The sequence below is a fragment of the Malus domestica genome, chromosome 05, assembly GCF_042453785.1.
Source record: "Malus domestica chromosome 05, GDT2T_hap1".
Lineage (NCBI taxonomy): Eukaryota > Viridiplantae > Streptophyta > Magnoliopsida > Rosales > Rosaceae > Malus > Malus domestica.
This window is the reverse complement of record NC_091665.1, coordinates 15,059,673-15,131,500: the sequence shown is the minus strand read 5'-3', so window position 1 is coordinate 15,131,500 and position 71,828 is coordinate 15,059,673. Positions and strand designations below refer to the sequence as shown.

Genomic DNA, 71,828 nt, shown 5'->3' with positions numbered 1-71,828 from the left:
TCTCACGAAAACACCAACATAACATATCAGAACCAATTTAAATTTTCCCCAAAAATATTAAACGGACTAAAAGTAAAATTGCCAACCTTGGAAACCCAGGGGCAAGTAGTGTCAACAATTTGAACATCTCTGTTACTCAAGTCCAGCATCTCATCCACTCCGGCTCCGAAAGCAGGCAAAATGACCACATCGCCCTTGTTCACCACCTCAAACTGCTTCTGACCTTCCTCTATCGGAATGTTCTCCACCTTCATCTCCTCCAACCTCTGCTCATTTCATCTCAACACAATCAATTAAATAATTAACTAATATTTTTTTTTTATCACAGACGATATTAATACTCAAAGCTACACTAATGGAGCGTTTTAACCTCGGACAATCCACTACTAGCCACAATCCACCATTAGATGATTAATTAACTATTTTTTCTATAAAAAAAATGGGCAACCAGTGGCAAGCGTCGATTATCTACCCCTTCCTGGCCTGGAGAGGCTATGGAGAATTTCACCTGCCCGTGGCCATAGTTAAGCAGACTCAGCAGCTCGGAGCATGAGGACATCCTACATTTTTTCGTTAATAAAGACAAACCAAATACAACTGCAAAAATAAATTAAGCACCTTATTGACCGTTGGATTGTGGATGATTTCGTTGGTGATCCAAATCTTATCATCGGGAAACTGCTTTCTGGCCTCGTAAGCAATCTGCACGGCTCTCTCAACGCCCCAACAGAATCCGTACGCCTCCGCGAGCTTCACCTTCACGTTTCCCCAGGTGTACTCGAACCCGTTCTCCTTCAACGTCTTGATAATATCGCCTTAAAACATCAAAACTCAACAATTAAACTTAATTAATCGACTAATTAACTGCTTAATTACTGATTCTGAGGTGTAGCTGCACCGATTACAGCTTACTCACTTGTGTACTCGCGGTTCATGAGCTCCAGTGTCACCTCTTTGTGGCCGAAGCCTCTGCGGTTGTAGTTCTTGCTTCGAGTAAGGTTCTTGCGGAAGACCTTGGCGTCGAAGTCGGACTCGACGGCGGAGTAAGAGGAGTCGCCGGAGCATCGGACGGTGAAGGGTTTCCGGCAATTGAGAGATACTCTCCCGGCGAGGCTCTCTGAGAGGAAGAGATCGTTACACGGTGGAATTCGGCCGAAGTGGAGAGTGATCGCCATGGCTGAGAGAAAGGGAGAGAGAGCGAGAGGGAGAGGCGCGTGGAGAGAGACTGGAGGTAGTTGGCACTTGGCAGTGGCCTTGTTCCTTTTATCTTGGGGGCAACATTGTGCCCGTGCCCCATGAATATTACGTGTTTTTTTATATTTATTTGTCGTTCTACGAAAAGGATCGGGATTTGGGGATCGTCGTTTTGATACCTGGATGGCGGGGACGGATATGTGAAATTACCGAAAAGGTTACCGTAAATGGCAGGTTGCATGAATCATAATTGGGTGATGAACACGTGGCTTTTGGAATGTACCAAAAAATTTGAAAACACAATTAATGGCTCTTACCATTTAAACAAATTTGGACAACAAAATAATTTTGTGGATTAAGAAATTTTGTCTAAAATTTGGTGGCTCGAAAACAAAAATGGAAAAATGTAGAAGTACGTAATTATTTGGAGATTCGTGTCATTTAGAGATATGTAGTATTAAGAAATTTCTCAAGTTTTGAACCAATTGATTTCATTTGATAAAGTGAAAGCTACAAATTATAATTTATCCAAAAATAAATAAAAGCTAATTTATCCGATAGTTATAATTCATGATTTCATTTGATTTCGGTGTGGTATTTCATGATGAATCCGATAGTTATATTGGACATTTAGTTCACAATATACTGCATGTGAAAGTTAGGGTGATTGATATTACAATGATAGTATCAATGAGCTTTGAGTGGTTCAAGTTATTGGAAGTCTGCTTGATGGATCCTCCTCAACGAAATGGTGGTTGATGATATCAAGACAAGTCCATGATGTTTTTGTGTATAGAGACTCATATTTGTAAACCTCTTGATGTGGTTGTGCACAGATTGGAAAAGTCAACCTTTACTTTTTAATTTTGATTCTTGACGATTTGAGGAGCCGTCTAATTTGATGGGAGACGCACTCCTTAAGGGATGTATGTTTTCTTAACATTTTGAATAAAACTACTACCATTTCGCTTTAAAAAAACATTCAAAAAAAATTAAAGCATACTCATTAATTAGTTCAAAACAAAATAATACATCTGAAAATTACCAACAAACCTTTAAAATTCCATTCCACTTAAACTAATTTCTCTAAAACTGTAGACCCTTACCACACTTATTGCAAAAGCCAATTCCAGCCCACACAAAAAAGTGGTTGGAAGTACGACCCTGACCCTGCCATCAAGTGATCTACCGCCAACCATGTTAAATAGCAGCCAAGCCACTTAGGGGGCGTTTGTTACGCCGAACTATTTCGGACTGGATTAGCTTCAAGGACTAAGCTGGACTGGCTTAGACTAGACTAAGCTAGACTAACTTAGTGAAGCGTTTGGTGCAATGTTGGACTAAGAAGCTGGATAATAACAAATTCTAATATTATATTATTTAATATATAAATTATTAATATTTTATTATGATCTAGGTGATCGGAGATGACGAGGAGTCTATCGGGAGTGGTTGTTGAGCATGACGAGGACGAGAGAAGATAGTCTTAGCTAGTCCTATGGTTATTTGGGGGTCTCGCTAAGACCTCTTAGTGAAGGGTTTTGTCTATGCTAGTCCCCTTTAGTCTCATTAATGTCCCATTATGGAACAAACACAGTATTGGACTAACAAGTAGTCCAGTCCAGTCCAGTCCCACTTAGTGAGGGCAAACAAACGCCCCTAAGGGATCTGGTCTTCCGCAGCTGACAGATCTATAACTCGACTCTTCTTTATGCAACTTGGCTTTGGGCACACTTCCGGCGTTTTGAACAGACCCTTGAAGTAATGCACATTATTAGTGACGGCTATAAGCCTGGTCTCACAATATTTCCTTTATCCTTACCCTTCACTTAACCTATGGTATTACTACTCTCGATTTCAAATGTGTATTCCGTCGTTTATCTAACTCATCTAACTAATGGTAATGCTTGACTCCTACTCTCAAATTTGGCCATATCATTTTCTTTTCCTTTCTTTCTATTTTTTTCTTTGTGATTTTACCCATTTTATTTGCTTCACCGTAGTCATGGGCAGGATGAAGTTTCTCATAGCCTCTCCTATGGCCTTTTTTTGAAAAATAAAAAATAGTTTTGTCAAAATTTTAAGTTTATTTTCTTTCATCTAAATATAAGATTGGCGAGACAAAATTGATGACATAGAGTGTGCCATTCAACTTTCTCCGTTAGATTTACAAGAAAAGGGCCAAAACGTTGAAATCGGTAAGGTTGATTAAACCTAATGATCAAATAAAAGCATGTGAACAAGGATTCTAATTAGTTAATCTCTATTTTAATTACTTTATGAAATTAACTATTATGAACTTGTTACGTTCAAACTAGAGAATCAATATGAACGCAACGGAGACGATGAACAATATCGTAAGCAACTTGTTAAGGCCATTGAAGAAAGCCTCGAGTATTCACACAGCAGGTTCCCCTCAGCTTTTTTTGGGTGATATATCTGTAACAAGTGAAGGGATAAACATGAAGTTTTTTAATTCTCGTCATACAGGTCTTATTCATAAGACTGATCATCATTTTCTTCTTGCTTGAGGAGTCCTGCTCAACAAAATCAAATAGATTGTGATAAAACTGTAAGTGCAATTACCCCTTACCACCTAACCCTCTAAACCAATTAATTCATTCAGTTAAACCAAGCAAACCACACAAATTAATCAATTAAATCAAACAAATAAAGGAAATTAATTTAGGATTAGCAGGTGACTTGCCTGGTGGAGGATAATGCTGTCAACATGGATTAATTTTTGGACTCGTTTGGAAGTGCTTTTAAAATGACCGAAACGCTTATAAGAAAATTTTTTTGAGTTTCAAAAGCACTTAAAATGTTTCTGGTAAGAATGACCAGTTATGTGCTTCTTCCAAGAAGCACTTTAAGGGGTTCTATAGGATTTACTTGCATTTTTACTAAATATTAGTTCCACAAACGTTTTCACTAAAAAAAACACTTTTAATCAATTGAAAACTACTTCAAAACGAGCTCTTTATATAAGCATCAAATCCAAAAGCCTAGTAGGATTGCAAATAGGTAGCCGTTGATAAAATTCTATTTGGAATGGGGAACTATTTTTACTAAATAGGTATCCGTTAATTAATGTCGATTGGTTTCCAGGATGTGAACCTGATGGTGTGGTTCCTCCTGTTGTGGCTGAGGTGCAGAGTTCTTCTGCCCAATCACTTGGAAAAAATATTGGGACAACGACTGAAGGTTCGATTGGGGATGATTCAGTTGACTAACCTGTGGAAGTTCAGAAACCCTAAAAAGAAATGTTGGCATAATGTCATAATCGAAACTATTGGAGATGTATGCAAACATATAGGCATGAAATTATTGATGTATAAAACCCAATTATATAAATTCATGATTTTGCCACATCTCTCCATTCTTTCTTTCACATGTATTTTTCCAATATTCTTTTAACTAAACAGAAATGAAAATAAAAGTTGGGACTCCGGCCCTATGGCCAAAAGGAAACAGTTTTCTAATTGAATTCGGTTTCCAAAATATTTGTGTGTGCTGTTGCATCTATTAGTAAATATTTGTCGGGTGACTCGCGATATGGAAGTCGTCTATCACGAGATGAGCCAGAACATTTACTATCACGTTGATCCCCTTGACACACAAGTACTAGACCCCCTCGGCCATCATGAGAAATATTCTCCTTGCGTTCCACTGGAAATGTGCTTCGAAGTCTCCAGAACTACAGCTTCTTCAACCGCGCGATCTCTCGGAAGACGGACCCTGGTGCACCAATCAGAAGTTCAAGGGAGAAGTTACAAAGGCAAGATAATTGATGCGTGCTGGTTAGAAACCCGAAACGAATATGTCACACCTCATCTTTCTCAGGTGTTGTACTTTCTTAAAATCCACGAGGACAAGCACAGTGCTATGGTGGAGACGATTATAGACAGGGGTATCCTAATTAGAAACTTGGATTCCAAGAAAGGTCCTAAAGTCCTGAGCATGACGGTTGATATGAAAAGATACCATAACTGGATTCGCTGTGAAGATTGTTCGAAAGAAAAACAACTCAAGAGGGATGCGTTGATCAAGAAGACGCTGAAGAGGGTTAGAGTGGTGGCTTATGCCGATGATGTTAATGAGGAAGAGAGAGGTCGAGGGAGAAAAAGACGATGCATAGTGCGTGAAAGTGAGGTTTGCCCTATTTGTCTCGAAGAGTTCGTTGTTGGATTAGAGGATGTGAGGTCCATGCCTTGCACGCATGTGTTTCATGAAAACTGCATATGGAGATGGTTCGAACGGAGTCACCTTGATTGCCCTATTTGCCCCTTCGATATTTTTATTGAACCTGGATCACATGGCGAAGGCGACATCAGGGTTTAAGCTATTCTAGTTCACTGTTTTAATTGATACTTCGTTTTGTTGTATTTTTGTACAAAATATATCACTGGTTGCTTTCTTTTAATACACAAGGATGAATTTTCTGGACATGGGTAGTTATGCAAAGTATTCATTAAGGGACAAACACTTTGACAAAAACTTTGACACTCATATTACATAACATCCTAAGGTCCTCCTTAAGAGTGATGTAGGGGCGTGTTTGATTGGCTTTTCTAAGTTTCATTGGACTGGCTACGATACTTAGACTGTGTTTGGTGCAAGCAGGGATTGTGTTTAATGAGACTAAGCCGGACTCACTGGGATTAAACGCTTTGCTAAGGGGCCTTAGCGAGACCCCCCGAAAATGAGAGGATTGCTAATCCCGTCTCCTACACTTGCTTTGCTTCATCTTGGGCTCATCCAGGACTCCAGTATGCTTCGCATCATTCTCGTAGTAGTCCAACGATTGATGAGAGACCTGCATCGTCGTCGAAACCCAAATCCCCAAAAGACGAGATATTTGAAAGAATGCTATCAGATGAGCGCTGCTGCAAGCGCAACGACGGCCAAAAGTGTCCCCAATCCCCGCTTCAACAACAACGCTGCAAGTACAAAACACCACTTCAACGTGGTCAAACCCAAATCGAAGGGATCTAGGCCAACCAAGCTTGCCCATTCGGGATTCCACGCCCACCGAACAAAAACTTGAAAAACCAAGCTCAATTCTTCGTTTTGCAGAAAAAAAATTTGGCAATTAATCAGAAAAAAAAAGGGAAGGGAAGGAGAGTGTGGGACGGAGAGAACGAGGGAGATAAAAGGGAGAAAAGGATGGACTGATGAAGGCTTCCAGAGAGAGAGAGAGTTTTTTTTAGAATAAAAAATGGTAGAATGAATTAATATAATATTATTAGATATGAATTAAAAAAATATAATATTGTTATTTGGTATTATCCTTCTTTTTAGTCCGACATTGCACCAAACGCTTCACTAAGTCAGTTTAGCTTAGTGTATTCTAAACCAGTTTAGCTTAGTCCCTAAAGCTAGTCCAGTTCGAGATAGTCCGATGCAACAAACACACCCGAGAAGTTTATTAATTATCAAATGACATTGTTAAATTAAATTGAACTTAAGAATTAGCAAAAATAAAAGAAGAAAAGTGTTATCGGGCTGTTGGAAGCAGGATGAGAGACTTCCATAGAATAATTAGTGGACATTCAACCTTGAGAGTCTCCATAATTCTCATCAGTGGTTAAAAAAAAAGGTAATGCTAAGGAGACTAAATTTTTTAAACCAAATTTGTTTGACTGTAAGAATTAATGATTCAAGAGACTAATACTGGTTTAGGGTTTAGTTTGAGAGAGGCGGAGAGGTTGAGGGATGCCGAGGGAGTAGATCATGAACAATCCTAATGTTCATGGCTTGTTTCAATATGCTTTGACGACCATGCCCACTCCTCAGGGTATGAAAAGTATGACAATGGTGATGAATGGTCTAGCTATGGCAATGGACAAATATTACATAAAGCCAACATATGAGATGCCAACTTATGGCTATCCAAGGGGAGGGCACTCAAGTCACACGAAATATGACAGTTGCCCTACTCATGGCTACAGTCAAAGTTATTAACTAGATAATAATAATCTTAGAGATTGGCCTACTTATGACTATGATGAAAGTTATTGTTCTTTTGATAACAACCTCATTCATGAAAACTATGATAAGCCAACAGATGGTTTTGAGTACCAAAATACTTTCAAAGAGTACATAGAGCCAACCTATAAGATGCCAAATTATGGTCATCCAAATGGAGTGCTAAACAATGAGACTAGGGCTAAACTAGAGGAGTTCTCTAAACTTCATGTCAAACGCATGAACATTGGTGAAAAAGATGGCCAAGATTTGGGAAAAGGTGAATGTAAACTACAAAGCTTTTGATGAAACTATGAAAATGTGTAAAGATCAAATGCATCAAATTCCTCTTTTCAAAACAAACTCATCCTACCACAACCAATGAGGAACAAATGCTACATATTGATGAAGGTCTAAATGTGGCTCCAATCAATGAAAATTGCGTGATAGTGGATACGTTTGTAGGAGACCAAGCTGATTTGTCTAAATTGATAACGACAAAGATGGAGCTTATGGGCATCATAGGGCAACAACCACACTCACCTAGCAGTCACGCGGGGGGGGGGGGTGCCTTGAACTTGCACGTTGAAAGAAAAAGAAGAAGGCTTGGGGTAAAACATGAATGACCTTTTTCAGGGTACCAAACTACATTAAATGACCACTTTAGTTTTTGAATTTGATTGTTCTAAACTCCATTTAAAGTGAGAAAAATTTGAGTGTTAAGCTTTACTCATTTTTGTAGAAAATGTAAGAAAGAAAAAAATTCTGGGTTTTCTTAGTCTTACCGGATGCTTCAGCATTTACTTACATTCATCTTTATAGAAAAGAGAAAAGACCTTTGCTTTTGGAATGCCCAGACTAATTAGAATTCTTATTTGCTTTCTTTTCTTTCCCTTTGCAAAAGGAGAGATGTAAAAAAAGTTGCATAAGTCGAGTGCATACACCTGCCCCAATCACAGAATTCATACTATCTGAGACATACGAAAGTTGTTGAACTATAAGCTATGTTGCTGCAAGATCAAAGAAGAATTGGAGTGTTCGAGAATTAGCTTTTGGGTCTAATTTTGAAATGTTCTTAAGTTTTTATGTGTGTTCTTATTTGTAATGGATGACCATGACTATAACTTCTAGAGTGTATATCGTGCCACCTGTCAAATGTGTTTGATGTCTAGTACATGATCACAAGATCACGTTGAAAGTGTGAAGGATTGTAACAACTATATCTTTCTCATGCATGCAGTGTGAGGTGTAACCAAATCGAACTGAACCTAAGAGTGCAACGTACTCCACATTTCTTCCTTCATTGTTCTCTGCAAATCCATCTATTTGAGCTTATCAAATCTCACCAAGATTTAAATACAACACATCTAAACACTAACTTGGACTTAGAGCTTGATTCGAATTGAATCAAGGGGCGTGAATCTGTGGTTTATTCTCTGAATTTCTTCAACAAAGAACTCAGATGAATCAAAGATCAAGATGGCTGGATTTGGATATGAGCTTCGAGCTCCAGTCTGGGCATCAACTATGAATTCTGGTGCATTAGAATGAAAACTATTTTCAGATCCCACAAGTTGTGGAAGTTTGTGGAGGAAGTCTATGAACTTCTTTCAGATGAAAAACAACAAGTTATTGCTCAAAATTTCATTGTTTGAAATGCTAGAGCTCCGAGTTTGATTCAATGATCTGTAAGTGAAAAGATTTTTCCAAAAAATTGCAAACCAACTGATAACTAAGGTTGTTTGGGATGTATTGAAGCATAAGTACAGGAGCAATTCTCAAGTTATGTCTATGAAACTTTAAGTTATTCGTCGTGAATTTGAATATGCTAGAATGAGAAATGCTAAAGCATTGTTTGATTATTTGACTAGGTTGTTTGGATTGATTAACCGAATGAAAAAGTATGGTGAAGAACTTCCAAATAAGAGGGAGAAACTGTTGGTTAGCCTTACTTTAACTTATGATAATATAATATATGTTATTGAGGGTACAATGAAAATCAATGAGATTGATCCAATTGAGGTTGTAGAAACTCTCGCAAAGCCTGTTAAGACATACTGAAGATGGAGATGTAAATGAGAAGGCATTTAGTAGCCTTAGTATTTAATCAAAGGGTAGCTCGCAGGTTAGTGGTTACAAATGCAAGAAGCCTTGGAAGAATAAAGAGAAGAAGTCATTTGTGAGATCAAATAAGAAGCCAAATGTAGCTATAAAAAACACTGGCAATAAAGAAGGTTGCAAAACTTGTGGAAATCTTCAATTTGGTAATACTGGTTCAAGCCAAAATGCCACAAGTGTGACAAATTTGGTTAAATTGCCAAAGATTGCAAGAGTAAAATGGTGGTTCAAGACCATTATGCCAAGGAAGTTGGGGAAGATGTTGCAATGTTCTTTGTTTGCAATTCTACAACAGTTGTAAAAGTGAACATGTTTGGTACGTACATTGATAGTAGGTGTAATCACATGACTTCACATGAGCCAATATTGATCAACGTAGATAGAAATGTATATCCAATGATCAAAATGGGAAATGGACATATAATACAAGCTAACTTTGGTGATTGAAACCAAAATTGGCACTGGACATATCAAGGAAGTCATGCTAGTTTCAAGCTTGGATGAGAACCTGTTGAGTGTTGGTCAAATGCTGCAACGTGGGTATTTTTTCCATTTGAAGATGATAAGGTTGGGGTATTTGAAGAAAGAAAACTTGAAAGTCATTTTGTTATAGTTCAAATGATAGGAAACATATGCTTGTTTCTTATCCAGGAAGATATGTATCCATCAACATTAAAGGCAACAATTGAAGAAGATGCTTGGGAATGACATAAAAGATTTTGTCATTTGAATTTTGAAAGTTCGCAATTGTTGGCTGATTAGGAAATGGTGCATGGTCTGCCTAAACTTAAGAAATCAAATGTAGCCCATGAAGGATGCGTACCAAGAAACAACATAGAGAAGCATTTAGTAGACAAGTGACTTGGAGAGCAAGTGAAACACTAGAGTTAATACACTTAGATATGTGTGGCCTTATGCAGGTCACTACATTTGGTGGAAACATATATTTCTTGATAGTCCTTGCTGACTGCACAAGAATATGTTGGTTATATTTCTTGAAGCACAAGTTAAAAGTGTTTTGCGTGTTCAAGAGATCCAAAGCTATGGTTGAGCTATAAAGTAGTTATCAAATCAAGAAACTGAGAAGTGACATAGGTGGAAAATATACTTATCTAGAGTTTCAAAGCTTCTGTGAAGATTTGGGCCTTGAAAGACACTCACAGTGGCCTATTCTTCTCAAGAAAATAGTGTTGCAGAGAGGAAGAATATGACCATTGTTGAAATGGCCAAAAGCTTATTACATGACAAGAAGCTGCCTTATATGTTTTTTAGAGAAGTAGTTAAAATTGCAATATATCTTCTCAACAAATGTCCAACAAAAGCACTACAAGACAAGACACCATTTAAAGCATTCAGTGGGAGGAAGCCAGGAATAAAACATCTTAGTGTGTTTGATTATGTTTGTTACAATCGTATTCCTGGATACTTGAGACAGAAATTGGAAGAAGTTTCTGTGAAATGAATCTTTGTAGGATATAGAAAGGCTAAGAAAGTGTATATGATTTATAATTTGGCTACCAAGAAGATCTTCCTCTTTAGGAGTGTCATATTTGATGAAGATGGCATTTGGAGCCGGAAAATTGAGAATGATGCCTCACAGTCATTTCCATGAACTTGAAATTGAATGAGAAGAATGAAGTAACTGAAATGATCCAAGAGACTGAGAATGGGGAATTTTAGCTACAAGGGAATAATGTTTAGCCATAAGTGTATGTTCTTAGACTGAATTTGGAGAAACAAGCAATCTAAGTAGCACTCTTGTGAAAGTGATATCACTCACCGATGTCTATGCTAGATGTAATGTTAGTATTATTGAACCTGAGGAGTATGAGGAGGTAGAAATTGATAATGCTTGGAGAAGCAAAAAGCTTTACAAAGATTAGGGTTGTCCCATGCTTAATCGCCACTTTGGTGTTCTCCAAGGTTCCTGATGTTATGTTTGTAAAAGCCAAGGAAACTAGAACTGAAGTTGTGAAAAATCCTCTATCATGAAGAGTGAACAAAACAAGGAACCATTCCAGATTGGCTAACTTTCTCAATCAGATGACTTCGTTCAACCAAAATCAATTTTCGGAATTGCATAGTGGACTCCAGCAACAAATTGTTTGTTAGTGATTAAGCATTTTTACAGATCACCAGCAATCTGTAATTCCTTTGTTGTTCTTCATTTTCAGTTTCAGTCTTAGAGGTTTAGTTCTAGTACATGTAAGACGAGGATTATAACATCTTAAGGGTGTGTACTGAGCTAGCTATGCATAGTTAAATGAGTGTGTGTTGTGCATGTAAGCTAGCTTAGAATGCTTGACTCCTGTGGAGCATATGTAGCTCCAATGTTCACTTTGATTTCTTTGTTCTCGAATCTTCATTCACACTATGTACGATTGAAAGAAATAATGGATTCAAGTCTTATTCTTCCTCTAATTCTTGGAGTTTTTTATTCTTGCTAAAATAATTAATCAAAATCACCAATCAGACAACAATATTTTTACATCGGACCAAACTCCAGAAAACATGGTAGGTAGGCTCTTAAGCTTCTTTTCGAGATCTGAGGGTTGGAGAGATAGCCTGCTATTGCTAGGCTTGAAGACCTTCACAATGCTTCTTTAGCAAGCTCTCTTGGCACTTGCTCATCCAAATTACAGCCATGTTGTCCTCAATGTTGAAGATCAACACTAGCCCAAAGAATAAAAGCCCTGCCCACGAAAATTAATTAACACTTGAGCGAGGAAAAGTCTAGAAGAATGATGAGGTTTCCACCAACATGCAAGATTAGTGCGGTTAGTTCTAGCAAAGGAAGTTTGCGGAATTAGCTAGATATTTCTAGTATGGTGTCTCCATGCTTCTCCAAGGTACCATCCATGCCTATAAAAGGAGAAGGCATCCACCCCATTTGAAAAACCAAGAATTGAGAAGCAAGAACTGTTTGTACCATACTTGACCAATCCCAAAACTACTGAACACCGGTCAACGTTATACCGTCAAGGACCCAGAAGAGTTTCCCTCCAACCAGGAGGCCAATCACAGCGCGACACGTGTCGACATCAGAAGCCAATCATAGCGCGACAAGTGTCAACATCAGAAGCCAATCACAACACGACACGTGTCAATGTCAGAATGAAACTAGAAACTCTCTTCTATAAATAGAGATCATTCTTTCACAATATTTCCGAATGTCATTTGTACTAAATCATTCACTAGTACTCACTAAAAGAGAGCTTGAACTTATGTACTTGTGTAAACCCTTCACAATTAATGAGAACTCATCTACTCCATGCACGTAACCAATCTGGGTGAACCACGTACATCTTGTGTTTGCTTCCCTGTCTCTATCCATTTGCATACTTATCCACACTAATGACTGGAGCAATCTAGCAAAGGTCATAAACTTAACACTTTCTGTTGTACCAAAGTCCTCACTGATTTTGTGCATCAACATTTGGAAGTGAGGTCCAATCTAAGTGTGAGAGTGAGATATAAGGTCTTTGTGAGGAGTATGAGTGTTCTAGAGTTTATCTCTGGAAAGTAAGAGGGTGTCATAGCTTCTAAAATTGTGTCTTTGAGAATTTGTGTGTTGTAATATTTATGTGTAATACAAGTAATTTGTTTACTTGTTTGTCTCTCCAACACTTATATTAGAGTTGCGTACTCTAATTTTCTTGATAATTAGTACCATAGCGGTATGATCAGGGACCAGCTCTAGTGAAGCTTTCGGGAATCGTTTAGAGTTCAGTACTTCACAAGATTGTTGGCTGATCTTGCTCTATGTATCAAAATTCTTCTAGCACAATGGGTGATTTTTAAGTAGTTAAAGGAATTAAGAAGATCAACAACAAAAATTACAACATATTAACAACATGCACGGAGTCTTACCAGCAAGGTCAAGATCTTCAGGAGGTCATTGGCGGTAATGAAGTTATGCAGCCGAAAAAAGGTGCCATTGGCACTTTGCGTAACTAGAAGATTAAAGCAGGAAAAAAAGTGTTTGCCCTAAAGACCACAATTGAAGAAGAATTGTTAGAGCACATAACAAAAGCCAAAACACCAAAAGAAGCATAGGACACCTTCGCCACACTCTTTTTAGGAAGATACAAGGCTACAACTTCTTGGGAACGAACTATTTTCAATGGCACAACAGGACATGACGATTGCTCAGTAATTCCACAAGCTAAAGTCCGTGAAATTTATGAATTAAACCCTACTGTTGCTATCGTAGAATCCAAAATAAAAAGAATAATTATCTATGATTTGAGACTCAAATACCGAAGCCTTGTTGCTGCTATACAAGGATGGTCAACTCAAACATCACTTGTTGAGTTTTGAGACTTTGCTTGCCAATCAAGAAGCTTTGGCTAAGCAAATGGTGACAAGTCGGCAGGTCATAAAAAAGAGGTGAGTTCTCGGTCAAATGGAGCTCCAAAGTATCATGGCAATCATAGTGAATCTAAGAATAATAAAAGGTTTAAGGGCAAATGCTACAACTGTGGAAAGAAGGGCCACATGGCAACGCCTCTTGAATATGTCCATCAATATAATTCATCGTGTTGGTATTGATATCGTTATGAATAAGTAGGCCTGCTATGCACAAAATAATAAAAATACTAATAATCATAATAGCTATTATTTAAAAAATAATTATTGGGATTTGGGGAAGAAGATGAGGAAGAAAGGAAATTAGGAGAGAAGGGTGCAGATCTGGGATTTAACTTGGAATCGCATGAACCCTTGCTCGACGAAGCCCTTCATCTCCCTATGTTCCTTCTTCACCGCTCATTATTTTCTGGGACTTTACGCAACAAAGTCTGAAGGACATTTGTCGCACTCTTCTTCCTAAGCGACAAAGCATTTCGTCGCACAATAACCTCGTTTGACGCACAAAAATTGGTGCCAAATTCTCATTTTACCATGCATTTTTTTCTTCAGATTTTATGCGACAAATATAGTACGTTGTCAAGCATATACTATTTGCACGACAAAACACTTCGTCCTGCAAAGTTTTTTTTAATTTTTTTTTGCCATGAACATTTGGTGCGACAAACTACTTATTTGGTCATGCAAAGAGGTCTTGGGCGACAAAATTTCCTTTGTCTCCTAAAGCTTTGTTGCCCAAGTAGTTTTCTACTAGTGTACACTTTTACCTGTTTTATTGACACTATAAAGAAGTGCAATATGACTTTTTAAAACGAGTAAAATCACTTTTTTTTCAGAGTGAAAAATAAGAAACTAGGGCACAAAGGGTAGGGTTCATTCTCTCACTAGCAAGGTTCTAAAAGACGTTAGGTGCTAGTTAAGCGACAAGTTGGGGCCTAATGCCTATGTTGTCATGCAGCACCTAGGTGGACTAGGCGAATTTAAGTAAATTTATTATATATTGTATAAATAAGTGTCTATTTGTACTTTAAAGAATACAATACATAAATTATAAAATAAAATGACATATAGACTATAAAATTTAGAACATATTGAAAACACGGGAGCAAGCACATAATTAGTGTTCATCCAAGTTGTTTATACCATATTTAGGGCCTTTGTATTTAGATCTCGTACAAATACTCAGGGGACTTAAATGTAATTATGTAAGAAAGGAAAGGGCAAATATGTAATAAGTGAGGAGTCCTTATTCTATAAAAGGACCCCTCACCCTCACAATTAGGGGAGGCTAATCATTAGGCCATATCCTCAGCCTCTCAGAGCTCTCATCCTCATAGAGAAGCTCTCTCTCTCTCCCTCTTCAACTCTTACAGAGAAATACAATCAGTGTGGACGTAGCCCAAACCTTGGGGTGAACCACGATACATCTTGTGTCATTTACATTTCTTGCAGATTCACAGTCGGATTTACGTTGTTCTAAGACCTCCGGTTTTGTGCATCAACATTTAGCGCCGTCTGTGGGAATCGAAACGAAAAACTATGTCGGTTCTCTTTCAATTTTTCACCTTCACCACGAATCTGCAAAATCATAAAACAAAAAAAGAAAAAAAAAACTCAGAAACCCAGTAACCTTTCTCTTTCTCTCTCCACGCTCACCAATCTACTCCAAATTCTAAATTCTAGAGCCATAATTGTCTCATAAATGGAGGTTTCCTTACAAAGCAACCTCTGGGATAGTGTGGTGGAACTGACCAAAAGGGCACATCAAAAGAGAGAGAGAGGAATTAGGTTTTGTTCTGTGAAGTCCATCCGCCATTGATGATCTCCTTGCTCGCAAATGTAAAATTACGTTTCCCTTGCGCTTCAGCTCGCACTCTTCATCCTCAAACGTAGCCGTCGCCGATCTTCAGCTTCAACTGCTAGTCACTTTCGGTCGTCGCGTCACCGACATCAATTAGCCAAACTTATCTCCGGGTAATATGGCACACAGTTTGCTTAAGAATGTGGAGGCAGATGGTTGGGAACGATTAGATTTTCCCATCATCTGCGAGTCATGCTTGGGAGACAATCCCTACGTCCGGATGACACGAGCTGATTATGACAAGGAGTGTAAGATTTGCACACGTCCGTTCATAATTTTCAGGTGGAGGCCTGGTCGTGATGCGCGATTTAAGAAGTCAGAGATTTGCCAGACGTGCAGTAAGTTGAAAAACGTTTGTCAAGTTTGCCTCTTGGATCTCGAATATGGCTTACCAGTTCAAGTTTGAGATACTTCTCTGGCCATCAGTTCTGACTGCAAGTTATCTCCGGTTCTAAGACCCCTCCAGTTCAGCCCCGGACCCATGACTCTCGTCTCCAACTTCTTTTCCGACGGCGCCGACGACTGCAAGTCCTTCTCCTAGTTGCTCGCCAGAGCCATGACGTCTCCATCATCTACCACCTGTGAAGGCTCAGACAATCGACGAGCTCCACTCGCTGCAGAAAAAGAAGTCGGCACCCACCACCTCTAACAATGGCACTTATGGTGCTGCTTTTGCCATCACCATCTCTGAGGAGGAGCGACACAAGCAGCAGCTCCAGTCCATCAGTGCTTCTTTGGCATCGCTGACGAGAGAGACGGGGCCAAATGTGGTTTGATGAGACTCAACTAAACAGTCTGATACCCCCAAGGTTTCGTCGCACGTGTCGCACCACCACCACTGCTCACCCATGCTGTAAACCTGTAAAAAAGAAAAGCAAAAGATAAGCCTATTATTATGATTTCTTTTGTTTACTAGGTGAAGAGACAGCGGTGGAAAAGAGAAAAAGAGAAAGCAAAAGCAAAAAGCAAAAGCAAAAAGAGAAAAGTAAAAGCAAGGAATAAACACCCCACCTGAATTATGTGATTTACTTTTCTTGTTTTTGAATGATGTAATTTATTTTTCTTATCTTTCAGAGACATTTGTATAAACCCCATCAGAGGGTAATAAAAAAAACAGCAAAGCCCAAAATAAATGGGCTGGAATGTTATGTGGAGAGCGAAGGCCCATAAGCCCAAAATGGCACCAACCAAGTGATCAAAAGACGCCCAGTACTCCACAATTATTCGGCAACCTGCTGTTATTACCACCAACCAGGTGATCAAAAGTATGCCTAGTACTCCAAAATTATTCGGCAACCTGCCGCTATTACCACCAACCAGGTGATGAAATGTACAACCCGTACTCTAATATTATTTGACAACTAGCCATTCATGCTACCAACCAGGTGATGAAATGTACAACCCATACTCTCCTTCATGCCACCAATCAGGTAATCAAAAGTACGCCCAGTACTCCAAATTATACATGAGCATTACTCATGTCATTCATACATAAACATTCATGAGCATCACTCATGACAATCATAAACATTCATGACCATTATTCATGAGCATCACTCATGTTAACATTCATGAGCATCACTCATGACAACATCCATGAGCATCACTCATGTCATTCAACATAAACATTCATGAGTATCACTCATGTCAATTAGCTTCAAAAGCTTCATTTACAGAGCTCTAGCTTCAAAAGCTTCATTTACAAAAGCTCCAGCTTCGAAAGCTTCATTTACAGAGCTCTAGCTTCAAAGCTTCACTTGCAAAGCTTCACCTACAAAGCTTCAGTGCAGGGTATACAAATACCACATTCGAACAACCGCCACTTCAGCCTATACATGGATTCAATTTGAAGTCTGCAGCTAACAAACTCTATTGACCGAAGACTTGAGGGACTACATTATGTACCATATATGTATTGAGAAGCGAGCCCTTATTCTATAAAAGGGACTCATTCACCATCATTAGAGAGCATCAACTCTAGCCCATCATTCATGTATTGACGAGTGAGCCCTTATTCTATAAAAGGGACTCCCTCACCTTTAACGTCACAAGCCGAGCCAACCAAGCCAACATAAGCCACGAGTCGAGCAGCCTCGCAACATAGGCTACTTCTAGTTGAGCATCATTACAGATTGAGCACCGCCTCATATCGAGCATCAGTTCAAGACAACTTCTAGTTACTTCGGCCCACACATGGACTGAATTTCAAGTCTCCAGCCAAGAGACTCTCTTGACTGAAGACTGGGACTACTGTTTATACCATATTTAGGGCCTCCGTATTTAGATCTCATACAAATACTCAGGGGACTTAAATGTAATTATGTAAGAAAGGAAAGGGCAAATATGTAATAAGTGAGGAGTCCTTATTCTATAAAATGACCCCTCACCCTTACAATTAGGGGAAGCCATCCTTAGGCCATATCCTCACCCTCTTAGAGCTCTCATCCTTACAGAGAAGCTCTATCTCTCTCTCTCTTCAACTCTCAAATATGTTATAACAAAGAAGACACTTTCTGGAATTATTAATACAACATGTATATGATCTCATGAACGGAATGCCATTACTTAGAAACGAGAACCAGAGATACCATATGCTCGTACTAATTCCAAACTCCACATATTGAACATGTAACAATCAAGATAGAAGTCAAAGGGTTGTAACGGGGCTAAGGTATTGACTAACAAAGAAAGGTAAAGATAAACAAAAGTTCTTAAAGCGATAGTAAGCAAGACAAGCATGGCAAAGTAAAAACAATACATAGAAATGTTAGAAAACACAAATCTGGTTGTAGGAGCCGGAGGGTCCAAGGTCTCTTTATTCGAACACATGGGTTGCCTTCTATGAAGCGTTTGCTTTAACGTCTTCCAGCTGGACGATACCTCCATTTAAGCTTCACTAGGGCCAATGGCATGGAGGGGTACATCTTCCACGACATGCTCCTCAAAACTTCCATGCATTGGATCTATGAACAGAAGGGGATAGTGATCCTTCCTGATTGTGGCGTTGAGCTTCCTAAAGTCAATGTAAACTCTCCCACCAGCTTGAATCTGATTGGGCACCTGAACGAAAGAAGGTAACAACCTATTAGTTGAAATGGGAATTGGAATTGGAATAAGTGGCTCACCAATGTAGTGCGATGAAGACTCTAAAGTAGCAGTAATGTCAACAATTTCATAAGTGCTCTCCACCAGATTGGGTATTTTGAGGGCAGCGGTGTGTCCCTTGTGATCCACTTCAATTCCCTTGTCGATGGTGGTTCGAAATACATCATTCTTGATAGGTGTTGAACGTTCATGCCCTATATTTTTATTCACATCAATGGCACAACAAGAACGAACATCATTAGAATTCTTAACAGATTCAGAAACATTAAATTTAATCACATCGCCATGAAACTCCATAGTTAACGCTCTTTTGGCCACATCAATCTTGGTTTGGGCTGTTTTCATGAATGGTCGTCCAAGTAAGATTGGCAATGGTGGAGAGTGGGTTGAATCTTCCATCTCAAGCACATAAAAATCTGCCGGAAAAATCAAATGGTCTACCTGCACCAAAACATCTTCCAAAACTCCTTTCAGATATGCATTAAATCAATCAACCAATTGAATAATGACACCATCATTTTTAAGCTATCCTAGATTCATAGATGCATAAACAGAATATGGTATGACATTAATGGAAGCATCTAAATCTAGCATAGCATGTTCAAACTTGTATTACCAATAACACAAGGGATAGTGAAACTACCTGGATCTTTGCATTTAGGTGGCAGCTTTCGTTGCAAAACTGCAGAGACATTTTCACTTACATGTACCACCTCTCTCTCCGGAATCCGCTTCTTTGTTGTACAAAGCTTCTTAAAAAACTTAGCGTACTTTGGAACTTGCTTTATAGCATCAAGAAGCAGGATATTAACTTGCACTTTCCTGAAAGTCTCTAGAATGTCTTTTTCATTCTCTTCTTTCCTAGATTGCATAAACCTGCCAGGGAAAGGCACATTTGGCAGAATAGAGTTAGAAGGAATAGAATTTGAACCAAACTTACCTAAATTGGATGGCTTGGGGGTCTTAGGGGGCTGCGGCAAGGGGTGTTCTTCCTTTGCCATGACTCTGTCCAACTCATCGTCTTCTTGCAGCAGCTTTTCGTCCTCTTTTTGGCTTTGTTTAGACGTTTTTAAGTTGGTTCCAATCTCCTTGCCACTTCTCAAGGTGATAGCTTTAGCCATTTCATAACCTCATTTTGGATTGACAATGATTAAACTAGGCAGTTTACCTTGTTCTCTGAATTGTCCAATGAATTTTGCCATCTGCTCTATTTGATTCTTCAATTCGCTCACCTCTTTGGCTTGATTTTGTAAACCCTGAGTCAAAAAGGTTAGTGCTTGAAGATTTTTTTCATTATCCATTGACGAACCTGAATTTGGTTGGGATTGTTGTGGGGAAGATTCTGGTGGCTGCATAGGTCTTGAATAAAACTCCTCAGGTTGCTGCCAAAATCTTTCTTGTTGAACTTGTTGAGGTTCCCTCCACATAAAATTTGAATGATCTCTTCCACCTGGGTTGTAAATGTAGGAAAACAAGTCGTTCCTTGATTGATTATAGCCTTGATAACCCCAAGCATTAACACTACCCTAACCTCCATTCTCAATTAATTGAGGATGTTGATTAGTTTGATATCCTTGCCTAAAGGACACACCAAATATAGCCACATTTTGCATTGCAGTCCTTTTGATATACTGCGACAAAAGAGAAGTAAGATTCGCCATTTGAGCTTGAAGATTTGCAATTGCTATGTCTTGCTTCTTTAGTACCTGAAATCAAAGAAATAAACCTAAATCAAATATCAAAAGAAAAATAAACAAAAAACAAAGGGATTAGCAATTTTACTAATCCCTGGCAACGGCGCCAAAAGATGTGGTAAAAACTAACACACAAATTAAACCCTCTTTTAGATAATTGTAGTATGTGTAAGTCGGGATCGTTCTAGGCTGGGGATTAGGAGGGATGCTAATCTACACTAACTTGACTCAAAAACTAAAAACTAGACTCAAATACATAAAACTAAGCTAGACTGACTCAAATAACACAAAACTAGCACTAAGGGGTGTTTTGGATGAAAATTGAAGTAAATTGACACGAAATACTAAAGGGGGATTTGTTTGGACGAATTTTAAACTAAAACTAAGTAGGTTGCAGAAACAAAGTAAGGGTGATACGAAACTAAGGTAAATTAAGAGGTGAAATGCTAGTTAGAGGGTCATTCTCCACACATGACACATATGCATACAAATCGATTTCCAATTATTATTCCTATAAACCATGAATGACAATGCCCCAAATTAATCGTGAAAAGTACAAATTAACTTTCAGATTTTCCTAAATTCATTGAATTGGACTCAATGACGCAACCAAATTATTCTTATCAAGTTCCCTATATGAACTGCATGATAGAGATACATATCAAAGATCATTAAGTTATATGAAAATCATAAGCATTGACAAGGCATTTGTAACTATGAACTGCATGATACTCATGCCAGGAATTTACTTAACACAATCATGACTAGTGACTTTTACTACTTGCAAATGTAAGTTCTAAACGATTCAGTGAAATTCCCTTATATTCTAGCATCAAATCCTTGCATGCAAACTAAGTATGCATCCTTAATCAACACACAAGAACAAGTTCTCAATAAAACAGATAAATAAATTGCATTCACGATTTATGAAACAATAATTGGATGTAATCAATTTATATAAAACATATGATCATGGCTTCGAATTCACCTCTAGCTAAAACGAAATTAGTTCCACATGTTTGCAATTAAATGAAACCAATCTAATTTAAACATTAAACTAAAACTAAGGATAGAAAGAACCCAGGAACGCTCCAGCACTCCAATGGCCTTGGATGGCAGGTCACGGCACAAAGCTCTTCTTCTCCTTCCTTCCTTGCAAAGCTGCAGCACTCTTTATATTTTTTTATTCTAAATTTCTCTCTAAAGCTCTCCCCCTGAAAACTGCGGTAATAACTTGTATTTACAGGCTAGGGCAAGGCCTACTTTGTGGTGGAAAAGGATTAAGTTATTTGCAGTGTTTTAGGACTCCTTAAATCAGATTAGAAGTGGTTGAATGTGATAAGGAATCCCCCTTGCAGCTGGAGATAAGGTAAGGTAGGATTAGCATATGATAAGATAAGATAAGATAAGGTTGAGATAAAACAGGACTGGATAAGATAAGGTAAGTTTGGATAAGGATAGGATAGGATTAGATAAGGTTTGCTAAGGATAAGGTTTCCCTTTAATTTCTGATTCCTTGTCTCCCAAGCCTCACTCTTAATTCCTCCAGATTGTAGCACATTTCTAGCATTAATTAAACACCAAAAATGTCCATCCAAAGTGCTCCCCACGCATACTATCCAATCCAAGTCCAAAACTGCTCCAAATTGCTCCATTTAGCCATTTATTGTCATCTTTGCCAATTGGACATACAAACACACAAAAATAGCTTAAATTACTATAATAAACAGAAAATAACTCACTAAATGCAAAGAAACAAGCTAACAAAGTCGCATAAATATACTCCTATCATTGAACTAATGAGAATTTTAACAATTTTGCAGCTGATAATGGTGGTGGTGGCAAGCCATGCTACTACTTCACTGCCACCTCAACTTTACCACTGGAACTCCATTTTTCTAGACACACTAGTGCCAAAAGCTCTCAGTCAACTTGTCCAACTTGGTTTGTATATCCAATCTTTGACTCATGGAGCTAATCCTATCATTTTACTTATACGAAAGAAAAAAGAACAGAAAAAAATGATTTGATTCTTGTGAATGGTATTTTAAAGGAATGGGAATAATTGAATGAAATTGGAGTTGTATCCATAAACACTAGTCTTGAAACATGTTATGCATGTGCATAGGAGGAGGTCATTGCTGGATAGGGAAAAATTAGGGAGTGGGAGAGAAATTGGATACAAAACTGAATTGAATTAATACTCTTGGCATTGGAAGAAAATTAATCATTTAACCCTCTTTGGTTCTCTTAATATGAAGAAAGTATATATAGATAGTACAATTATTTTGAAATGTATGTACTAATCAAATGAACCATCACAAACTATTAACCGTCTGCCATTTTCTTCCCTAGAGCGAAATTGCCTGGGTTCAAAAATAGAAAGTCTAGCTACCTGGCATGATCACTTGGCAATGTGTTTCCCCTGTAAGAATAATTCAATAACAGATAGCATGATATCCCGCTAGGTATAATAACAAAAAAGAATCTCATAATAATGGGATGTTTCCTTCATGAGAAAAACTAGACATATGACTATATATATATATATATATATAAACAGATTACTCATAAGTAGCCACATAACTACATAAGCGGTCAACTACTCTCCTCACCTGAGTCTCTCTATCTCTCATTCATCCCCTAATCTTAGTAAAGTTGTAGTATCCAATGGGTTTTGCACCTGGAAAGAGGGAGGAGAAAGAGAATAAAATGAGGTTGATCTATGAGAAACAGTGATCGTCATAGCCAATGGAGCCGTAATTTAAAGAAGTTGAGGTTCTACCATAAACCAATTGGTAATATGGAGAATAACTCAACCTCATAAACCCATGCAAGGACATTCTCCCATCAATATGGGATTCATTCTCAATACATCTCCTCAAGTGCTGCCAATTTTCAAGCCTAAGTATGACAAGTCTTAAAACATTTAGTGTTGGACACTAAAACAAACACATATGTGCTCGAAATGGTAATTGATTAAACTGAACAATGATCAAAAGGGATTTCGAACATACATGTCATATGAGAGAGCTCATGAGTTGCAATATGCAAAGTAGTCATCTGACCTGAGGCATCATAGTTGTCTGATGTTAGGTCTTTGATCTTTGACTATGTCAAAGGCATTTGAGAGTGTCCACGAAATTGTTGGGGTCAAGCTACCTAGTCATGTAGGCATGTGAAAGGACAACAAGGGATCTCTAACCTTCCATGGTGAAAGGAGAATACTTTGAAATATGATTCAAGAGTTTTTGGCCAAAGCATATGAATATGACTTAGGAGGAATGTTTTAAATCATATTCAATTGAATCATATAGAGAAGTATCACGTTGGATAGTAGACATGAAACAAACTATCACTTAAACAATGTGATCAAGAGTATCCCAGGATGGGTGACCCACTGGCTTCAGGTTCCATGGGAACTCTGAAGTTAAGCGAGTTCACATGGGAGCAATCCCAAGATAGGTGACCCACTGGAAGTTCTCGTGTGAGTTCCCAGAAACAAAACCGTGAGGGCATGGTCGGGGCCCAAAGTGGACAATATCGTGTTAGGGTGGAGTCAAGCCCGAGATGTGACAATTTTCATTTTGTTTAGTTATATATAAATCAATTTTATGAATCCAAAAACCAATTGTGTAAGTTGATTTCTTAGTTAATGTGATTGATTAAGAATTGGGTGATTATGAACCAAAGGCCTTAATAATTGAGCTATATGATTGGCCGCTTAACATTATGAATGATGGCTTAAGTAGTTTAGATTTGAATGTAATTTGATTAGTTCAAATGTGATGTAAAAGGGCATATGCCCTTCTCTTTATTTCAAGTATTCATTTTTGTTCAAATGCATGCAAATTGGAACAATTAGGTCCAACTAACACTTTAATTAGATTAACTAAAATCAACAACTACCCACCTTAGACCCAAGGTCCAACACTAGGCTCGTGTTGGATCAAATCAAACGGTTCATAATCATCCTACTACCTAAGATGACTATATAGTCCATATGAGGATGCTATGCATGCGTTAGTAGTTCCATATAGTCTCGCTCGTTTCATCAAAATATTGGGAGTATTATATACTACTAATTCATATAAACTTGGACCAATGGTTGTGATAGGCCCAAGTCCTTTTAATAAGATTAAAATGAAATTGATGTAGCCCAACACTACTCCCTCAAAACGAATATTAAGTTGGTAAGCGAGAGATGCTTTGAAGATCTTTTCTTGGGCCTTCCACCTTAGGGGGGGTTCAATTGTTTGTAACTAATACACGGGCTTCACCCTATCATGTGGAAGTTCAAAGTATATGCTTACACTCAGGAGGAGTCCATATACATACATGATGTGGTGAGGTAGGCAACGAGGATGACCAACATCTATCCTTATGAGGCTATTCTTAAACCCCTACAAGAACTAGCATGGTGGGAATGACTTAACTAAGTGCAATGGTGCCAATATTATATCATTGTGAGGCACATTCTCTAGAGGCCAAACTAGATGGGTAATTACAAGAGTTGTAATTGGCTAAAGCGTTATCCTGTCATCATTATTGTTGCTACCCAACATCATATCATTATGAGGTGGGCTTGGTAATGGTGAGTCTCCCATACCCCGCTAAGGGTTCAAAATAACTCTTTGATTCCATTTAGAGGGATGTGGATTTGCCAAAAATAGTGGGTGGTGCCATTTGACTTAAGACTCGATCAAGTAGTTTTAAAAATCAACAATCTAATACGATTTATGTTACATTAGGTAGCAAACTGTTGGAAGTATGCCCACAAAGCCACTCATTTGATGTAATAGCTTTTGGAATACTTATTGTTTTAAACTATTATATGTTTAATGAAGGGCAAAACTTATTGTTAATCACTATTTATTGTATTATGTGTTTAAGCAATAACGGAATCCAAGGGATGTATTTAATCTAAGAGAGAAGTGATCTAAGTAAGTTAGATTAACAAGACCTTTCTCATATGTTCATTCCTAAGCCATAGGATTGCCAATTGGGTATTGACAATCCGTTAAGGTTAGTATGTGTTATGTTAACTCAAGCGTGAGTATGACTAGTCTCAAGTCATTTAATGTTGGACAATAAGACAAACACATAGGTGCTCGAAGGGTAATTGACTACACTGAACAACAATCAAAAGAGAGTTCGAACATATATGTCATGTAAGAACTCATAAGTTGCAATATGCAAAGTAGTAATTTGACCTAAGGCATCATAGATGTCTAATGGTTAAGTCATTGATCTTTGATCATGTCAAAGGTATTCCATCGAGAGTGTCCACAACATTGTTGAGGTCAAGCTATCTAGTCATGTAGGTATATGAATGCACAACAAGGGGATCTCTAACCTTCCATGGTGGAGGGAGAATACTCTGAGATATTATTCGGGAGTCCTTAGCCAAAGCATACGAATATGACTTAGGAAATTTGTTCCAAATCATATTCAATTAAATCATATAGAACAATATCACATTGGATAGTAGACATGAAACAAACTATCACTCAAACAATGTGATTAAGACTATTGTATTAGAGAATGACCGTATTGCATTGTAATTGTTACTGTATAGGTTCTCCAACCACTTCTACTTAGCTTGGGTGGCCATAACATACTGCTAGGTGTCACTCATGGTTTATGGAAGCCCTGAAGATTAGCAAACACTAATCTTCATCAAAGGGAGAATTGAAATGTAGTTTAAATTCACAATCGATCGTTAAGAGTAGCAATCACCCACTACCTCGCTAATTGGAACCTAATGGATCGTACACCGAGTAAGGATGAAAGTGAAGAAATATAAATGTGATGGATACGCAATTAAATGGTTTAATTGAGAATGGTCAAGATTAGTTAATTAGTTAATTAATTATAAGAAAGGTTCGTATTGTGCTTTCAAGTTAGTTTCGGGTCTCGAGGCCCAAAAGGGTTTTGGTCTACAAGGGCCAATGAGTTTAAGTTGTGTGACAACGAAAACTAAATAGAAATTAACCCAAATACAAAGTCAAAACTGGCCATAGGGTGAGTGGTAGCAAACTTGGGTTAATTGCAAGTTTGCCACTCACATGTGAGGTGGTATAAAGGCATCTTTATAGCCATTCTCTCACTAGGGTTTTCTTAAGGCAAAGAAGAGAAACTTTTTCTCTTTTTTCCTTATAGAGGTCGGCCTTCCTAGGGGAGTTTACTAGCATCTAACTTCCTCTAGGTAATCCATTTCATCTTCACACCATCATCCTTGGTGTGGAGACTTAGAGGTACCAAACCTTTGGTACTTTTGGAGTTCCTTTCCTCACATCCTCAATGATCAAAAGAGCATCAAAAGGGAAGAAAATCACAAGGAAGATCTAAGTAGCTAGGAGGTGACTTGAAGGCCATCCACTTGGGTGAATCCCTTGTGTAAACAAGGATGAGCTTCAAGGATAAAGAATCTCAAAATCCTTTCTTCTCGTTAATGTTGTTAAAGAGTATTGTGTTTCACCATTCACTAGGCTTTGAAAGTCATGGGTTTTAGAATTGTTTTTTAATGCATGCCTACTTTAAAGTGTTATTAGTTTGCATATGTGTTCAAATGTTCTCACATGTTTTTAGCTAGGACAAAATTTTTCCTTCACAAACGACATGCCTAAAATTACACCTATCACAATACTTGACAAAATGAGCCTTAAAGCCAAATTTCCTTGCTTGGTATCATCACATTGAGAATGTCTCAAAGGTGAATCACATATTGTATGTGCTCAAGCAATCTCCTCCTCATGTACCTCCTATAAAACTAGCTTCAAAGGAGTGTCAAAGTTATGCCAGACACTATAAGGATGACTTACAAGTCAAATGCTTAATCCTCACTTAACTTAGTGAGGATCTTAAGAAGCTACATAAGCACATGGACACTTCTTGTGCCAAGGTTGATAGTTTGTGTAAGATGCATGACATTGAGACTAGTAATGTACGATTCTCAAATGTTTGTAGTTTATTGAATGCCAAAATGGCAAAGGGGACATCGGTCCAAAAACATGGACAAAAGATGGAAAGGATCTTCCAAGATCTTGAGAGGTTAGGAACTCCCATCGATGGGAAAATGGCCCAAAACTTTTTCCTTGCATCTCTCTCGGATGATTTCACTAAGTTTATTGTAAACTATGAAGTAAATAGATTCAACCATTCTTTTTTCTGAGATGATTGACATGTGTTGTGAGTTTGAACAAAGTTTCAAAGGTGACAATGAGAATGAGAATGCAATCACAAGGAAAAGTTTGCATAAGAAGGCAAGAAAATCCAAAGGAACATGCTTTCATTGTGGAAATGATGACTGTTGGAAGAAGAAATATAAGGTGCCTATTGTGAGCCTTGTGACATGAACTTTTGAAGAGACTATTTTTGTCATAGAGAGCGCTTTTACAGTGAGCTTCAATTCCTGGATTTTTTATTTAGGCGCTAGTCAACATATCTACAATTTGTTGCAGGGACTAACAGGGAGCAGAACATTGCACAATGGGAGAAGATTGTGCAAGTTGAGAATACACTAAAATCTCTGCAAAAGTAGTAGGCACCTACATGCTCAAACTGCCCTAGGGGAAGTCTTGGAACTTAAAAACTGTTTATATTTTCCTTCTTGTATAAAGAACTTAATATCCATCTTTATGCTTTTGAGAGATGGGCACTCAGTATTGTTTGAGAAAATGAGTTGTACTTTATGCTTGAACGGTCGTATTATCTCCCATGGTAACATGATCGAATGACTTTTTCACCTCGAGAATAGCAGTAGGATGCACTGTATTAAAAGCAGGAATACCTCAAACCCAAAAGGGCAAGAGAAGAAGTTTACCAAGAAAAGATGTGACATTGTAAACGTGGACATGTGAACCTTGATAAAATTCGTAAGATGTCGAAAGATGAATATTTCCGCCCATTAGGTAATGGTCAAATGGGTACTTGTGAATGCTGCTTGAAAGGGAAGATGTCCAAATCTTCATTCACTAGGAAAGGAGAGCGTGCCACTGAAATTCTAAATAGATTATTCTATCGCTGTAAATAAAGCCACGCGGGAATAACACACACATAATAAATCTGTACACTTACTTTTACCTTTTTTCTATTGCCGCACCCCTCTTTCAATTAAATAAGCTACAACAATTGCAACAATTCTTATATTTTTATTTCCGTTATTTTAAAATTATAATTTTAAATTTCTTCGTCTAATATTTCAAATACTTTTTTGTTTATGGCCAAAGTCTGTGTGGAGAGAGAGAAACATAAAGCAAAGAGGCCTCCTCCGTTGCATCATCTCTCTCTCATTCAGACTTTCCAGTTCAGCTTCTTCCCAACCCATCCTCTGCAGAAGCACACCCAAAATCCACCACTTCAACTAGATCCATCTCTCCAACTTCCCCTACCAGCTCAAACGACGTCGTCCAGCTCCACCATTCCCTTTCACGGAACCCTCGTCTTCAAAATTCAATCAATCCTTCAATCTCTCGTCTCTCGGGGCAGAAACCCAATCCCCAATTCGTCCCTACGTGAATTCCCTGCATGCGCGTACTGCCTATTCGGGTCGATTTCAAAAAAAAATTTACAGTAAGTTTTCGATTTTCTTGCTTGGGGGGCGATAAATAATCGATGGAGGATTGCTTGGGCAGCGACGAGGAGTACTATTACTCCGATCAGGATTCTCTCGACGTCATCGAGAATGAAGACTCTGATCTTCCGTGGATTCTCCCCAAGGGGCCCACTACTAAGGTTTTCCGATTGCTTTCTGGGTTTTCAGCTCTTTCTAGCAATTAATAGGAGTTTAATTTCGATTATTTATTCCTAATTTAATGGGATTTCATGGTATAACTGTAATCTGTGTGTTTATTTTTTTTTTCTTGTTTTGTTTGGGTGCATCGTGCATTAATATGTATGTTGTTTGTATCAATTTGGAAAGACTTACCTTTTTTGTTGTGGGGTGTATGGGAATTCGGGTTACTTAACGCTTTCTTAACAATTTTGGTATTCTTTTCGATATTTCATATGATTTTTGTTGTTGCGTATTTCTTTCAAATAAGTTTTAGCTCTGTTTACTTATTTGGGATTTTGATGGTTTTTGTGTACGGTTACAGGTGATCACCAAAGAATCTCTTTTGACTGCGCAGGTAGGGAAAGAATAGTCCTTACTGCTCTGCTTGAAATCCTCGCTAATTTGTCGTCACTGTCTAAGATTAATGTTTCAATTCGGCTGTGTTTTCTGCAGAAGGAGGATTTGCGCAGGGTGATGGACTTGCTATTCCTTAGGGAGCACCATGCCAGGACTTTACTTATTCATCATCGCTGGGATGTTGAGAAGCTTTTTGCGGTGTATGTAGAGAAGGGAAAATCTTGGTTGTTTGCGGAAGCAGGTGTAACTGTTGTTGATCATCAAGATCTTGACCCATCGCCCCCCAATTCTCCAGTAATGTGTGCTATTTGTATAGAAGATGTACCTAGTAATGAGACGACAAAAATGGATTGTGGACATTGCTTTTGCAACAGTTGTAAGTACTCTACACTTTTTTTGCATTTCTGAATGTTATCATGTTTATTCTTTTAGTGGATTTGTACAATTATTAGTATGCAATTCATCAAATGGCTTTTTTTATTTTATTTTATTTATTTATTCTATATCGTGTATTATACATATGTAGTAAGTAAAATGTGCATACATATAAGGTCTTTTTTGCCACGTGCCTTATTTTCTATCATGTAGCTACTGTCGTAAATTTAACATTCTGTATCTTATTTAGGCTGGACAGAGCATTTCGTTGTAAAGATAAATGAGGGTCAAAGTAAGCGCATTAGGTGCATGGCTCACAAATGCAATGCCATTTGTGATGAAGCTGTTGTCAGAAATCTAGTCAGTAAGAGGCATCCCCAGCTTGCTGAAAAATTTGACCGTTTTCTTCTTGAGTCATATATTGAGGACAATAAAAGGGTTAAGTGGTGCCCGAGCACTCCTCATTGTGGGAATGCAATACGCGTGGAGGATGATCAGTTTTGTGAGATAGAATGTTCTTGTGGTCTGCAATTTTGTTTCAGTTGTTTATTACAAGCTCATTCACCATGTTCATGTTTAATGTGGGAGCTTTGGGCCAAGAAGTGCCGTGATGAATCAGAGACAGTTAATTGGATCACAGTTCATACAAAACCTTGTCCCAAATGTCACAAACCTGTGGAGAAGAATGGTGGCTGCAACCTTGTGAGCTGTATCTGTGGACAAGCATTTTGGTGAGGGTTCTTTTTTTTCCCCTTCATCTTGCTCCCTTCGGTTGATGTATTTGTATTATCTTGTTTTCTTGTACTTTTAACGTTCTTTGTAACTTGATGCAAGCCCTTGCTAATTCTGGCTTGACAAATGTCAAAAATGAGCAAAAATTTCCATTATGGGTTTGATATCTATTGACTGCTTTTGGAGGGTTGAAACTGACTTCTACGTTCTTTACTCTTGATGCCAGTTGGCTATGTGGTGGAGCGACTGGTCGAGACCATACATGGTCAAGTATTGCAGGTCATAGCTGTGGTCGGTACAAAGAAGACAAAGAAAAAAATGCTGAGCGGGCAAAGCGGGATCTTTACCGGTATATGCACTATCATAACCGTTACAAAGCTCATACTGATTCCTTTAAGCTTGAAAGTAACTTGAAGGAGAGTATACAAAAGAAGGTGTCAATTTCAGAGGAGAAGGACTCAAATCTCAGAGATTTCAGCTGGGTAAACAATGGACTCTCCAGACTTTTCAGATCAAGGAGGGTTCTTTCATATTCGTACCCATTTGCTTTTTATATGTTTGGAGAAGAGCTGTTTAAGGATGAGATGACAGAGGAGGAAAGGGAAATAAAACAAAATTTGTTTGAGGATCAGCAGCAGCAACTTGAGGAAAATGTTGAGAAATTATCCAAGTTTTTGGAGTCACCTTTTGATCAATATAATGAGAATGAAGTTATGGATGTAAGGATGCAAGTGATCAATCTCTCAGCAATCACGGATACCCTCTGTCAGAAAATGTTAGTGTCTGAAAATATCTCGACATAACTCTCTACAACACATAGTTATGAATGTGTTTGTGCATACATGTTATGGTCATTAACACGTGTTTTTTAAACTGTATGCAGGTATGACTGTATTGAGACTGATTTATTGGGCTCTCTACAACTTGGTATCCACAACATAGCACCTTACAAGTCGAAGGGCATTGAGAAGGCATCAGAACTTCCTGTTAGTTGGGTCAATAATGCCAATAATGCCAATAATGCTGATAAAGGTCCAGCATTGCATTGTGGTACAAGTGGTAAAGTAGATTCCATGAATTCTTCTGCCTCGCTCGATGTCCTAATTAACAAAAAAGAATTAAAACTATGGTATTTGTAAAGAAAAAAACTCGGTTGTATACCATTTAATATGTTATATTCAAACATCTGAGCTGAGCTAGTAGAACCTGTCAACTTTTCATGTGTCGCTATTACGGTATACTCAGGAGCTCAATTGCATGCTGAAACTTTATTATAGTTATTATGATCATTAAACAATCTTAGATTATATATTAGGAAAACTAATGAAAAGGGCTTGAAAACTTTGAGTTTTAACGATAAGGACAAAATAAAGGGTAAAGTGAATAGTACCACAATTGACTTTTTAGTGTAAAAATGTGGTTTTTTGTTAAAGTGAACAGTACCGGGAGCTTTTCGTTAAAGTTCCCTTATATATTTGATTATGCCTCTTCTTACTTATAATTCACAATACAACTTGAGCATGTATCTTCATCAGTCGATAATGTTTTTGGTATATCTAGCTATAGCTCAATATAATAGTCATCCCTTATTTGCAATGGTTATATGTTAGCTTTATGATCAGTTTTTTTGCTGCTTAGGTAATGTTTTAACCTGGCCAATTGATATAAAAAATTGAACGCTTTTTTTGCTTCTTCTGTGGTCAGCTTCTTTCACCTTTCTTGTAGTTGTATAGATTAGTGAAAACTTACATCTGATTGGAATCCCCTTAGAAAGATGAGAACTTGGACCTTTTTTTACAGTGGGTAGCGGTTATCAAATATTTCCTGTCTTTTATCAGTAGCTCTTCCTACTAGCATCACATCATATCGTCTTGGCATTGTGATTTTGTAATTTTCAATTGGATAGACTGTACTTATAAAACCTTGGTCTGCAGCAGTCATCATTAATTTTTTCAATGAAGAAAAGCAGTGTAATATTATGTGTTCTTGGTAGTTTTTAAAGAAATTTGTTGGGGGTGCAAGCTATAGATGGTTCTTTTCTTTCGTGTTCAGTTTAAAGAAAAGTTTCATAGTATTGTCTCTTGTATAGAACATGATGGATGCAAAACAGAAAATTCAGGCTAACATGTGTAAGATTTTACTGATACACTTCTAATGTAGGAGGATCGACGGAACTGGAACAAGCTTCAGGTTTTGGAAGTTCAGATGAGAGCGGATGCTCCTCTCGGAAGCGTGCTAGGAAGGAGGGTCTTGGAGGTGGTTTTGATCTAAACTTGCCAGCAGAGGTTGACAGATCTGATTCATGAAAGCTGCATGCTTCATACAGAAAAAGGTGTACAGTCTCTAACGTAAGACCCTATTTTTCTACGATGGTATCATTATTATTAAACACTCAAGTGCTTTACGTTCTAAGCTCCCAAGTGCTCTGAGTTTTCCCCATTCTTCCTTGTGTTGCTATTTGTTTCTCGTGGAAGAGAAATTTGGAGATCCTTGTATCTAGATCCATTTCTTTTTTTTGAAAATATGTATTTTGTAGATATAGTTTATGGGGCGGGGGCTATTCGGGGGAGCTAAATTTGTAAATTTTCCAACTGAAATTTGAGCTATTCTTAGTTATTATCTTGGGATAATATTAAAAAATTTTGGAGACTGGAAATACTTTAAACTCTATCATTTGTATTAGGAGGTCGTTTTCTTGTTTTTTTTCCTTCGCCTTTTTGTTGTGTGCAAATTCTGAAAAGTCACTAGAAAAGCTTTCTTTCAGGAATGATTTTTTTTTCTTTCTCTAGGGACAACTAGTGGTAAATCATAGTTATCAACCCCTTCCAGGCTAAGAGAGGCTATGGAAGATTTCACTCTGCCGTGGCCATAGCCAAGCAGACTCACTAGCTTAGACCCGGGGCCTCCCACATTCATGTAATTGAAGTGAAAACATATGCACTTTGCATTTGGTTGGTGGCAACCAACTCAAATCCAACAACCACTTTGGATTGTGTTTTGTAAGTCGGTATAATTCATAACCCGAAGTAGAAGTCGGGCAAATGCAGGTCGGAGAATTTCCTACCAGAACAAGTTAGGTATCTATATTTGTTGTATATTCATTTACCATGTCTTAATTTTATTGGTTGCAGTTCAAGTTTGTACTTGTTCAACTTCATTACAAGGGGAAGTTATTGAGCGTCGAACGTAATGTCATGTGTTGTTGGCAATTCACTCATATTGTAACACATGTATATTATTAACCTAATTCAAATTTTCTATTTTATAATACTACACCTTGGATTAATGAAATATCAGCCAGTTCCCTTTGCCCGCAGATATTATATTACGAATGTGACACTGTGTGGCCGCGTCCGTCACACCTGGTGCTAATAGAGGAATACGTAAAGATGAAAAGTAAATTACTAGACCGTGGTTCAACCCACTAATCCACGGTGGCATTCGTTTCTCTTTATTTGTTTGCATTCCTGTCTACCTGGTTTGCTTTCACCTCCAAGCAGCCCAGCCCTGTACCGAAACGCCCAAAATTACGAGGACCGATGGTGCAAAATCAGGTTCAAACAGTTCATTGATGGTGCAAAATCAGAGCCATCTGCTTGACCCAAATTGCATACTGAGTCGCTGACTAGTTTTAAAATAAAAAATTAAATCCAAGACGGATGTCAAACACGTCCTTGGATATGTATCCTCTGCCATCCATATGTTCGAATATCATAAATAACGCGTTTAATATTGAATTAGTGCACCCTACTTTTTGATGTAGGAGTGTGCTATCCACACACCCTTTTTTATTTCTCACACATTCTTTATTAATTTCTGTCCGTTAATCTTCTTCAATTCATTCGATCCGAAGGTTGAAAATTAGAAGGATGTGTGAGAAGTAAAAAAAAGGTGTGTGGATATCACATCCTGATGTAAATATACTGTTGTATTAAAAAAAAAAAAGAATATAGGTTCCAAACAAACAGGCCAGGTCTGGAATACAAAAGTTCGGGCAACCAAGCATCTCTCTCTCACTGTATCCCGCTTCTTCCTCGCTCGTCAGCATAGCAAGATCGTAAGTGCTCTCCCTCGTTCTGTTTCTCTCCTTCATGCGAGTTGCCTGTCGATTTCTCCGGAATTTTTTTTATTTCTTGCTGATTTTTTTTTGTTTTTTTGGAGCTATCTGATTGTTGTTAAGATTGGAATGAAGAATTTAATTTTTCTGATTGTTTGGATTGTTTTGGCTTTGGTCGATGTTCCGGTTTCTGGGTTGGCTATTCGGCGGTTTTTTTTCACCATTGCGGCACATCACCTTCACTTTGTTAGTGGAGGAGGGTGGGTGGCTGTTCTCCCCAAGAGGGATTGTGGGGATTAGGGGTCTTAGGGTTTAGAGGGTTTAGGAGCCATGGAAGGCCAAGAGGCCGATTGTGATTGCAAGTAAAATACTGGGAAATGCAGATGGATAATGGTATTTCTTTTTACTTGGAGATTCAATTTTTTGGGCACATGAAAATCCCGCTTCTCTGTTGTTATACAATGAATTTGATATGGCATGAAGCAGTGAAAAGATGAATGGGCAGAAAACATATTCAAGAGAACATAAATGCAAAATTTTCTTTAGAAACTCCATAAAAGCTTCATTTTTAGTTTATTTTAAATTTGTAAGGCAAACTCTAACCAGACTTTATGGATACTAAACATAATGTTCTATGATAAGATTAGGAACGTGTTTCTGGTTGTGGCTTATTTGGACTTGTGCTCATTGTGTGTTATTTTTATGTACTGTTAAAGTAGAGACTTTCATACTCAGTAGTGAGATCGAGTTAGCTGTCTCAGCAATTTGGATTATTACGGTTACCATATTATGCTTATACTCTCGGTTCAATGTTAATTACTGCAAGTTCTTTATTATAAAAATTATTTGGACACGCTTTCATTCTTCCCTAGCTCTTGATTCACTACTAACATATGAAATCAAACTATATTTGCTTCCCCCGCTTTGGTATCGAGAGTATTTTTATCTCTTGAGGTGCTTATACTGTATACAACTATCTCATTATAGCATACAATAAGTAGCTGCAGGTGGTTAGTCAAACTGTATATCATCTGTGCCTTAATATTTTATCACATTCTTAGTCCCTGGAAAGAGTTCTATAAACATTGTCCTTGTTTTGTATTCAGTAAGTTGCGCCCCACGAAAGAGAAGAGAGCTGATCCTCAGTCTGTGAGAAACAGAAGGAAACACTACCATGAATGCCCCAGACCGATATGAACGGTTTGTCGTTCCGGAGGGAACAAAAAAGTAATTCTACTTTCTGGAAAAAAATTTAGCTCCTTTTTAGTATAAATTTTGAATCCTAATTTTTTTTTCTTCCTATTTGCAGGGTGTCGTATGAGAGGGACACGAAAATCATAAATGCAGCATCATTTACAATTGAGAGAGAGGACCACACCATTGGCAACATCCTCCGCATGTATGCAGGCCTATTCCTTTATTTCAAGTTCTATTTTGTTTTTAAACATTTTGTCATTCTTAGATCAATTGTATAAGCTTAACCAAACCCTATTTAATAATTCCTTTTGAAAATTGCGACATTCAGGCAGCTACACAGGGACGAGAATGTTTTGTTTGCCGGCTACAAGCTTCCTCACCCCCTTCAGTACAAGATTATTGTCAGGGTTAGTTTTCCCAATTTAATTCTCTATGATTATTTATCCTCTGCCAAAAAAAAAAAAAAAAAAAAAAAAAAAAAAAAGAGAGAAAGGAAAAATGCTAATCATGAAATGAGATGTAGAAGTGCTCATATAATGTTGTGGTTGTGACCTGAACCAGTAAATGGTGTTTATGTAGATTCACACAAGCAGCCAGTCTTCACCAATGCAGGCATACAACCAGGCTATTAATGATCTTGACAAGGAATTTGACCATTTGAAGAACGGTTTTGAGGTATCGCTTTTTGATGCTTCTCCTTCTCAACGCTTGCTTTAGTAAAACTCTCACCTAGTGTTGGTCCAACTAAATAAAGGCATTGGGAATGCTTTCGAGATTTGAAATTTACCTTTACCTATAGCATTTATGAGATTTTTAACATTGTGCTACTATGGAGCCCTTTTCGTTTAATAATTGGTGTGGACTTCAGTGTCATGGTAGTTTAATTTGGACCGTATGTCAAATGAACTTACTATCATGTTTATCTAATCATAAGTCTAGAGGACAATGATTGATATCACGCAGCTGAGAGTATAAGATTATGAAATTGCTATCATGTTCGACATAAGTTCTCAAATATTTTAGAACAAACTAAGGCATAAATACGAGGGGCTTACTATGTTCTCGTTTTTCTTATGAAATATCTGAAAGCATATGAGGTTCATGTGAAAGGATATGATTCGTTTTATAAGGCTGTTAAGTAATATCAAATGTGTCGTGAATTGCGTACCTAGGAGTACAACGATGAGTGCATTTACATTTCTAAATCCTGTATGCAGGCTGAAGTTGCAAAGCATTCAGTGGAGTACTAGTACGCATTCCGGGATCTGTAAGGAGGCTTGTTTTGACTGTTCATGCTAGATAATCATTGTACGTAACATTAACTGCTGTCTTCTTTAACTAGGGATCAAAGTACTTTGTGTGCATTTTGATGTTTGGCTGTCTCGTGAATGTTTATTGCTAGTTATGAAATGAGAACAGGATGAAGGGGCTAACAGTTTCTTGAAAACATGGTGTGCATTGCTTCTTAGCATTACTCGTAGTCAGTATTCACGAATCACGAGATACAGTAAATGTACAAAAGGCACAAACACATGCAAAACGCCTTAGGCGTGGTCGTCTGTATGTCATATGTTTTATGAATTATGATGCACAACACGTATATGGTACGCTGTAAAGGGTCGGCATGTTTTATAACCCTTTTGCTGCTGCTCGGTTGTGAATTCGCCATTAGGGACTATTTACGCCAACGACACTCTCGGTGGTAAAAAGTTGTGGAGAAAATGAGTGGAGAAAATGAAAGTAATCAGTGTGAAATTCAGTTGTGAATTCACCATTTAGGCCTTCGTCATACCTAATCAAGATACTATAAACGTGATTTGTGATGGATAGACAATTACATTGAAGGAATCGAATCTTAAATATATCTTAATCCTAATTCATTGTTTTACCCTACTTTCCGACCTAGGCTAACCTAAGCAAGGGGAGGGCAGGGCAGGGTTGATGTGTGGACAATGTCTCGACCCAACACCAACGGAATCTTATACAAGCACGTTAATCGACAATTAGTTAATGTGCATTGAATGACTTTTTACGTTTGGTGTATTGAATGATGTGCACTTCTTTTTTAATGAATGGGCCTTAACACTGAGTGATATAAATATTGAATGAAAGGGATTGAAAATATAAAATCGAATAGTTATAGAAATTAAATTTAACGGCTTAAACATTCGGAGCACTTAGTGGTACTGAAGCCGGATCCCAAGTCCCAAGTTATGTATATTATTTGTGGGCTTTAGCTGGGTGTTTATTTTTGTGCCATGCCATTGTATTTTAAAATGGAAAATATTGTCCGTAAAATGAGAGGCAGGATTAGAAGAAGAAAAGGCAGCCCCCTAAACCAGGTTTAGAATTGGGACGATGCCTCATTGGCTTGACCTAAAACAAAACTACATTTGGTTTTGTTGCCGTTCCTTGTACCCGGATGAGGATCCTCTCTAGGTCCTCTTTGTGATGTTCCTCTCCGGGTTTTTATTTTTTATTTTTGTTGTTGTTGTTGTTTGTGAGGATTCTAGCGTTCCTCACATTATATCCATTTATTGTATATCGAGTGGTTAACTTTTGTTAAATACTATTTGTGTTTAATTTTAAATAAAAAAATTCAAAATGACTTATAACCGCACAATGTACAATAAATGAATAGGATGTGAGGATCTGGATGGGGTCCAAATCCCAACCCTGTATGTATTTCTTCTAGGTTTTGGCGCCCCACACTCTCTTGGTTTTGAACTAGATTGCTAGTTGCTGCTCAAGTTATTCCTTTTATCTAATTTCATTGGAAAATATAATCTTACTAATACTTAGACCTGGCAGTTTTTGACACGACACGAAAACGACACGAAAATAACTGGTTTCGGGTCAACACGATAACTTATCGGGTCACTATCGGGTGACCCGTTAAGAACCCGTTAATAACAGGTTCTTAACAGGTATACACGCGGGTAACACGTGGGTAACCCGTTTCGACCCGTTAAGAAAAAAATTATTTTAATAATTTTAAAGTTTAATTACTAAAAGATTTATTATAAAATACAATAGTCATATTAATATATACAATATATTCTATATTAAATATATAGTTTTGTATTATTGTTCTATATAAATTATAAAAAAATAAAAAAAAGGTTTAGTCATTATTTATTTTTATTATGAGAGTTCCTTATTATCATTACTAGGATAAATTTTACATAACATATTCTTGTCCAAAATTAAAATATACTAGTATAGTATTTGTATATGCAAGAACTAAGAAGACATACATACAAGTATGAAAAATGTGAAAGAATATATAAACACTCGTGATTTATCATTATTCCTTCACGAATAGATAATTGTTACACTTATATTATCGTTTAGATTTTTAAAATCCTTCAAACCCTCATGAATAATGTTTTTTATTTGAGGGCAAAATTAATAAAATTAATAATAATTATTGTAGAAGTGTAAAAAATGTAAAAAAATATATATACAATCACTCATATATAAAAAATGTAAATACTTTAAATTAAAGATCAAATTTATTCATTACATTCTTATAGGGTCGAGGAGTGTATATGTAAAAAATCATCAAAATGTAAATACTTGTGATTTTTCGTTTATAACCGTCGAAAACTTTTGTTCCGTTACGTAATCTCTGAATGTTTGTTTTTTACCATTTTTTACGTTTGCAATCTCGGAATGTGTACAAATAAGTTTGACGGTTGGATCGTTGAAAAAAGTTTCGTAGAATGCATATTGCATCAAAACGGTAGATTAAACAAACACTTAGAGTTAATATTATACTTCTATTAAGTATAAAATAAGTTTTTGTGGTATCCACTAGTGTAAATACTTTAAATTAAAGATCAAATTTATTCATTACATTCATATAGGGTGGAGGAGTGTATCTGTAAAAAATCATCAAAATCGGAGCTAAAATAACCGTTAAATTGTGATTTTTTGTTTATAACCGTTGATAACTTTTGTTCCGTTACGTAATCTCTGAATGTTTCTTTTTTACGATTTTTTACGTATGAAATCTTGGAATGTGTACAAATAATTTTGACGGTTGGATCGTTAAAAAAAGTTTCGTAGAATGCATATTGCGTCAAAATAGTAGATTAAACAAACACTAAAAGTTAATATTATACTTCTATTAAGTATAAAAAAAGATTTTGTGGTATCCATTAGTGTAAATACTTTAAATTAAAGATCATATTTATTCATTACATTCTTATAGGGTCGAGGAGTGTATCTGTAAAAAATCATCAAAATCGGAGCTAAAATAACCGTTAAATTGTGATTTTTCGTTTATAACCGTCGAAAACTTTTGTTCCGTTACGTAATCTCTGAATGTTTGTTTTTTACGATTTTTTATGTATGCGATCTCAGAATGTGTACAAATAAGTTTGACGGTTGGATCGTTGAAAAAAGTTTGGTAGAATGCATATTGCGTCAAAACAGTAGATTAAACAAACACTTAGAGTTAATATTATACTTCTATTAAGTATAAAATAAGTTTTTGTGGTATCTACTAGTGTAAATACTTTAAATTAAAGATCAAATTTATTCATTACATTCTTATAGGGTCGAGGAGTGTATCTGTAAAAAATCATCAAAATCGGAGCTAAAATAACCGTTAAATTGTGATTTTTTGTTTATAACCGTCGATAACTTTTGTTCCGTTACGTAATATTTGAATGTTTGTTTTTTTACAATTTTTTACGTATGCAATCTTGGAATGTGTACAAATAAGTTTGACGGTTGGATCGTTGAAAAAAGCTTGTTATTACGAGTGTTTATATATTTTTTCTATATTTTTTTACACTTCTACATTAATTAAAAAACTATTAAAGACTTTAGGTAAGCGAAAATATACTTAAAACAAAATTGCGTTTTTATGTTTTGGATGTGATAATATGGAATGTATATACTTATTTAGTATTATGTTTTTCATTTGATTATTTATTGGTTTAAAATATATTTTCCTTAACGGGTAACGGGTCGGGTCATATTACCTGTTAATATTATCGGGTCGATTTCGGGTCGGGTCATTTTACCTGTTTATTTTAACGGGTGTTACACGACACGACCCGTTAAGATATCGGGTATGACACGAAAACGACACGAACACGGAAAACACGACACGAATGCCAGGTTTACCCTCCTATTTATGTGGTCACGATTAAGCCACGTCAACATCTTATATTATTATTTCTTTTTGTTTTATTATTTTTATAAAAAAACAATATAAAATATTGACGTGACTTAACCGCGACCACACAAAACAGAAGAGCACGGGGAAGGCACCAAAATGGGATGGCAGACAATCCAAGTCCTTTCTATTTCTTCCCATCAGAGTTTATACTGTTTCACATTTTATATATATTTTTTTATGTTTATCTCGGCAGCTATGTTTTTTTTCCGTTCAGGTACTTATCGATTTCTCAAAGTTTGGCTTCTTCTGCATTTAATGCCGTTTTACTGAATTTTTGGAAGTGGACAAGCAAAGTTTTGATCTTATTATGCAGGAAGAAAAGTGGGAAGGTGATAGTAATCTGAAGCTGTTCAAATTCATGGAGGGAGTTTCAAAACACAAGCGTTCCAACTAGGGATGGGCACCGGTTATGGCGGGCGGGTAACAGCAGTTATTTACCTATAACTGTTTTCATACCCGCATAACCGTTTACCCGTTGGGTAATTGCCTAAACAGTTATACCCATACCCATAACCGTTTATAAACGGTTAACCATACCCATAACCGCATACTCATTTAACTGTAACCGTTTAATACCCATTTACCCATTTACCATTTTTAACCCGTTTATCTTTTTTTTTTTTTTTTTTTTTTTTTTTTACCATTTCCCCTTTTTCACCCGTCTACATGTTTTTTAACAACTTGAAAATTTTAAAAAAAAATTGTTTTCTTTTTGACAATTAAACACCGTTATAGGTATATTCATCACACATTTCCGTATTTTAATTTTTTAAGTTCTTATACTTTTCCAATAATTGAAATAATAGTTTACGGACGATATTTCATGTAAAACCGTGGTGGCTATGTCTCGGCATATAAGCATATATATGTTACAGACATAATCAATATGCACTTGTAATTAGCATAGTGTAAAAAAATAAAATGATGCATGTTGGCAAGTGCCAAACAGTGTGTGGCTTGCCAAAAAGGTTTTATGCTTTGTAGGCTTGTATTAAAAATTGGAGCAATAGAAATATAAGTTATTGAGCACATCATATAGGTTTTATGCTACATAAATCATGCACTATAGTCAATAGCATTCATCTAAGTTTTGTCTGATAGGGAACATGGTTTTTGTTAATTTTACATATATAAAATAAATAGGTAAACGGTTACCCATTTATAACCGTGGTTAATATCCATAACCGCTCATTTAAATTTCGGGGGTAAACGGTTATACCCATAACCGTTTATTTATCTAAACAGTTACCCATAACCATAACCGTTTAATTTAAATGGATGGGTAACCGCGGTTACCCATAACCAATGGGTATTTGCCCATTCCTAGTTCCAACAGGTAATTTTCCATTTTCTTCTTTATTTTTCTTACCCTTTTTTGAATTCCAATATTAGTTTACCATTTCCTTCTTCTGCAATGTAGATACCGGTCAATTTGTTTTAACTGCAAAAAGATAACAGGAAAATAATTGTTTCACCATATAAGTTCATCCTTCAGGCATTTTCTGCAAGCAATTTCCATAAGTTTTTTTGGTAATTTTTCCAATTGGACATGCAATTTCTCTCAAAAAATGAACTGGTTTTTTACCAGGAGTGAGAATCCAGTTAAAAGAAAACTGAAAACTGTAAACGAAACAGTTATCAAAGGGTCTCAATTTTCTTCATTCCGTATTCTAACAACTTTTCTTTACTGACAGTGAACCAGTTAAAAGAAAACTTGAGAAAGATGAAGTGAATAAAACCCTCCAAGCTCCTGACAGATTGAAAACGATAAGAGGTTTCTTTTGGACGAGGATTGTCAGCCCTCCACTTCCCGTGCCCTCCTGTTTTGTGTGGTCACGGTTAAGTCACATCAACATTTTATATTGTTTTTTTCATATATATAATAAGACAAAAATGAATAGTAATATAAAATGTTGAAGTGGCTTAACCGTGACCACACAAACAGGAGGGCACGGGGAGGACATCGGAAGTGGAGGGCAAACAATCCTTGTCCGTTTTTTTTTTAATGTTTTATTTATTTATTTATTTTAGAATTTTTTCTTTTCCACTAGGGTGTCTCAATAGGACAAAATGTCAGATTCAGTGGTAAAAAAAATCTCTTAATCCTGTTTTGTTTCATAGAATGAAATGGGAAGATATTTTGAAACTACGAATTTTGACCTTAAAACTTGTTTAAGTCAGGAGCCAAATATTTCACCTTATACAAGTAAGATATTCTTTAAATTAAATAAATATGTATAAAAAGATATGTATGTGCATCCAGTGATTTATAGTTTCCTTCTTTTGTAGATTTTGGATCTTAGAAAACAATTACAGGACCAATTTTTGGTACGTCATGATTTGGAGAAGGCATTGAGTTATCGGCCGTTATCACCTGATGCTACAACTGAAAACTCACTCCCTAAGGTAGGCTGTTATGTGTCCTAGATGCAATTTATCAGTTCAGGTATGCTGCCTTCGATTCTGAGTCTCCCTTTGTGTGAAATTCCAATGTCATTATTTGGGTTAATATTTGAACTTTGAGCTGGAGGAAGAGAAGCCCAAAAGGAAGCCCAGAAGACATGACTCTGCCTGAAGGCCCAACATCAAATCCATTCGCCCAGCCCAAGGTAAAGTGATGATTCCACATTAAATACAAAGGCTAGTAGCTTGAAAGAAGTGACATTTGATGGAAATCAGCCTACTCTCAGCCCAAAAGCACTTTCTGAATGGCAGAGTACATAAATTACTGATGAGTCACTACCCCTTAGTTGCTTTCGGGCAAGAGCCAAGTTGCAAGTAGTCAGGCTAATTCAGCTATAAAAGGAGGAAGAAGGCCTAGAGACAAAGACACTCAACCAATCAAACAAACAAATACACAAACTCTGCTCAAGCCAGATTTGCATGCGAAGCTGTAGTCAGCCCTTAACCTCAATCCTTTTCAAGATCATCCCTCACAAAAGCCATATTTTGTCTAGTTTAATAGCTCTGCTACTCTTTCAACCACAGTAGTATCGATTCTCTTATGTTCAACCTGCTCACCATTCACTCTTTTTTTCTCCCCAAACCTTTGTACTTATAAAGAAGTGACGTTGTGCAAGATTCAACTTTGCCTGACAAGGTTAAATCTAGCCCGACTCCTTTTGTTTTGTTCCTTACTTAATAGATCTAGTATTAACATGTATCTTCGATATATATATCCAAGTTATTTCCAATCTTCTAGTGGTTCAAAGCGTATCATTTGGGCATTACTATTGAAATAAAACCATTCAGCCAGATTTGGATATTCGCTCTTTAAAGCATACAAGATGAACAAAAGTCCTTGACTTTAAGGCATAAAAAAGAACTTAATGTAAACTTAACCCATCTACGATAATCATTTGATTACAAGAAGTCAGAGTAACTTGGGGCCTAAGTAATTAGCTTAAATACACTTGTTTTACATCTGCCATACAGAGATGGCAGTGGCACGCCTAAGCACTTAAAGTTAGTTTTGATTGTGAGCTTCCAAGTCTATACCTAAGGCTCTGCAAAGGCACCTTTTCAAAACTAACTTTGTTCTCCTCTTGCAGCATTGTAACGAGCAGGAGATCGACAATCAACTAAAGTGCCAACTCCTCGAGGAGCTGTGTGCTCGAGCTAAGAACGCCCACCAGTGATATTCCTGCTCGAACATAGTTTTGGCACGCCGAGTGGGACCAAATCTTGTATGCCAAGAAGGCGAAAGAAGGAACAAACCTTCGAATGGGGATCAATGCAAAAACTGCCCCACTCACACTAAGATCTAGCATGACAAATCTCTTCGAAGATTTACAAGGACCTATCTTGACAGAAAGTCTGACCTCTTCTGAAAAATCAAAGGAGAGGGTTACAAAAGAAGATCTACAAGCTACCCTGATGACTATCTTGAAAAGACTGGAGAGAAGTACTCTAAATATGGAGAGAAACTTTGGGGGAGCTAAAGAAGAAATGGACAAAGACTGTTCCATAGATCCACAGAATAGGTCAAATCAGAAGCACTATACTCCAGAAGATGATAATGTTGGAAGGGCAGCAAACCAGACTAGCCCCACGAAGGAACCAATTATGTCCTTATTCCCTCTACTAAAAGAAGAAGGGGATAAGGAAAAGAACAAGGAAGAAACCAGAGCCAGCCAGTTAGCTTTGAATGAGATCAAGAAGCCCGAAATGTCTGACCCCTTGTCGTTTTCATTGAATAACAGAGGGCAATACAAGCTAGAAATAATGCAAACATTGGGAAAATCTCAAGCTAATACAGTAACAGGTGCTGATCCTTTTCTACAAGCCCTCGCGAACATGATCAATTTAACATGGGTAGAGAAAAGGAAAGAAAAAGCCATCGAGGAAGTAAGAGCTGAAATGCGACAAATTGATAGGCCAACTGAATGAGCTATCAAGCTACTTGAAAAGCCTAAGGCAACAATAATCAAAAGAGTGGTTTTGTGCAATAAATGTCAATGTGAGTGCGAGCTAGAAGTACCAGCTGCAGGAGCTATCCTCGATCAGGAATTGATCAAGAGAAGAGAAATAGAAAAGCAGGAATCCTGAAGATGTATCATGTGGGTAGATAAAAAAGAAACCTCTCGGAGCGTCTTCCAGAGGTTGGGAGGAGACTCTTAACCAAAGAACTTGTCAGAAGTGTTCAAAAACTACAAAGCTTCAGAAGAAGTAGATGACAAGAAGGCCGAAACACCAAGGTGGGTAGACGTAAGGTCACCTCAACCAAGTTATGCCAGTGATGTTAGAATAAAAGAGAAAATAGTGAACCCAGTCACTAAAAAGAATGTTGCCTGACTTGGGTAGAGATGGTATGTAGTTGGAAAGGACGGAAAGCCCGTTAAAGATATGAGAACTTCCATGATCAGGAGAGTCCAAAGGCAACATAAAGCTCACATGAACTCATTGAAAGTCCCCACCACCTTGGATACCTCTAAAAATGGAGGGGTAAACAGGGTACCTGATGAAGGAAAAAATCAAATTCGTTGGAGAACCAAGAAGGAGGTAGAGAAAGCTAGTAGCAAGACTGAAGGGGAAGGAAACCATACGCCACCGAGCTTTCACCCAGGAAAATATAGAATCCTAAGAAGGGCTCAGGAGGATATGGTAATGATGCCAACACCTAAGTGGAACATAGAACCAAGCTGTTTCGGAACAATCTCGCTCGAGAGAGGAATACCCTCATTAATATTGGTTGATACACTTTGTGAAAGCCTAGTACAGGTGCAGAACTTCGGCATAACTTGAGAAGAGGCGGTGCCTTAATTGATATTGGCTGAAGAATCACAAGCTTGGTTAGATGGGTTTATGAACCACATAGGGGGCAAGGAGGGAAATGTACCTGGACCCAGTGACTTCCACGTAAACATGACATATGTTTTATCAGCCATGTTTCGCGCCGAGCATGATTAACCTCCTGTCATGGAAGGTGATTACCTGGCAACAGAACCCATGATGGCGCATGTTAGCGTTGAGAATACAAGGCAAAGAAAACCTAACCAAACTGGATTGCCCAAAACATCAATAAAGAAGCTTGAGAGGATATACTAGGATAAGATGGTTTTTGTCCGCCCAAGTTCAAGCCTGGCTAGCCATCTCAAGCCCATATATGTAACTGCACACCTGGAGGGAATACCTTTCAAAAGGGTCTTGATCGATGGTGGGGCTACAGTTAATGTGCTGTCATACAAGCAGATGAAGAAGATGTGTAGGAGTAAAGAAGATCTTATTCCTACCGATCTTACAGTTTCCAGTTTCTCCGAAGCCATCACCAGGACACATGGGATACTGCCGTTAGAGGTGGACTTAGGATCAAAACAAATTATGCTGGCTTGTTTTGTTGTGGACAACACTTCCACTTATGGAGCTTTGCTAGGTAGAGATTGGATTCATCAGAGTCTCTATGTGCCATCTACCTTACACCAACCAGTAGCCGTCTACCATGAGGAAGGAGAAGCATGACTTGGATTCTGCGAGATGATAGAGGTTGAATCACGGCTATTTCTCCCTACAGCCAACATTGCAAAGCTTTTAGAACAAGGGCTAGCTCTTACAAGGGAAGAATGTGATCGGCCCTATATCATCCCGACTCCTCAGCACCTTTAAATGTCAAAGCAGAATAGGAAAAATCAAATGATTGCATTCAGGTCCTTAATAAAAAGACTGTTGGTATATGGGAAAGAGAAAAAACAGGAAAGGGAAAGCTCATCCGAAGAGGAAAATGAGTGGAGCAGGGAAGCCTCAAGTAGCCAGATGAATAAAGAGGATTGTTTTGGGAAAGAGCTAGAAGCAGCCATCCATATAGCTGAGTGTATATATGACTTGGACGGGCCGGAAGAGTTGCCTGAGAGTCTAGAGCTGGTTGAGTTTTTGTGTGCAAAGCCTGATAAACCAGCCCCAGAGGTGGAAGATCCTTTAGAGACCATCGATCTAGGAATGGAGGACGATCCAAGACCTATACAGATCAGTGGTTTGTTGAAAACTGAAGATCGGGCAGGGATTGTTAACTTGCTGCATGAATTCAAAGATTGTTTTGCTTTGCATTGTTGGAAATGTGCCCTAAAACCAATCATGTGATGATACTTTACGGACATTTCACATGTTAAACTAATCTAGTTTAATATCAAGGGCAAAGATTATTGTTTTAAGCCGTCTCATATAAATGTTATATGCTTAAACGATAAGTCCAAGGAATATGTAATTAGGAGAATGTAATTTAAACAAGTTAGATTTATGAGACCATTCTCTTTCGTATACATATCCTAAACGTTCCTGATCATAGGATTGCCAATTGGGCATTGACAGTCCGTTAAGATCAGTACGTGCTGTGTCTTCTCTCATGGAGAGTGACTGGTCTCGAGTCATTGGTGTGATTGACACCAAGACAAGCATGTAGGTGCTCAATAGCGAATGAGTCCACTGAACACGATCAACGAGGAGTTCTCATACTCATGTCACATGAGAACTCATGGTTGGGATAATGCAAAGTAGTCCTTTGACCTGAGGCATCATAATTGTCTTGTGGTTAAGTCCTTGATCTTTGACTATGTCAAAGTCACTCCATCAGAGGGTGTCCACGGCATAGTTGGGGTTAAGCCACTTAGCCATGGAGGCAAGTGAATGCGCAACAAGGGATCTCTAACCTTCAAACCGTTTGAGGGAGAATACTCTATGATATGATTAAGAATCTCTAGCCAGAGTATGAATAAGATTTAGGAAGTCATTCCAAATCACATTCAAGGTAATCATAGAAGTAAATGAATCACATTGGATAGTAGACATGAATAAACTATCAATCCAAACAATGTGGCCAAGAGTATTGTATTAGAGAAAGACTGTATTGCATTGTAATCCTAAACTGAATAGGTTCTCCACCTCTTCTGATTAGCTTGGGTAACCATGACATACTGCTAGGTGTCACTCATGGTTTGTGGAAGCCCTAAACGTGTATAATCACTAAAGGGAGAATTGCAAGTAAGTTTCAATTCACAATCGATTTGAAAGAGTTCTAATCGCCCACTGCCTCGCTAAAAGGTTCCTAATGGATCATACACCGTGTAAGGTAAAGATTGAAGAAACAATGGAGATGAGTAAGAATAATTAAATGGTTTAATTATTTATGGCAAGGATTAATTAATATGTTAATTAATCAAACGAATAAAGTTCGTTAAAAGACCTAGGGTTAGTTTTGGGCCTTAAGGCCCAATAGGCTTCGAACGTCAAGCCCATTGACTTAAGTTGTATGACAACTTAATAACTAAATATTCACAAAGGCCCAAACAACCCAATAACACCCTATGGCCGGCCATATTAATAATGGAGTGGGTTTTGGACTTATTACAAGTTTGCCACTCCAATGAAGGTAGGTATAAATATGACTTTATAGCCTTTTCTTCATTAGGGTTTCTTTTGGGAGAAAAGATGAGAAAAAAAGCTCTCTTTGCTCTCTAAGAGGCCGGCCACCCTAGAGGAACATAGCTAGCAATCTTACTTCCTCTAGGTCACTCATTTCTTCATCAATCCTTCCTTGGTGTGGAGACTTAGAGGTTCTCAACTTTGAGAACTTGGAGAAACCAATTATTCCATCCAAATCCATAGAGCTAAGAAGCAAGGAATGAAGGCCCTATCTCTTGGGTGATTATCATTTGCTTATGCAAAGAGGAATCAACAAAGGTATAAATTTCTTAACTCACTTTGTTTTGAGTTGAGTCTTGGTTCACCTAACTACTAGGCTTTGAATTTCATGGGTAATGTTTTGTTTTGAGTGCATACTGATAGGAGCATATTTATGCGCCTTAGTTAGTTAGTTCTTATGCATTTATGTTGTGTTTTCTTAGTTAAATTAGTCTTTTAAGCTATTTTCATGTGTTTTCAGGTTTTAGAGACAAAGTGAGCAAAAGGAAGCAATTTGGAGCATTTTGGAGCAAAATTGGGCTAGAATGGAGTTCATGCATATGTAGCACAAGGGATGGACGAATTTGAAGGATTGATGAAGCTAGGAATGTGTTTTGAAGTTGAAGAATTGAAGATACAAAGTTTCCTAGTTGAAGTAGGAAAGGGCTTAAATGAAGGATTCCTAAATAAAGAAGGATTCCTAATCAATGTAGGAGTCCTAATTGAAGATGGATTCCTAGACGAATGAAGTTTCCTACTCAAGCAAGTATTCCTACATGAAGAAGAAGAATTAAAGCCAAAGAATCAACTCAAGAGAAGGATCTTATCCAAAACCTCATCCATAACCTTATCTTAGCTTATCTTATCCAAACAAACCTTATCCTATCTTATCTTATCCTAATCCTAAATTATCCACATTCCAGCCACTTAGGAGGGTTTCTAACTAGATTAGGATGCTTAAAATGAGATTTCTAGAAGACCTAATCCTTTCCTACAAAGGTGCCACACCTTATCCCTTGTTTTTCTAGAAATCAGCCACAAAATAACCTTTCTAGAAGGCCTTATCCCTTCTCCTACAAAAGTGACGCCCCAAACCTTTCTAGGACTCCTAGAAACCTGATTATTCCTTTCCCCCTTGGTTTCTAAAAGCCTTAGCCTTTTCCTTCAAGGATTGTGTGTTATTATCCTATACAAATTAGGCTTTTAAATCCTTTTCCTTTGCTACATAGGGGCTGCGAATTTCATCCTATAAATACCACCCTTTGCTGCACCATTTAGTCACCATCCTCTACCATATTTTCACTACACCATTCACCCAAACATACCTTGTGTGCCGTGAGTTTGCAAGGAGAAGAAGGAAGACAACTTGGAGCCGTGCATGCCATTCAAGGAGCTTGGATTGTGGAGCGTTTCTAGGTGTTTTCTATCTTTGTTTTAATGTTTAAATTTATTTATCTTTGTTTATTTGCGAGTATGAGGAACTAAACCCCCCTTGGCTAGGGGGGGATTCGAAACCATGATTATGCTTGCTATATGATTTGATTACTTTTAATTGCGTTTCATAAGTTGTGATTTCAATTTGCTTATCTATGTGAATTAAAACTTATTCTTGTATGTTGATTGAGGGTCGACACTTAGTTTGCATGCATGAATTTGATGCTAGGATATAAGGGAATTTCACCTAATCGTTATGAGCTTATATTCACAAGTAGTAAAGGTTGTTGATCACAATCGTGTTAAGTAAATTCTTGGCATAAGTTTCATGCAATCATAGTAACAAGTGCTTCGTCAATGCTTATGGTTTTCATAGAACTTAATGATTCTTGCTTGTATCTCTATTATGCAATCATGTAGGGGACTTGTGGGGAATGCTTTGGGTTGTCGTATGCAATCATCCAATTCAATAACATTAGGAAAATCTGAAGGTTAATTTAAGCGGACCTAATTAACTTGGGGCGTTGGGAATTCATGGTTTATTGAAAAGCAATTAGAGATCGTTTTATATGCAAATGTGACATGTGTGGAGATGAACCCCTTAGCTAGCCTTCCATTCACCCATTTAAATCAAATTCGTTTTTACAATCTGTTCTAATTTACAAAGTTTGTTTTGTTTTTAAATTCGTCCAAAACCAATCCCCCTTTGTTTTAAAGTGTCAAATTAGTCAGTAAGTGTTTTACTTTGTGTTTTTAAGTGTTTTGATTCAAGTTAAAACCCAAATTCGTCCAATTTGGTGCTTAGTGTCCAAAACTGCCCAGATTGTGTTTTTAAGGCAGTTTTGAGTGTTTTGGTGCTGCTTTGAGTCTTTTGGTTTGTTTTGGTGTTTTAAAGTTTAGTTTTGCATTCTTTGAGTCTAGTTTAGTGTTTCAAACTTGTTTTTACATAGTTGAGTCAATTCCAAGTGATTTTGCAATCCCTCCTAATCCCCGGCCTAGAACGATCCCTACTTACATACTTGCTACAATTGATAAAAAGAGGGTTAATTTGAGTGTCAACATAATTTTCACATCAAATTTTTGGCGCCGTTGCCGGGGATTAGCAACTTTGCTAATCCCTTGGATTGTTTTATTTCAGTTTTAATTCGTTCCAGATTCTGAGTTTGTTATTTTGTTTCTTATTTTAGGTACTTGTTTATGACTCGGAGTGCTAATCCGGTTCACGAACATATTTTAGACTTTGACGACGATTTTGAGCGTGAGTTGAGACGAAAGAGGAAGAACCCGGAACCTTGTGAATCAAGTGCAAGTTCGGAGTCCGTTTCTGAATTTGAAGAGGAAGTGGAAAACATGGCAGCGGACAACCGAACAATCAAGGAGCTTTCCGCGTCGGGATTGGATAATGCCGCACCCTTATGTATCCAATACCCTAGGGCGGCTCCGGACAAAACTGCCGAGTTCGAATTGAAGTCAAGCTTGTTACATCACATTCCGAAGTACCATGGGCTGTCCATGGAAGATCCGAACAAGCATTTGAAGGAGTTTGAAGTCGTTTTCTCAAGCATGACTCCGGTGAACGTGGATGAGAGCATCTTGAAGATGAAGGCCTTTCCCTTTTCTCTCCTAGAGAAGGCGAAAGATTGGTTGTACGAATTGGCTCCCGGAATTGTCACATCATGGGAGAGCATGAAACGAGCTTTCTTGGAGAAGTTTTTCCCAACTTCTCGAGTCATCCTCCTACGAAAAAGGATAAGTGGAATTCAACAAGATGAAGGTGAGTCTTTTCCTACGTATTACGAACGTTTTAAATCTCTTGTTGCTTCATGTCCACAGCATCAAATGAAGGAGGAGCTTCTTTTACAATATTTCTACGAGGGACTTCTACCAATCGAACGGAAAATGTTAGATGCCTCAGCGGGAGGAGCATTGGTGGACAAGACCCCTACGGCTGCAAATATGTTGATTGCTAATCGAGCGTTGAACGCTCAACAATACGAAGGTGTTGGACAAAGGAGCATGCCACAGCAACATCAAGTCAATGAGGTAAGTGCCACAATCGAACTTCAAAATCAAATGGCTAACCTTACTATGTTGCTTTCTCAGGTGGTGGAAGGTTCAAAAGTCAAAACCGTAGCTTCTTGTGGCGTATGTTCCATGCAAAACCACCATACGGACAAGTGCCCCCAATTGATAGAGAATGGAGGGTGGGAGACACTCAATGTTGTGGGATATGGCAACCAATACCAATCACGTGGTGATCCGTTTTCCAATACTTACAATCCCGGTTGGCGTGATCATCCGAATTTCAACTGGCGAGACCCCCAACAAGGCCAACAACAAAGCGGATTTAGGCAACAACCCCAGGGTTTCTATCAAAAGCCGTTGGCACCACCACAAGCCCAAGCACAACCTGCCCAAAGCAATGCAGGTAATTCAAGTGATAATGATAAGATTTTTCAATTACTTACTACTTTGACGCAAGAAGTCCAAACTCAAGCCAAAGAGAGGCAAATCCAAGATAGGAGGGTGGACAACTTGGAGAAGCAAGTGGGACAAATTGCTGAGTTCATAGGGCAATTTCGTGAGCAAGGAAGGTTGCCTAGCTCAACGGTGGTCAATCCGAAAGGTGGATTCGAATCTGCAAAGGCTATCACGCTAAGAAGCGGAAAAGAAGTAGGAACCGAGCCAAAACCATCCAAATCTGCCCCCAAGGAGGACGAGAAGATGCAAATTGAGGAGATGGACCAAGCAAAGGCCACGGCAAGGATTGAGCAATCCTTGCCGCAACCACCAAGGCTATCCAATTCGGCCAATAAGGGTAAGGAAGGTATAATTCAAGTTAATTCTAATGTTATTCCTCCGGATGTACCCTTTCCTAGCAGATTTTTGCAAGCCAAGAACGAAGAAGAGGAACAAGACGTTCTTGAGACGTTTAGAAAGGTGCATGTCAATATCCCTCTCCTCGATGCTATAAAGCAAATCCCGAAGTATGCCAAGTTTTTTAAGAAGCTTTGTACAACAAGGAAACGGATTCGGGAGAAAGAGGTGGTACACGTAAGTGAGAATGTATCTGCATTGTTGCAAAGAAAGTTACCACCTAAATGCAAAGATCCAGGTAGTTTCACTATCCCTTGTGTTATTGGCAATGCGAGGTTTGATAATGCTATGTTAGATTTAGGTGCATCTATAAATGTCATGCCATATTCTGTTTATGCATCCATGAATCTAGGAAAGCTTAAAAATGATGGTGTTATTATTCAATTAGCCGATCGATCTAATGCATACCCCAAAGGAATTTTGGAGGATGTTTTGGTGCAGGTAGACCATTTGATTTTTCCTGCAGATTTTTATGTGCTTGACATGGAAGATTCGGTACACTCTCCATCATCACCACTCTTACTTGGACGTCCTTTCATGAAAACAGCTCAAACCAAGATTGACGTGGCCAAGGGAGCAGTAACTATGGCCTTTGGTGGTGATATGATTAACTTTAAGATTTCTGAATCGGTTGAGAATACTAATGATGTTCGTTCTTGTTGTGCTATTAATGTAATTGATAATATAGGGCAGGAATGTTCAACACTAGTCAACAAGAATGTACCACAACCCACCATCGAGGAAGGAATTGGAGTGAACAACAAAGAGTGCACGGCCCCAACCTTGAAATCATCAAATCTGCCCAAGTGCAACCCTTGTGAATTTGTCCATAGTGCTACCACTTCTTTGCCGTACAAAGGTAAGCCACCTATTCTAATTTCGATTCCCATTTCAACTAATAGGTTGTTACCTTGTATGGTGCAGGTACCAAATCGAAGACAACGTAATGGGAGAGTTCGTGTTGATTTAGAGAAGCAAAACATGACAAATAGAAAGGATCATTATCCCATCCCATTCAAGGACCCAAAGAATGAAGTATTTCGTAGGTTAGGTTGTGGAAACACCCCTCCATGCTGTGGGGTTCCATAAACCTTCAATGGAGCATCGTCCGGCTGGAAGACGTTAAAGCAAGCGCTTCTTGGGAGGCAACCCATGCAACTAAAGAGGACCTAGGAAGCTCCGGCATCATAATCAGATTTGCGTTTCTAAACCCTACTCTTTATTGCTTTTACTTTGCCATATTTGTCATGTTTGCTAGTTGTGATATTTGCTTGTTCTTCTGTGAGTCTATGTTTGAAACATTGAGGACAATGTTTGGTTTAAGTGTGGGGGGGGTAAACAAAGTGTTTTTGTGTCAAATTCGTAGGATTTTACCACCTAACATTTCAAAGGTTGTTTTTCATTGTTTTTAAGTGTTTTTAGAAAGTTTTGATGTGTTTTTATGTGGCTTTACCAAAAAATCCGAAAATTCAAGAAAAAAAATAGAAAAAGTTTTGAAAAAACCCAAAAAGAGTCGGTTTAAAGTTGTTTTTGTGTGTTTGTTTGTGTCTTAGGGTACCTTCCAACACAATGATGAGGATTCGGTTTGTAATTGCATGATTGTTAAAGAGAGTTATAAACATGGATGAAAGTTTGATTTACTCTTTGGTTTATGCTTGGTTGTGGTTATAACTTATGACTTCACATGTAATCATAAAGAAAAAAATCAGTTTTTGTAACATGCTTGAAGGAAGGAACTCAAACAAACGCTACAACCTTGTGAGACTTGAGCCTAAATGTTTATTTGGAGAGTTAAAATATGTGCATTCTTGTTTTCTAAAGTCGTTGCATGATCTCATTATTCTTTGCTTGGTTACTACTTAGAAGGCGTTTCATCATTTAGTTCCAAACACTAGAACTCATGCCAATGTCATTCAAAACATGTTATTGAATTGCATAACACATATTCAAGATGAAGTTGTTTAGTAGTACCACCATAGCCAAAAAGCCTTCATTCCATGCATTTGTTTTTGTAGGTTTAACCCCGTTGAGCCTTGTTTAGCCTATGTTGTTTGTTAACCCACATTATCCTTACCTAGCCTAGATTAGGACCATCCATACCTTTGTTCTTGAAGCATAGTAATAAATGACTCAAAATGAATTCCTTTTGGTCATTATTGACAGAAAATAAGTGTGGGGGAAGTGAGTTTTGTTGTGGGTGTGCCAAAGTCTTGAATGAGGCATGAAAAAGAAAAAAAAAATGAAATTCGTGGAAAAAGAAAAAGAAAAAGAAAAAATGTGAAAAGTATGAAAAAAGAGTTGAAAAGATGTGAAAAAGAGTTCTAAAAGTGTTGATTGTTGAAGAAAGGGTCCAAAAAGTTGCATTTGACCCTAAATATGCATGCGTATTCCCCTTTGTGTTTAAAGTTGTTTTCTGCACTCTAAAGTGAATTCTAAGTGTCAATTTCATTGCTTTGCTTACTATTGTTTTAAGAACGTTTGTTTATCCTTTACCCTTCTTTGTTAGCCAATACCCCAAGCCCCGTTACAACCCTTTACTTTAATCTTGAGTGTTATGTGTTTCAATTTGTGGAGTTTAACATTGGTATGAGCATATGGTGTCGCTGGTTCTCGCATCTAAGTAGTAGCATTCCATTCATGAGATCATATTTAAACATGTTGTTAACTCCGGAAAGTGCTTCCTTTGTCATACATATATGTGAGCATTCGTTTTCATATTTACATCAATCTTCTCACATATAACTAGTATAGGGTGTGTAGTCAGAAATTCTGTGTGAAAATTGAGTGCATATCTAGTAAGGAATTGAGCAAATTCTCTAAGGCATGTTACTACATTCAAAACATCGTTTTAATTGGTTATTTGTGAACTAATAAGTAGTGACTATGATTAAGTATGTGCTTAAGCGTAAAGATGGCTAAAATCTGTGGGAATGATGATTTTTAACATGTCATGTGCATTGGAAATCCCTGAGGCGATTGTTGGAAGGTTTAGGTTGTGTTTTACTCGTTTTGTTTCCTTTATTTACTTTGTTTCGTTTTGTTTTGCTCGAGGACTAGCAAAAGCTAAGTGTGGGGGAATTTGATAGGAGCATATTTATGCGCCTTAGTTAGTTAGTTCTTATGCATTTATGTTGTGTTTTCTTAGTTAAATTAGTCTTTTAAGCTATTTTCATGTGTTTTCAGGTTTTAGAGACAAAGTGAGCAAAAGGAAGCAATTTGGAGCATTTTGGAGCAAAATTGGGCTAGAATGGAGTTCATGCATATGTAGCACAAGGGATGGACGAATTTGAAGGATTGATGAAGCTAGGAATGTGTTTTGAAGTTGAAGAATTGAAGATACAAAGTTTCCTAGTTGAAGTAGGAAAGGGCTTAAATGAAGGATTCCTAAATAAAGAAGGATTCCTAATCAATGTAGGAGTCCTAATTGAAGATGGATTCCTAGACGAATGAAGTTTCCTACTCAAGCAAGTATTCCTACATGAAGAAGAAGAATTAAAGCCAAAGAATCAACTCAAGAGAAGGATCTTATCCAAAACCTCATCCATAACCTTATCTTAGCTTATCTTATCCAAACAAACCTTATCCTATCTTATCTTATCCTAATCCTAAATTATCCACATTCCAGCCACTTAGGAGGGTTTCTAACTAGATTAGGATGCTTAAAATGGGATTTCTAGAAGACCTAATCCTTTCCTACAAAGGTGCCACACCTTATCCCTTGTTTTTCTAGAAATCAGCCACAAAATAACCTTTCTAGAAGGCCTTATCCCTTCTCCTACAAAAGTGACGCCCCAAACCTTTCTAGGACTCCTAGAAACCTGATTATTCCTTTCCCCCTTGGTTTCTAAAAGCCTTAGCCTTTTCCTTCAAGGATTGTGTGTTATTATCCTATACAAATTAGGCTTTTAAATCCTTTTCCTTTGCTACATAGGGGCTGCGAATTTCATCCTATAAATACCACCCTTTGCTGCACCATTTAGTCACCATCCTCTACCATATTTTCACTACACCATTCACCCAAACATACCTTGTGTGCCGTGAGTTTGCAAGGAGAAGAAGGAAGACAACTTGGAGCCGTGCATGCCATTCAAGGAGCTTGGATTGTGGAGCGTTTCTAGGTGTTTTCTATCTTTGTTTTAATGTTTAAATTTATTTATCTTTGTTTATTTGCGAGTATGAGGAACTAAACCCCCCTTGGCTAGGGGGGGATTCGAAACCATGATTATGCTTGCTATATGATTTGATTACTTTTAATTGCGTTTCATAAGTTGTGATTTCAATTTGCTTATCTATGTGAATTAAAACTTATTCTTGTATGTTGATTGAGGGTCGACACTTAGTTTGCATGCATGAATTTGATGCTAGGATATAAGGGAATTTCACCTAATCGTTATGAGCTTATATTCACAAGTAGTAAAGGTTGTTGATCACAATCGTGTTAAGTAAATTCTTGGCATAAGTTTCATGCAATCATAGTAACAAGTGATTCGTCAATGCTTATGGTTTTCATAGAACTTAATGATTCTTGCTTGTATCTCTATTATGCAATCATGTAGGGGACTTGTGGGGAATGCTTTGGGTTGTCGTATGCAATCATCCAATTCAATAACATTAGGAAAATCTGAAGGTTAATTTAAGCGGACCTAATTAACTTGGGGCGTTGGGAATTCATGGTTTATTGAAAAGCAATTAGAGATCGTTTTATATGCAAATGTGACATGTGTGGAGATGAACCCCTTAGCTAGCCTTCCATTCACCCATTTAAATCAAATTCGTTTTTACAATCTGTTCTAATTTACAAAGTTTGTTTTGTTTTTAAATTCGTCCAAAACCAATCCCCCTTTGTTTTAAAGTGTCAAATTAGTCAGTAAGTGTTTTACTTTGTGTTTTTAAGTGTTTTGATTCAAGTTAAAACCCAAATTCGTCCAATTTGGTGCTTAGTGTCCAAAACTGCCCAGATTGTGTTTTTAAGGCAGTTTTGAGTGTTTTGGTGCTGCTTTGAGTCTTTTGGTTTGTTTTGGTGTTTTAAAGTTTAGTTTTGCATTCTTTGAGTCTAGTTTAGTGTTTCAAACTTGTTTTTACATAGTTGAGTCAATTCCAAGTGATTTTGCAATCCCTCCTAATCCCCGGCCTAGAACGATCCCTACTTACATACTTGCTACAATTGATAAAAAGAGGGTTAATTTGAGTGTCAACATAATTTTCACATCACATACAAGCATGTTTCCGCCTTTAATTGTTAATTGCATGCTATATAGATGTTGCTCAAATGAACATGTTTTTCACAAAATAACTTTCAGGCATTACATTGAGATGCCATGTTTAGACCCAACCTTAGTATAACACAGGATGCCTATCAAGGAGGGGTTTAAACCTGTCAAGCAAGCACCACAGAGAATGTCAAAGGATATCGAGGTGAAGGTTAAAGAGGAGATTGTGAGACTAGTAAAGGCTGGATTTATTAGGCCTGCCAAATATGTTGAGTGGTTGGCCAATATTGTTCCTGTATTAAAAGCTATAACTAAAGCAGTTAGGTGTTGTGTTGATTATAGAAACATTAATGGAGCCATGCCTAAAGATGAATATCCCATGCTAATGGCCGACTTATCTATAGATGCAATGGCCAAACACAAAGTTATGTCTTTCATGGATGGGAAAGTAGGATACAATCAGATAAAAATGGTTAAAGAAGATATACATAAAAAGACTTTTAGATGTCCAGGTCATGTCGGAGCATATGAATATGTGGTAATGCCAATCGAGCTCAAAAATGCTAGTGCCACTTATCAAAGAGCAATGAATGCCATTTTTCATGACCTAATTGGCCATAACATGGAAGTATATATTGACGACATTGCGGTGAAATCCAAGGCCGATGAAAAACTTTGATGATCTCAAACAAGCCTTAACAAGAATGAGGATCCACAAGTTAAAGATGAATCCAAAGAAGTGCGCTTTTGAAGTAAGGTCGGGCAACTTTTTGGGATTCCTTATTCATCAGAGTAGAGGTTGATAAAAACAAGGCTCGAGCAATAGTGGAAACACCTTCACCCACCAATAAGGTTCAATTGCAAAGGCTGCTAGAAAAAGTCAACTTCTTGAGGAGATTTATTGCTAATTTAACGAGCAAGATTCAGCCGCTAACTCCTTTGTTGAGACTAAAGGATAAAGAAGATTTTGAATGGGGCCCGTAACATCAAGAAGCTTTCAATAACATAAAAGCTTACTTAGCTTCTCCACCAGTGCTTATGCCACCTCAGAGGGGAAAGCCATTAAAATTTTACATCTCTGCCTCAGAGAGATCAATTGGAAGCTTGCTAGCCCAAAACAACGAAGGCGGAAAAGAGCAAGCCGTATATTACCTCAGTAGAATGCTTACTAAGTTGGAGACAAGATATACCTCAGTGGAGAAACTATGTTTGGCTTTGTACTTTACTGCTTGCAAGTTAAGGCATTACATGTTACCTTGCCACATCTATATCATCGCCAAGACCGATGTGATCAAATACATGCTGGCAAAACCTATGTTGACAGGAAGAACTGGGAAGTGGATTCTGGCTTTATCTAAATTCAGTTTTCAGTATGTACCTCAGAGGGCAGTCAAAGGGCAGGCAATTGCAGACTTTTTAACTGAGCATCAAGAGTCCCAAGAAGAAATAATCAACATCTCAGGAACCTTGGAGGTGGCTAACATCTTAATCTCACCAAGCAAAGCCATTTTGGGCAGAGAATAGTGGATTCAGCAGAAGGTAGAAAGGATATCTGATAGGAGCATATTTATACGACTTAGTTAGCTTGTTTTCTTTCGTTTTCATAGTTAGTTTGTGTTTATTACAGTGTTTTAAGCTATTTTTGTGTGTTTGTAGGTCCTAATGACAAAGTTGGCAAGAAAGTCAATTTTGGTGCATTTTGGAGCAATTTTGGGCACTAAATGGATAGCACATGTATGGGCCAAGATGGATGGACGAATTTGGAGTCAAAAGGCTAGGAATCTGGAAGGGAGATGAAGAAATTAAATTCAAGACAAAGAAGATAAGGAATCAGCTCAAAAGAAGGAGATATTATCCAAAACCTTATCCAACCTTATCTTATCCAAACAAACCTTATCTTATCCTATCCTATCATAATCTTTTCCTAACTTAATTCTTGCTACAAGGCGGAGTTAATTTCTGATTTAAATAACTTAAAAACCTTTCTAGAAGGCCTTATCTGTTCCTACATTGGTGTTGCATGTTTTTAGGCCTTGTTCTTCTAGAAATCAGCCACATAACATTGTTTCTAGAATTCCTTACAAAAGTGGCGCCCCAAACTCTTCTAGAAACCCTAAAATCTGACCCTAGTTCTTTTCCCCTTGGATTGAGGCCCAAGCCTTGGCCGAAAATCCTAAGCCTTTTCCCATCAGAATTTTTGAAAACCGTAGCCTATAAATAAATGTTTTCAGCCACAAATTTGTCCACCACCCCTCATGCCAATCAGAAACACCTTTGCCGCAACCCTAGACACCATTCTACATCATTCATTCAATCCATTCACTTCCACATACAACCTGCCGCAACCTTTCATCCTCATCAGCCATCATTCATCATCCTACACGAGAATACACCATCCATCACCCCCAAAACCACCAACCACACCTTGTGCCGCAGCAAGGAAGAAGAAGGAGAGCCTTTAGACGTGGTGTCATTCGAGTTAGAGTTGCTGGAACATTTTAGGTGTAATCTTTCCTTTGTTTTCAATGTTTAAATTCAATAAACTTTGTTTTGTGAGTATGAGGAACTAAACCCCTCTTAGCTAGGGGGAATTTCGAAACCATGGCTATATTTGCAATATGATTTGATTACATCCAGTTGTGATTTCATGAATTGTGAATTCAATTTACTTATCTGTTTGAATTAAAACTTGTTTGTGTATGTGGGTTGAGAGTGCACACTTAATTTGCATGTATAAATCTGATGCTAGGATATAAGGGAGTTTCACCTAATCGTTATGAACTTATATTCATAAGTAGTAAAGGTTGTTAGTCACAATCATGTTAAGTAAATTCCTAGCATAAGTATCATGCGCTTTCATAGTTACGAATGCCTTGTCAACACTTATGATTTTCATATAACTTAATGATCTTTGATTGTTTCTCTATTATGCGCTTTCATGTAGGGAACTTTTGAGGAATAATTTGATTGCGATGCGCTAATTCCATTCAATTCAATGACTTAAGGAAAATATGAGGGTTAATTTAAGCGTACCTAATTAACTTGGGGTGTTGAGGTTCATGGTTCATTGAAAAAGCAACTAGAAATTGTTTTGTATGCAAGTATGTCATGTGTGGAGAAAGACCTCCTAGCTAACCCATCATCCATCGAATTCCACCAAATTCGTGCAAATCTACCTAGTTTTAGTTCTTGTTTTGTTTATTTTATTTTCGTCCAAAACCAAATTCCCCTTTACTTTAAAGTGTCTAACTAGTTAGGATCTGTTTTAGATTGTGTTTTTAAGTGTTTTGAGTCAAGTTAAAACCAATTTTCGTCCAAAATTGTGTTTTTAGGCAGTTTTGAGTGTTTTTAGCTTATTTTGAGTCGTGTGAACTTGTTTTGAGTCTTTTAAGTTTAGTTAAGTGTTTTAAAGCTTAGTTTTATCTATTTGAGTTAGTTTAAAGTGTTTTAGCAATCCCTCCTAATCCCCGGTTTAAAAAGAGGGTTTAATTTGTGTGTTAAGTTAATTTTCGCATCAAATTTTGGCGTCGTTGCCGGGGATTAGCAACTTTTCTAATCCCTTGTTATTTCTCTTTGTTTATTTTCGTGTGTTTTTATATTAGTTGCTAACCTTGTTTTGTTTTCTTGTTTTTAGGTACTAGTTTATGACTCGGAGTTGTCAATCGGTTCGTGAGCATATGTTAGACTTTGACGACGATTTCGAGCGAACTTTGAGAAGTAAAAGGAATCAACAAGAGCCCTAACCACCTCAACCTGCACCAGATCTTGAAGAAGACAAAGTACAAGTGGAAGAGGAGCCCACTACTCAGATTTTTGAGGAAGAACAAGTTATGGCAGCAGACAATCGAACAATCAAGGAGCTTTCCGCTTCGGGATTGGACAATGCCATGCCCCTATGCATTCAATATCCAAAGGCAGCCCCAGACAAGACTGACGAGTTTGAATTAAAGTCTAGCCTATTGCACCATATTCCTAAGTTCCATGGGTTGTCCATGGAAAATCCTAATAAACACTTGAAGGAGTTACAGGTTGTTTGCTCAAGTATGACCCCGGTGAATGTTGATGGGAGCATTTTGAAGATGAAGGCTTTTCCCTTTTCTCTCTTGGAAAAGGCTAAAGATTGGTTGTATGAACTAGCCCCCGGAACTGTCACATCTTGGGAAAGCATGGAACGGGTGTTCTTGGAGAAGTTTTTTCCAACTTCTCGAGTCATTCTTCTACGCAAAAGGATTAGTGGCATTCAGCAAAATCAAGATGAATCATTTCCAACTTATTATGAAAGTTTTAAAACTCTTATTGCTTCATGTCCACAACACCAAATGAAGGAGGAGCTTCTTCTTCAATATTTCTACGACGGCCTTCTGATGCGAAATATATAAGCACACAAATTAAACCCTCTTTTTATCAATTGTAGTAAAGAATGTAAGTAGGGATTGTTCTAGGCCGGGGATTAGGAGGGATTGCTAAAACACTTGAAACTGACTCAAAAATGTAAAACAAAATTTAAAACACTAAACTAGACTCAAAGAATGTAAAACTAAAGTTTGAAACACTGAAACAAACCAAAAGGCTCAAAACAGCAAACAAACACTCAAAACTGCCTTAAAAACACTTTATGGGCAGTTTTGAACACAAACACAAATTTGGACGAAATTGGGTTACAACTTGAATCAAAACACTTAAAAACACAAACTAAATGGATTTCTAACTAATCTAACACTTTAAAAGGGGGATTTGGTTTTGACGAAATTGAAAACAAGACAAAACTTTGTAATTAAAACAGATTGTAGAACGAATTTGAATGAAACTTATGGATGGAAGGCTAGCTAGGAGGTTCTTCTCCACACATGTCACACTTGCATACAAAACGATCTCCAATTGCTTTTCGATAAACTATGAATACTCAACGCCCCAGATTAACCGTGAATTGCACTAATTAACCCTCAGTTTTTCCACAAGTTATTGAGTTGGATGATTGCATACGACAACCCAAAACATTCCCTACAAGATCCCTACATGACTTGCATAATAGAGATACAAGCAAGAATCATTAAGTTCTATGAAAAACATAAGCATTGACGAGGCACTCGTTACTATGAATTGCATGAAACTTATGCCAAGAATTTACTTAACGCGATTGTGACTAGCAACCTTCACTACTTGCGAATATAAGTTCATAACGATTAGGTGAAACTCCCTTATATTCTAGCATCAAATTCATGCATGAAAATTAAGCGTGCACTCTCAACCAACATACACAAATCAGTTTTTATACGAACGGATAAGTAAATTGAATTCACAACTTATGAAACGCAATTAGAAGTAATCAAATCATATTGCAAGCATAAACATGGTTTCGAATTCCCCTCTAGCCAAAGGGGGGGTTTAGTTCCTCATACTTACAAAACAAAGAGTATTGAATTTAAACATTGAAAACAAGGGAAAGAAAACACCTAAAATGTTCCAGCAATCCTAACTTGAATGGCATGCACGTCCAAAGCTTCTCCTCCTTCCTCTTTGCTGCGGCACAAGGTTTTGGGGACAGGTTTGGATGGTATTTGTATGGAGGAATGGATGGGAGATGGTATGGTGGTGTTTAGGATGGATGGGGGGTGTGGCAAAAGAGAGAAAGATGGCTGAAAATGTGTTTGTGATGTAGTGTATGAATGTGTAGATGGGTTTGGCTAAAAGAATGGATGGAGAATGGGTGGTGTGGCTGATTGTGTTTTTGATGTAATGTAATCTCTAGTGTTCTTCCCTTCACTCCCTATTTATAGAAGCTTCAAAGCAAAGAATCACTCAAGTGGCTTCAATAAACAATACAAACAAAGACCAAAATGATGCAAAAACAGCTAGTTCACATGCTCTTTTATCATTGTGTCTTGCCTTTAACAAAAGGCAATCATTCCTCTTTTGGTAATTCAACTCCTTTGTAGCTGTCCATATGCCTTCATTCTTCAATTTCTGATACAGTTGCCTTGTATTCCATCCCTTTTCCACATGTACTAGCTGTTAGACAACTTTCACACACATGTTTTGCATCATTTCATCTTGCAAACATCAACTTTCGGCCACTTTACACCTCTACACACATGCTATGCATCATTTCAGCTTGCAATTATGTTTGTAGTTGCTGAAAATGTGAATACATCTTGTAAAGCAATCCAACAAATGGCATCTTTCACTTCTTTTCCTTTCAAATTGTTCCTTAAGTGTATGTATCTGCACACTTCCACACTTCAACTTCATTATTCAGATTTTTGCATGTGTTGAAACCCTTTTTAAAACACCAAAAACGTCCATCCCACTTGCTCCATATGCATGCAATCCATTTTGGCCCAAAATTGCTCCAAATTGCACCAAAATGCACTTTCTTTCCAACTTAGTTATTAGGACCTACAAACACACGAAAATAGCTTAAAACACTCTTATAAGCAATAACTAACTAAGTAAATGCAAGAAAACATGTTAATTAAGTCGCATAAATATGCTCCTATCACCTTCTACCAATTGAACGCCAAATGCTAGATGCCTCAGCGGGATGAGCTTTAGTGGACAAAACACCCATGGCTACCAAGACTCTCATTGCCAACCGAGCTTTGAATGCTCAACAATATGAAGGCGTTGGTCAAAGAGACATACCACAGCAGCAAAAAGTTAATGAGGTAAGTGCTATTTCCGAACTTCAAAATCAAATGGTTAATCTTACTTTTCTTCTTTCGTAGGTGGTTGAAATACCAAAGGTACAAAGTGTGGCTGTTTGTGGCATGTGCTCAATGAATGGACATCTCACGAATAAGTGCCCTCAATTGATCGAGAACGGAGGGTAGGGTAGGAATCTGCCAATGTCATGGGTTATGGGAGCCAAAACCAACCAAGGAGTGATCATTTCTCTAATACATACAATCCCGGTTGGAAAGATCATCCAAATTTCAAATGGAAGGTGCCCCAACAACAAAGCGCATTTAGGCAGCAACTTCCGAGATTCTACCAAAGGCCGTATGCACCCACACAACCTCAAGCACAACCTGCCCAATCCAAATCAGGTTCGTCCATACATAATGATCAATTTTTTCAATTACTAACTTCTATGGCGCATGGAATGCAAACTAGAGACAAAAAGGTGGATGAATTAGAGAAGCAAGTAGGGTAGATTGCAGATTTCCTAGGCCAATTAAGAGAGCAAGGCAAGTTGCCTAGTTCAACTATTGTCAACCCAAAAGGAGGATTTGAATCTGCCAAAGCAATCATGTTGCGAAGTGGAAAAAAAATTAGAAGAGCCCCACAATCATCTAAATCAGCCTCAACTGAGGATAAAAAGTTGCAATTTGAGGAGGAGGAACAATATGTTGGAAGTATGCCCACAAAGCCACTCATTTGATGTAATAGCTTTTTGGAATACTTAATGTATTAAACTTTTATATGTTTAATGAAGGGCAAAGCTTATTGTTAATCACTATTTATTGTATCATGTGTTTAAGCAATAAGGGAATCCTAGGGATGTATTTGATCTAAGAGACAAGTGATCTAAGTGAGTTAGATTATCGAGACCATTCTCTTATGTTCATTCCTAAAACGTTCCTAGCTATAGGATTGCCGATTGGGCATTGACAATCCGCTAAGGCTAGTATATGTTATGTTGACTCAAGCGTGAGTATGACTAGTCTCAAGTCATTTGGTGTTGGACACTAAGACAAACACATAGGTGCTCGAAAGAGTAATCGAGTACACTGAACAACGATCAAAAGAGAGTTCGAACATACATGTCATGTAAGAACTCGAAAGTTGCAATATGCAAAGTAGTCCTTTAACCTGAGGCATCATAGATGTCTAATGGTTAGGTTCTTAATCTTTGATCATGTCAACGGCATTCCATCGGAGTGTCCACGGCATTGTTGGGGTCAAGCTATCTAGTCATGTAGGCATATGAATGCACAACAAGGGATCTCTAACCTTCCATGGTGGAAGGAGAATACTCTAAGATATGATTCTAAAGTCTTTGGCCAAAGCATATGAATATGACTTAGGAAGTTTGTTCCAAATCATATTCAAGGGAATCATATAGATAAGTATCACATTGGATAGTAGACATGAAACAAACTATCACTCAAACAATGTGATTAAGAGTATTGTATTAGAGAAGGACCGTATTGCATTGTAGTTGTAACTGGATAAGTTCTCCAACCACTTCTACTTAGCTTGGGTAACCATAACATACTGCTAGGTGTCACTCATGGTTTGTGGAAGCCCTAAATGATTAGCAAACACTAATCATTAAGGGAGAATTGAAATGTGGTTTCAATTCACAATCGATCGTTAAGAGTAACAATCGCCCACTACCTCGCTAATTGGAACCTAATGGATCGTACACTGAGTAAGGATGTATGTGAGGAAATTAAATGAAATGGATAAGCAATTAAATGGTTTAATTGATGAATGGTCAAGATTAATTAATTAGTTAATTAATTTTACGAAAGGTTCGTATTGGGCTTTTAAGTTTGTTTTGGGCTTCGGGTCTCAAAAGCGTTTTGGTCCACAAGGCCCATTATGTTGTATGACAACTAAAACAAAATGGGCAATTAGCCCAATAACATTAATATGGCCGGCCATTAGGGTGAATAGGCAAGCTTGGATTAATTACAAGTTTGCCACTCACTTGAAATGAAGTATAAAAGGAACTTTATAGCTTTATTTCTCATTAGGGTTTTCTTAAAGAAATTGGGTGAAACACTTTCTCTCATTTTTCTCTAAAGAGGCCGGCCACTTAGGGGAGGGACATCTAGCAATCTCTTCTTCCCTAAGTCATCCATATTATCTTCACAAGATACATCCTTGGTGTGGAGAGTTAGAGACATCAAATTTTTGGTGTTTTGGAGAACAAATCCTAAAATCCTCAAAGAAGCAAAGTAGCACTAAAAGGAGGAAAATCACAAGGAATATCCAAGGAGCTTGGAGGTGACTTGAAGGCCCTCTACTTGGGTGAATCCCTTGTGTAAACAAGGATGAGCTTCAAGGGTAAAGAAACTCTAAATCTTTACTTCTCTTTAATGTTGTTAAAGAGTATATTGGTTCACCATATACTAGGCTTTGAAAGTCATGGGTTTTATGAATTGTTTTTGAATGCATGCCTACTTTAAAGTGTTAATAGTTTGCATATGTATTCAAATGTTCTTACTTGTTCTTAGCTAGGAAATTTTTTTTCCTTCAAGTGGTATCAGAGCCTAGGCCTAGTTTATGGTGAATCCTTTTGGGTTTTGTGATTTTCATGATTTGTGATTTAAATGTTGTAAATGTTACAAGCTTTATTCTTGCTTTTGAATATATAAATTTTGCTAGAAAATTTAGCATCTCAAATGTTGTAGATGTATTTCATTTAAGCATGAATATTTGGAACTAAAATTTGGTGCCATGTGTTTTTTGGAAATTCGGCCAAATCCTTAGGGTGATTTTTTGGGTTCATGTTTGTCTTGTTAAAATGGTTTTAAGGTGACTTTTGGAACCCCTAAGTACCCTAGGATATTAGCCCTCTTTTGAGTGGTGAAAAATTGAGTTTTGGTGAATGAAAACATTCATGGAGCTATTATGAGTTTTCATGGTGTTCTTCAAATGTTCTTGAAGTTCTTGCCAAGAACAAAAAGGTTTGAAGTTTTGATTCAAAAGTTTTATGTTTTTCATAAAGTTTTGGTTTATTATTTGATGGTTGATGGTTATTGGTGAGATGTGATGAAATGGTTTTAATGTTTGTCATAGACTTTAATTTTTTTTCTTACAAACCATCCAAATCACCTTTACCTCACCCACCAAAATCAACTTGCAAAAACTTTTTAGAAAATTTTCATTTCTTCTCTCCTTGGCCGGCCACCCCAACAAGTGGGGTACTTTTGGGGCCTTTTGTGCAATTACATAAAGTTTTGATACTTTTGTGTTTTTGCACTTTGGCCCAAAAGTTTACGTTTTTACGTTAAGGCCCAAAAACTCTAAAGGACAAATTGTTTTGCTCCTTTAATGATGTTTTTACATTATTAAAACTTTGGGATCTAGTTGTATTTACATGAAGTTGTGGACTATTGTGTTTTTACAAAGTGACCCCAAAAGTTTATGTATTTTCATTGTGGCCCAATTGTTGTGGTCATAGTTTCCTTTTGGCCCAAATAAAATGAGAACAAAATTGTTTTGTCTCTTTAATGAGAATTGGATTTTCATTTCATTTAGTTCCATTTAAATCAATTCTATGGATCCAAAAACCAATTGTTTAAGTTGCTTTCTTAGTTAATGTGATTAATTGAGAAAAGGGTGATTATGAACCAAAGGCCACGATAATTGAGCTATGTGATTGGCCGCTTTACATTATGAATGTTTGGGTTTGGTAGAATAGATTTGAATGTAATTTGATTAATTCAATTTGTTGTAAATGGACATAAGTCCATCATTTGTGTTGTAAAAGGGCATAAGCCCTTCTTATTATTTCATGTATTCCTTTTGTTTAATTGTATGCAAAATGGAATAGTTGGGTCCAACGCCCAATAGGAAATAACGGTTTAATTGGATTAAACGCGTAACTAAAATCAACAACTATCTACCTTAAACCCAAGGTCCAACACAAGGCCCGTGTTGGATCAAATTAAACGGTTCATAATCATCCTAAAACCTAATATGACCATATAGTCCATATGAGGATGCAATGTGTTCGTTAGTAGTTCCATATAGTCTCGCTTGTTTCAACGAAACAGTGGGAGTATTATATGCTACTAATTCATATTAACTTGGACCAATGGTTATGATAGGCCCAAGTTCTTTTAATATGATTAAAATGATTTTGATGTAGCCCAAAACTACTCCCTCGACAAACGAATATTAAGTTGATAAGCGAGAGATGTTTTGAACATCTCTTCGTAGGCCTTCCACCGTGGTGGGCTCCAATCGTTTGTGACTCATGCACCGGCTTCACCCTATCATGGGCGAGTTCAAAGTATGTGCTTACATCCAGGAGGAGTCCATAAACATATGATGAGGTGAGTGTAGGCAACGAGGATAGCCGACATCGTATCATCGTGAGGCTATTCTTGAACCCCTTCACAAACTAAGCATGGTGGGAATAACTTAAACTAAGTGCAATGGAGCCGACATCGTATCATCGTGAGGCAACATTCTCTAGAGGCCAAACGGATGGGTAATTACAAAAGGTTGTAAATGAATAATGCGTTATTCTCTCATCATTATTTTTGCTAGCCAACATCGTATCATCGTGAGGTGGGCTTGGTAATGGTGAGTCTCCCATACCCCGCTAAGAGTTCAATATAACTCTCGAATTCTATTGAGGGATGTGGAATTTGCCAAAAATAGTGGGTGGTACTATTTGATTCAAAGACCCAATCAAATAGTTTTAAACAAACAATCTAATACGATTTATGTTATGTTATGTAGTTAACGACATGCCTAAAATTATACCCACCATTATACTTGACAAAAGGGGCCTTAAGGGCCAACGTTTCCTTGCTTGGTATCGCCACATTGAGAATGTCTCAAAGGTGAAAGACATATTGTATGTGCTAAGCAATCCCCTCCTCATATACCTCCTACGAAACTAGCTTCAAAGGAGGAGTGTCAAAATTATGTTAGACACTATGAGGATGATTTCAAAACAAATGCTTAATCCTTACTTCACTTAGTGAGGAGCTTATGAAGCTACATAAGCACATGGACACTTCTTGTGCCATGGTTGAAAGTTTGCATAAGATGCATGACATTGAGACTAGTAATGTACGATTCTCAAATGTTTGTAATCTAATGAATGCCAAAATGGCAAAGGGGACATCGGTCCATAAACATGGACAAAAGATGGAAAAGATATTTAAAGATCTTAAAAGTTTAGGAACTTCCATAGATGGGAAAATGGCCCAAGACTTTTTCCTTGCATCTCTCTCGGATGATTTTACTAAGTTTATTGTAAACTATAAAGTGAATAGATTCGATCATTCTTTAAACGAGATGATTAACATGTGCTGTAAATTTGAAAAAGGTTTCAAAAGGGACAGTGGGAGTGAGAATGCAATCACAAGGAAAAGGTTGCATAAGAAGAAGGCAAAGAAATCCAAAGGAACATGCTTTCATTGTGGAAAGGATGAATGTTGGAAGAAGAAATACAGGGTGCGCATTGCGAGCCTTATGACACGAACTTTTGAAGAGACTATTTCTGTCATAGAGAGTGCTTTTACAGTGAGCTCCAATTCCTGGATATTTGATTCAGGCGCCAGTCAACATATCTGTAATACGATGCAGGGACTAGCGGGGAGCAAATCACTGCGCAATGGGGAGATGGTTGTGCGAGTTGGGAACGGCACTAAAATCTCTGCAAAAGCAATAGGCACCTACATGCTTAACCTACCCTCTAGGGAAGTCCTGGAACTTAAAAATTGTTTATATTTTCCTTCATGTATAAAGAATTTGATTTCCATCTCTAAGCTTTTACGAGATGGGCACTCAGTATTGTTTGACAAAATGAGTTGCACTTTATACTTGAACGATCGTATTATCTCTCATGGTGATATGATAGAGGGACTTTTTCACCTAGAGACGAATAGTGGGATGCACTGTATTGCAAGCGGGAATACCTCAAAACCCAAAAAGGCTAGAGAAGAAGTTAACCAAGAAAAGATGTGGCATCTTAAACTTGGACATGTGAACCTTGATAAGATTCACAAGATGTCGAAAGACGGATATATCCGCCTATTAGGTAATGACCAGATGGGTACTTATGAATGTTGCTTGAAATGGAAGATGACCAAATCTCCATTTACTGGAAAATGAGAGCGTGCCACTGAAATTCTAGGGTTAATCCACACTGACGTATGTGGACCTATGTCTACTATGTCGAGAGGAGGCTTCTCCTACTATATCACATTCACCGACGATCACTCTCGGTTTGGCTATGTGTATCTTATGAAGTACAAGTCAGAATCCTTTGAAAGGTTCAAGGAATTCAAGAATGAAGTTGAGAAGCAAACTGGGAAACAGATAAAGATCCTAAGATCGGATCGAGGGGGTGAATATCTGAGTAATGAGTTCCTAGATTATCTCAAAGAGTGTGGAATAATATCACAGTGGACTCCACCGGGAACTCCACAACTTAATGGAGTTTCTGAAAGGAGAAATCGAACCTTGATGAACATGGTTCGTTCTATGATGAGTTCCGCTGATCTACCAGTAACATTCTGGGGATACGCTCTATATACAACAGCTTACTTTCTTAATAGAGTACCTTCCAAATCAGTTTCACAAACGCCCTATGAGATATGGCATGGAAGAAAGCCAAGTCTTAATCATGTTAAGATTTGGGGTTGTGAAGCATATGTCAAGAAGCTTAAAGCTACTAATCTTGAAGCGAGATCAGTAAGATGCTATTTTGTGGGATATCCTAGAGAA

General features: G+C 37.6%; 5 protein-coding genes across 10 annotated transcripts in view; 4 read left to right on the top strand and 1 right to left on the bottom strand.

The window, feature by feature from the left end:
• The window catches only part of LOC103425754 (4-hydroxy-3-methylbut-2-enyl diphosphate reductase, chloroplastic), a 3,092-nt gene extending 1,779 nt beyond the window's left edge, over positions 1 to 1,313 (bottom strand). The window contains exons 1-3 of the mRNA XM_070823022.1: positions 917 to 1,313; positions 619 to 815; positions 87 to 266 (exon numbers count right to left, since the gene is read on the bottom strand). Coding sequence (XP_070679123.1) covers positions 87 to 266; positions 619 to 815; positions 917 to 1,175 — 636 coding nt within the window. The 5' untranslated portion in view covers positions 1,176 to 1,313. The remainder of the gene's footprint in view (positions 1 to 86; positions 267 to 618; positions 816 to 916) is intronic.
• A 14,313-nt stretch (positions 1,314 to 15,626) lies between these two features.
• Positions 15,627 to 16,284, top strand: LOC103427258 (zinc finger CCCH domain-containing protein 4-like). Its single transcript, XM_008365325.1, has 2 exons — positions 15,627 to 15,908; positions 16,096 to 16,284. The coding sequence occupies exons 1-2, from the start codon at positions 15,627 to 15,629 to the stop codon at positions 16,282 to 16,284; spliced, it is 471 nt and encodes a 156-aa protein (XP_008363547.1).
• A 12,216-nt stretch (positions 16,285 to 28,500) lies between these two features.
• Positions 28,501 to 34,495, top strand: LOC103418928 (probable E3 ubiquitin-protein ligase ARI1). 5 transcript variants are annotated; one of them, XR_011581742.1, is made up of 9 exons: positions 28,501 to 29,043; positions 29,406 to 29,438; positions 29,537 to 29,816; positions 30,066 to 30,546; positions 30,774 to 31,322; positions 31,431 to 31,606; positions 32,708 to 32,895; positions 33,679 to 33,777; positions 33,865 to 34,495. XR_011581742.1 is itself a non-coding variant. In XM_070823020.1 (8 exons), the coding sequence occupies exons 1-7, from the start codon at positions 28,924 to 28,926 to the stop codon at positions 32,851 to 32,853; spliced, it is 1,785 nt and encodes a 594-aa protein (XP_070679121.1). In that variant the 5' UTR covers positions 28,501 to 28,923; the 3' UTR covers positions 32,854 to 32,895; positions 33,865 to 34,003. The 5 variants fall into 5 exon arrangements, 4 of the variants coding, with proteins under 4 accessions (XP_070679121.1, XP_008355268.1, XP_008355267.1 ...); XM_070823020.1 differs by lacking the exon at positions 33,679 to 33,777 and having other exon boundaries at positions 33,865 to 34,003; XM_008357046.4 differs by lacking the exon at positions 33,865 to 34,495 and having other exon boundaries at positions 33,679 to 33,838.
• LOC103418929 (DNA-directed RNA polymerases II, IV and V subunit 11) lies at positions 34,458 to 37,248 on the top strand. 2 transcript variants are annotated; one of them, XM_070823021.1, is made up of 6 exons: positions 34,458 to 34,604; positions 35,711 to 35,831; positions 35,914 to 36,003; positions 36,130 to 36,208; positions 36,414 to 36,476; positions 37,019 to 37,248. In XM_070823021.1, exons 2-6 carry the CDS (start codon positions 35,779 to 35,781, stop codon positions 37,049 to 37,051), a joined length of 318 nt encoding a protein of 105 aa, XP_070679122.1. In that variant the 5' UTR covers positions 34,458 to 34,604; positions 35,711 to 35,778; the 3' UTR covers positions 37,052 to 37,248. The 2 variants fall into 2 exon arrangements, with proteins under 2 accessions (XP_070679122.1, XP_008355272.1); XM_008357050.4 differs by having other exon boundaries at positions 34,461 to 34,604; positions 36,381 to 36,476.
• A 9,300-nt stretch (positions 37,249 to 46,548) lies between these two features.
• On the top strand, positions 46,549 to 46,953 carry LOC139196078 (uncharacterized). The gene has a single exon (XM_070821741.1). The coding sequence runs from the start codon at positions 46,549 to 46,551 to the stop codon at positions 46,951 to 46,953; it is 405 nt and encodes a 134-aa protein (XP_070677842.1).
• Positions 46,954 to 71,828: the final 24,875 nt, after the last annotated feature.

Bases quoted from the DNA above. Each gene is read 5' to 3' on its own strand.
- LOC139196078 (XM_070821741.1), top strand. From the start codon at position 46,549: ATGGTTTTTGTCCGCCCAAGTTCAAGCCTGGCTAGCCATCTCAAGCCC.
- LOC103418929 (XM_008357050.4), top strand. From the start codon at position 35,779: ATGAATGCCCCAGACCGATATGAACGGTTTGTCGTTCCGGAGGGAACA. The intron at 35,832-35,913 runs GTAATTCTACTT...TCCTATTTGCAG, and splicing joins GTTCCGGAGGGAACAAAAAA to GGTGTCGTATGAGAGGGACA. The intron at 36,004-36,129 runs GTATGCAGGCCT...TGCGACATTCAG, and splicing joins ATTGGCAACATCCTCCGCAT to GCAGCTACACAGGGACGAGA.
- LOC103427258 (XM_008365325.1), top strand. From the start codon at position 15,627: ATGGCACACAGTTTGCTTAAGAATGTGGAGGCAGATGGTTGGGAACGA. The intron at 15,909-16,095 runs GTTTGAGATACT...CCACCTGTGAAG, and splicing joins AATATGGCTTACCAGTTCAA to GCTCAGACAATCGACGAGCT.
- LOC103418928 (XM_070823020.1), top strand. From the start codon at position 28,924: ATGGAGGATTGCTTGGGCAGCGACGAGGAGTACTATTACTCCGATCAG. The intron at 29,439-29,536 runs GTAGGGAAAGAA...TGTTTTCTGCAG, and splicing joins AATCTCTTTTGACTGCGCAG to AAGGAGGATTTGCGCAGGGT. The intron at 29,817-30,065 runs GTAAGTACTCTA...TATCTTATTTAG, and splicing joins ACATTGCTTTTGCAACAGTT to GCTGGACAGAGCATTTCGTT.